This window comes from Ochotona curzoniae, unplaced genomic scaffold (genome assembly GCF_017591425.1).
Source record: "Ochotona curzoniae isolate NIBS_2020 unplaced genomic scaffold, NIBS_Ocur_1.0 contig_1274, whole genome shotgun sequence".
Taxonomy (NCBI): Eukaryota; Metazoa; Chordata; class Mammalia; order Lagomorpha; family Ochotonidae; genus Ochotona; species Ochotona curzoniae.
Window position 1 is genome coordinate 27,887,765 of NW_024465023.1, and position 71,702 is coordinate 27,959,466.

At 48.1% G+C, this 71,702-nt stretch overlaps 1 protein-coding gene across 1 annotated transcript; it reads right to left on the reverse strand.

Moving 5' to 3' along the window:
• Positions 1 to 2,752: 2,752 nt before the first annotated feature.
• On the reverse strand, positions 2,753 to 45,575 carry SMS (spermine synthase). The gene is made up of 11 exons (XM_041000315.1): positions 45,179 to 45,575; positions 26,941 to 27,061; positions 23,731 to 23,824; positions 22,725 to 22,789; positions 18,785 to 18,960; positions 18,022 to 18,176; positions 16,938 to 17,027; positions 9,529 to 9,643; positions 8,410 to 8,489; positions 4,311 to 4,426; positions 2,753 to 3,305 (listed from the first exon to the last, which is right to left on the reverse strand). Exons 1-11 carry the CDS (start codon positions 45,225 to 45,227, stop codon positions 3,266 to 3,268), a joined length of 1,101 nt encoding a protein of 366 aa, XP_040856249.1. The 5' UTR covers positions 45,228 to 45,575; the 3' UTR covers positions 2,753 to 3,265.
• Between the last annotated feature and the right edge of the window lie 26,127 nt (positions 45,576 to 71,702).

Sequence of the window (71,702 nt, forward strand, 5' to 3'; positions counted from 1 at the left end):
CTACTGGAAGGTGAGTTGTTTCTTCAGGCTCACACAGCAGCTTATATCTGAACTTGCACCTGAACTTCTACATAAGCTTGTACCTAAACAAGCAACGCTGCTCAACTGGCCTCTAGAACTATGCAATTCAAAATACTGCTCCAATATAAGGAAGATTGAACCACAATAAAAAAAAAAAATCAGCATACTGCCACTTCCATCAATGACAAAGTCTCACCCTAAAAAGAAGTCCTTAGAAAACAAACAGATTGGCAGAGGCCATTTTCAGGAGTGTTTCCCTTCCTCTCTCTTATCCCATGCTCTCCCAAGAGTCATGGAACTAACAAGACTGCTCCATCGACAGTGACAGAAAAAGGCAAACTCCTCACTCAGCGATTATGGACGCCAACAGCCATGTGATGATCCAAACTGCAAAGCCTGCAGCTCCACATGGGACGTAAGCACTGCTCCAGCCCGGGCTACACACTGTCAACCCAATCTTCCTCCACCTCAGTAAGCTCACCATGAATCAAGCTTGCTTTTTCTAAAAAATATTTTTTAAGATTTTTTTTTTTTACTGGAAAAGCACAGGTACAAAAAGACAGAAAGATCTCCCATTTGCTGGTTCACTCCCCAAATGGCTGAAATGGCTGGAGATGAGCCAACACAAACTCGGGAGCCAGAAACTTCTTTCAGGTCTCCCGTATCAGTACATTATCCAAGGCTTTGCCCCATCCTCGGCTGCTTTTCCAGGCTATAAGCAGGGAGCTGGATTGGAAGCAGAACAGCTGGGACACAAACTGGCCCCAATCTGGAATGCTGGTACTTGGAGGCCGAGGATTAGCCAGTTGAGCCATCATGGGGTGGCAGGCCCCTAATCAAGCCTTTTCAATGTTTAATCATATTTCTAAGAGAACACAGATTTTTTTAAAATAAATCAATTCTCGGTATCTGCTGATGCGGTGAACAGAATTTAAATTATTGATATATTTGTCTCGTCTTTAATTTAAAAGCAGTTACAGGATATTCCATTTTAAACCCTAAAGGACACTGCAACATTACAACCATTAAAGTAAAATAGCAGTGCTGCATCTTTCATTTCTTTAAAAGGCAGCAAATGGAGAGTTTTTAATTACCTGAGTACAGTTTGTGTGCTTTTTGCTTGAAAATGGCAAGCAGGTTCAAAATGCTCCAAAATGAACTGAGTCAGAATTCACTAAGAAGTCCATACCAGCACTGGGACACAGCAGTGTTGAGCAGCTGCTCCAAGGCCAGCATCATACCTAAGTGCTGGTTCAAGGCCCAGCAGCTCCACGTCTGAGCTAGCTCCCTGGCAGTGCACATGGGAAAACAGCAGCAGAGGACCCAAGGGCTCGGGCTTCTGCCACCACAGGGGAGACCCCGTGACGCTCTGAACTGCTGCCTGCTGACTTTGGCTTCATCCAGCCCTGGCCGATGTGGTCACGTAGGAGAAGAGCAGTGCATGCGAACTCGCTGCATATCCCTGCTTCTCTCACCAGCGCTTTCTTTTGATATTTACTTATTTCAAAGAATTCACTATCATCACCCACAAGGAAGAAATGGACTTCTCTCCATGACTGCTTCCTCCCTTCCTCCCCCCTTCACTCTTTCCTGGAGGATACGCCCACAGCCCCACACAACCTGGCCCGCTTCATTTCTTCTCAGTTGTCAGCAGGTCTGTTGTCACCACACTTATCAGAGGATCTGTTGCCTTGGCCTCAAGTTAGTGTCCAAGTGTAAAGTCACGTCCACATATTAACGATACCATATTCAGGCAGCAGGTGTTAAAACATGGTTTCAGAAATGGAAAAAAAAAAGTTTACTTAGTTAAAACCATGTTCTAACATTAATGGGACCATCACTTTAAATCTTAGGTTGGACAGAGTCCTTACAAAACATTACCAAAGAGTTTGAGTGGGTGGGAGGAATCTATTTGCTACTAATTCTGCTTTTAGCCTACATGCCCAAGAGAAACATTAGTTAAGGTTATCTTGTTCCAACTCCTTTTATTCTATCTTACATCATGCTAATCCAAAAGGAAAATAAAATTAAGCCTTAAGCCTACATTCATTTTTAAAGAGTATTTGTTTCATACCATTTTGTCCTACCTTGCAGGAAGAATGCAGACATGAATCCTATCTCAAAATGGACACTGTGAGTATTTCATCTTTAATGCTGTTTCCTGTAAATGAATTCCTTCCACTATGGAAGTGGAAGCCTTTCCTGAAAGCAACAGAAGCCAGCGAGCTCTCGTCTGCAGTCCCAGTCAACACAAGCCCACCTTGCATGACAGGTTACACCCACAAGTACCCGACCAAGCTGCAAAATGCAGTTTACTGGTGAGCTTAGCTGCTCTTACACGACAGGGCACTCTGCAGACTCTACGCATACACCTGTGTACCGAGAGTACTCTGGCACATGTCACAATAGCTAACCAAGATCACTCTTTCCCACTACCCACTACCCACCCTCTGAGACACGTGTGTGTGAACAAAGACAGAAATAGGTTTTTTCTTTCAACCTTACAGTCAAGCAAATTTTTTTTGCTTTCCTTAGGTCAGCTTCCCAATGATAAAGTGGGGACTGCTATCCACCGGGCATGAGTCACAGTGCCAAATGAAGTAATTATTACCACTTGCCCGAGGCCATGTCATTACAAAGAACTATGTAACAATGCAGCCAGAACAGGAAGCCACCTGTGTTGCAGGAGATCAGAAGAGGGGACTGAAATAAAATGACAGAACACATGAAATGTCTCTTTTCTAATTTTAATTGAAGCATTACTATTCATTTTTAATTCTCTCTTATAAGCACCAAATTTTAACATCTAAATCAACTTGGTGGGGGGAGGGGAAGAAACACGATCAAGAACTTCCCTCTGAAATGAAACGATGCTCATTCCTCTAATACCGAAAATGTAAAGTCTACCAAAGTCAAAATTAAAAAAAAAAAAAAAGAAGAAGAAGAAGCCCACACAGAAATAAAATACCAAAAATCACATTCTAGGGGTCAGTGCATTTCGCAGTCCCCACTGTGCTGTCTAATCACCCTTCGCTGACTTTCCAAGAAAAATAACGCCCTAGGTCATCAAAATATACACTTCCCATTGTCTGGTTTTGTTTTTAAATTAAAATATAACGAAAAACAGCAAACTTGAAGAAATTCACAATTCACTGCCTGACGCATTTGGATGGCATGTACAACAGCACGCGGCGGTCAGGAAGGCTAGCTGCAACAGACACACTGGGGGGCTAGGGAGCAGTCTTCAAGGCTTCGCTTTCTTCCACACAGTGTAAAACACCCACCTGGCGAGGGGGTCAAGGAATCAAGGCAGGACAAGCAAGGGCTAACAAGCTCTCCCAGCGCTTCGGCCCGCCGGCCCGTGGAGGGGAAGGAGGGGAAGGCGGAAGAGCGCAAGGGCGTAACGATGCTGTCAGCTGACCCTGCTGCTGGGCGCCCAGGAGAGGCAGGCAGGCAGGCAGGAGACAGCGGCCCATTCCCCAAATGCCAACAGCTGGGAGGGTAGTTGGTGCTGGGTGTGGGTGTCAAGGCCGCCCAGCAGGCAGAGCACCCCTACTCACTCCCGGGACGTCGGGGGCTCCCGTGCCACCTGCCCCGTGCCAGGCTAGCTCGCAGTCTGCCCCGGCGCGATAGCAATGAGCAGCGGACAGCCACACAGGCGGAAGCCGCTGGCCACAGGCTGCACCCCGCCTTCCGGGCAGAAAATGCGGCCAGACTTCCGGTTCTCCGCAGGCCTTTTTTTTATTATTATTATTTCTCAGGACTAAGCCTACTCTTTAAGCGGAACCACTGCAGAGCGCTCAGGGCAGCTTGGCAGCTCGCGGCCTCGCTCTAGCCTGGATTCCCACGTACCTGGGGAGTGGAAAAACCCGGTTCAAGCCACGGCAGGCTACAGGCGGGGGGACGGCGAGGGCCGCGGCGGGCATGGGGAGCTGTTCTGCGGAGGAGCGCTTCTCAAGCCCTCGCTACAAATCTCCCAGCAAGACTGGGCGAGCAGGGTCCCGGGTCCCACCTCCAGCGCTGGTGATTGGGCTGCAGGTCAAGGTGGGGCTTGAGAAGGCACGTCCCTAACCCGTCCGTTCCGGCTCAGAGAGGCCCAGGGCTCCCAACTGGGAAGGCGGGCCAAGCCACACCCCGGAACCGGAAGGGGCGGGCTAGCAGCTGAGCGCTGGGTTTGTTCTTTTAAAGCGCCAGATGCAGGAAGGCAACCAAGCCCGAGTTTGCCTTTCCTGCGTTACAGGTTCCACTTCACCATCAGAGCAATGACGTGCACGTGAGACAAAGGATACAATTCCAAGTACGAAGGGACACAGACGATCTCCTTTGAGAACTCCACAGGACAGTACAGGCGGCCGAGCTGTTCTTCGTAGAGCGACAGGGCTTCTGTCAAATTGACACAGTTCCCCTATATCAGAGAGAGAGAGAGAGGAGCACGTCAGGCAGCCAGTGCCAGTGAGGGGGTGGCAAGTCCTCGCCTTGAGCCAGGGATCCCATACGGGTGCCAGTTCTAATCCCGGCAGCCCCGCTTCCCATCCAGCTCCCTGCCTGTGGCCTGGGAAAGCAGTCGAGGACGGCCCAAAGCCTTGGGACCCTGCACCCACATGGGAGACCTGGAAGAGGCTCCTGGTTCCTGGCTTCAGAACGTCTTGGCTCAGCTGCAGCTACTGGGGAGTGAACCAGCAAATGAAAGATCTTTCTCTTTCTCTCTCTCTCTCTCCTCTCTGTAAATCTGCCTTTCCAATAAAAGTAAATTTAAAAAAAGCAGTCAAGTGGCAAGTAAAATATTTGCAGATAAAGGCAGCTTGTGATGTAAGAAATCCTAAGAAGAGCATCGCAAAGCCAGGCAGCTGGCCAGCCCGGGCCTAGGGGTTAAAAAGTGTGTTGAGAGCTGACTCTCCCATTTGTTCAGCATGACGTCATCCTCCATGTCAGGCTGTTTAGTAACCCATCATCTAGGCTCCTGCAGTGGGATCCGGCCAAAGTGTCCTCTGCCAGCATATAATTTGGTTTCAACATCAAGTTCACCATGAGAGCATAAACAGCACATGTGTAATTTAAGCTTCGCAAATAGAAAACACCGCCTGTTTGTTTTGAGAGCACATCACCACTGGGTAATCTAGAGACTGGAAATGCCACCGAGGTGCACAGCTACGTCTTCCTTGCGTGGCTAAGCTGACAGCACACGTGGTCTCTCCAGAGAGCCGATCTAGAAGGACCTCCTGGCAGAGGATGTGCTAAAAATGTGGGAGAGGGCCAGGCTGTTCCTTCCTCACACCGCCAGGGGGCAGTGCAAAAAAAAAAATAAAACACAGGGAGGGGCGGAGAGAACCCCTCTACCTACAAGGCTGCGGGGTGGGAAACAACAGAGAAAGAATTCACCACAGATCGAGGATCTAAATAAGCAAGCGAACTGTGCTACAATTCACTTTGCTGTGGGTTGAATGGAATGGCAAGATTTTTCTTTTTCAGAAACAATCACAAAGGCAGGGAGGGGTACAGGAGAAAAAAATCCTCCACCAAGGAATTGAGGACCCGGCTCAGAGGCGAGCGGCAGGTGCAACAGGAGTGAGGACACGCCCAGGGGCCCCAAGTCAGCAGCTCGGGTCTCAGAAAGTTGTGCAAATACACTGCGTGTACGTGGATGCCACTGTTTGAACTTTACTTCTTTCGAAATTGTTTGCACCTTTGTTGAAGTGAGTTGGTGTATATTATTTGTTGGAATTTTTTTTAAAAAAATAAGATAAGAAAACGTTTCTGTAACAACCAGGTTTTCATCAAGCTCGAAGTAGGCCAGAGTAAGAAACATAATGATTTAGGAGTCGCATGCGATGACGAGGTGGAGAGGATGCTAAGGAGGGCTTGCCTCCAGAAGGCGGCAGCCATCAGGAATGACCACGAACAGCTTGAGGCTGGAAGGGGGCAGGAAGATGCTGGCATTTTGCATCACAATTTACGTGTACATTACACACCCTTTTTGTACACGACAGGCAACCTACAGGGAAGTCGTCAAGTCTTAACGCCTGTCTCCACATCACATGCACGCAAGTTGTCTTCACTTCGAAATCTCGCGGCCCCGCCGGGCCAGCCACTGCCATGACATGCCATCACGCAGTGCACAGCACGTCCAAGCAGCCACGGCGACACCACTAACGTCACCAACTCACCACCGCATGCAAGCCAGTGCGCAATCATGAATCCACGACGTGCACACTGCCTGTCACCTCTCTCCAGCTCCAAGTTGCCCAACCAAGGCCACCGCAGAGCCTTGGCCCTGTCCTGAGTATGGCACGTAATAGTCATCAGCATCGACACGTTCTCAAACTATGCGGCTTCTTGCCTTGCCTTCTGCTTCTGAACAGGCAGACACCTCCTGCACGCGGCTCTCCCTGTGGCACACTCCACTGTCAAGCATCTGGGGAGACTCCTGCCTGCTGGCGGACTGCCTGCTCTGTGCCTGTAGCTGCAATGAAGGTGGCCACGGACAACCTAGTACCCCACTCCTCTTTGGAGCAATTCTTGGCAAAGACCACAGCCTCGGGTGTACATACTGAGAATTTTGGGCAACAAACAGTTGGCAAAGTCAACTTACCAAAGCCCGCATCATTAATGCAAATGAACCGGCTGCAGTGGTGTTTTTTTAAGACTTACTTTTTTTAAAAAATATAAAATGCAGTTTTTTATAGTGAATTAGACACACAGAGAGATCTCCCACCCGCTGATTTACTCCTCAAATGGCCGCTGTGGGCACAGCTGAGCTGATGCGAAGCCAGGAGCTTCTTCCCAGTCTCCCACGCAGGTGCAGTGTCCCAAGGCTTTTTGACCAATCTTTCTACTCCTTTCTCAGGCCACAAGCAGGGAGATGGAAGGGGAAGTGGAGCAGCCTGGAATATGAACTGGCACCTATATGGGATTGTGGCACATGCAAGGTGAGGACTTTAGCCACTAGGCTACTGCACCAGGCCCAGCTGCTCCACTTCTGGGCCAGATCCTTACTAACGTGCCTGGGAAAGCAGTGGAACATGGCCAAGTCCTTGGGTCCCTGCCACCCACATGGGAGACGTGGAAAAAAAACTCCCGGCTCCTAGCTTCTGAGCAGCTCAGCTCAGCTCAGGCCACTGCTGCCATTTGGGAAGTAAATCGGCAAATGGAACACCTCTCTGGCTTTCCCTCTCTCTGTAAAATCAGCCTTTCAGATAAAATATAAAAAGAAAGAGAAAGGGAGGGGAAAAAAAGCCCAAGCCAGGCGGGTAGGGGCAGCTGGGGCTTTGTAGGGCACACAGCAGCCACCGCAAGCACAGACACCAGGTCAGCCATGAGCACACGGAGGCGAGCAGGCGGTAGATCCACAGGCAGCTTGCAGATCCCTGCTTTAGATGTCAAGTCCAAAACACGTTTGGGAAACCTGTTTCTAAGTATCTATGACAGGAAGAGCATGCGCACTGGTACACAGCCCCGTGCCTTGGGCCATTCCAGGCGACTCAGCCCTTGGGCCAAGTGCAGGGCCAGCACCGCATAGGGGGCTCGCGGGCAGCGGGCAGCCCAGGAAGAGGGCAGGAGCCGGGCGGGGGGGATGGGGCCAGGCTCCCTCGGACTTGCTCCACCTGCTTTCAGGGTTATCAACATCCAGGCCATAAGCAAGCTAGGCTACGGTGGGCTAACAAACCCTAACTCGGGAACACAAAGGTAAGCTCTCTACCTGCTCGTGACACTGTAGCGCAGGCGTGCGTCTTCCCCCAAACAGAAGGGAACTCGGCCAGCAGGTGCAGTGCCCTGGACGGAGCCCCAGAGGCTCGCGCGAAGCACAGGGCCACACTGGCTTCTGAAACAAAGCATCTGGGGGCCACGGGAACAAACTAGGTGTGACTGCCTCTGCTGTAAGTACTGGGGAGGACTTTTAAGAGAATCCAGGCATGATTTTTATATAGGAAAAAACATAACCTTTAAATGTCCTTCTAAAACTAAAAGAACCGGTTTGCTTCCATCTAGTGGCAGTTTCTGACCACACAGCCTAGTGAGAAGCGGTGACTGCAGTCTTTGTCTCCCTCTGGTGGCAGCAGCTCAAACTGCAGCAGAGACCAGGATGTTTTGGAGTGGTTTGAAAAGAATTTTTTTTTTCCGTTAAGTATACCTATTTATAGGTATTAGTTGTATAATCTGAAACATGTATATCATCAGGGTAACGGCCATTCCCACCTCCTCAAATATTCCCAGCTCTGTGTGTCTGGAACCTTTAACCCTGCAGAACAAAGCTTGACTCAGTCATTTCGTAAAAGAGCATACTCCAATGTTGCCGTCTTATCCTCGCGACAGACATGAATTCCAAGAATCTTCACTGACACTTGACAACACTTCCTTGAGCTTCCGGGGGAGGGTGAGCAGCCCACCCACCTGTGTGAAGTACTTCCCGTCCTGCTTCAGCACTTTCATCGACAGGTCAAGAATCAGCCTGAGGAACTCCCATGTGGAATCTGGAGTCAAAAAGAAAATTGCACTTTATAAACATGACTTTTCAGGCCTCAAGAATAGCATGCAAAGTAAAAGTCGCCAAACTCCATTAAACAACAGAAAGAAAAGAAAGGAAGAGGGGGCTGTGAGTGCTAAGCACACGCCGCTGCCTGGGACGCCCACTGCTCACAGGAGCACGCGCTGGGCCCTACTCCCTCCTGCCCATCCACCTTCCTACCAGTGTGTACGGGAAGGCAGGAGGGGCATGGAGCGAGCACTTGGGCCGCAAGCCCACACGAAGCTGCTGGCCTTGACCTGGCTCAGCCCTGGCTGTGGACACTATTTGCAGAGTCAAACAGAGCACAAAGGAGCCCCCTGCCCCCCTCCCTCCCTCCCTCCTAGGACTTTCAGATATAAGGAAAAAAGAAACGCTTGTTGAAAAAAAAAAAAAAAACGCAGCTACACAGCTGCTGTCACACGCACACTGACACACACCCCCACTCCAATGGGCCACCGCCATTTAGGACTGTGTCAAGAGAGATTCAGCAGAAAGGCAGTGGTGGAAATGGAAACAAAACAGCCCAAGCGTTGGACAGCTTGGGACCAGACCCGAGAAGCTCAGCAACAAGTCAAGGTTATACAAAAGCTCCACGCGGAACACAGAGCAGCAAGGAGTATGCCATTTTCAAATGGAAGTTGATCTGTTTTTATGTAGAAAAGTCGTAAGTTTACCTCCCCGCAAAAAAAAAAAAAAAAAAAAAAAAAAAGATTAAAAAGCACTTAGGGAGATAAATTATAAAACAACGCAATGCCTCAGTGGAGTCCTTCTGAGTCATTTTTACATGAACATTTGTTTCACGTGACTGCGTCCACTTGGTAGTGGAAGAGTTCAGGTAAACCCAAGTTCGGCCATCTTTCCAGCGCAGGCCTCGGCCGGATGCTCCTTGAAGAATAATGAAGTTCCTTGATGAAATAATGTCTGAGGGCCCTTCACCCCCCGCACGGTGCCGAGACAAGCCCCGCTGTGAAGTTTCCTAGCTCACAGAACCATCCAGAACCTACCCTCTTCTGGAGACGTGGAGATGGGAACGGCTGTCAGATCGTTAATCACATAATCAAACTCTCTCCCCTCCTTGGCGTACCTCTTGAGTACTGGAATACAGTCTTCTATCAGAACCTTCCAGAGAGAAGAGCAAAGCACAATGTCAGCGAGCAGAGACGCAAGGGAAGGGGCACGGGGAAGGGGCACGGCGGGGAGAGCCGCCACGTCCGCGTCTCTGACCTTGAACCAGAAGTGCTGAGTGCATGTTTCATGTAATTGTAGATTTCAGGTAAATTGCCACCCTACAGGTACTACTTTTATACCATTATGGAGAAACGGACAAGAGAAGCTCAGCTGCAGCGTGCCCGAAGGCACGCAATAAGAGACTGAGCAGGAAGGCCAAGTTCATAGATTCTAACTTATATCACTTTTTCTACTACTATCTCCATTCTAATCATTCTTTTAAACTAGGCACTTAATAACTTGGGGATTTGCTGACTTGGGGTTTTTTTGCATCTTATCTTTCTGCTTTTTTGAAAGATACAATTATTTATTGGAAAGGCGGAGAGACATGTCTTCCATCCACTGCCTCACTTCCTAAATGGTTACAACAGCCGGGGCTGCTCCCAGCCCAAGCCAGGAGCAAGCAACTCCATTTAGGCCTCCCATACGGATGGCAGGAGCCGGGTACGGGGATCGGAGGTGGAGCAGCTGAGGCTCAAACTGTCACTCGTTATGAGACAGATGCTGACTCTGCAAGCGGCAGCCTAACAGGCTGTGCCACAACGCCCCTCCTTTCTAAATGTTAACCTATGTTTTTCAATTTTCTTTAACATACTACCAATAATGAAGTGGCAGCATTCCACCAGAGGGTCACCAAAGAGAGCAGCACAGCAGTGACAGACTGCGGCTAACACCCAGACCTTGCAGGACCTGCGGCCAAGCTTCTGCACCCCCATGGCTTCAGCACCCTCAGGCTAACGCAGCCAGAAGCGACCAACAAAGCAGTGCAGAAAGGGCAGCAGGCACACACACAGCCTGGTGCTTACAAGGCTGCAGGGCCACCAGCCGCCCGCATGCCAGTGCCATGGAAACACACGTGGGAGGCCGCAGCTGGTGTGTCGGATTAGTTCCGTCCCCACCACACTCCGGGGACCTGCGCAAACAGCCAGGCTCCCAGTTTCAGCCCAGCCCAGGTGTAAAAATGAATCAGAACTTTCTCTCACTGTCTCTCAAATATATGAATAAAAACTTTTCAAGGGGGGCGTGGCGTCGTGGTGCAGCCGCTTAAGCTGTCACCTGTGACACGAGCATCCCGCGTGGGCACCAGTTCGAACTGCTCGGCTTCTGATCCAGCTCCCTGCTAAGCCGCCTTTGAAATCAGCAGATGGCCCAAGCACTTGGGCGCCTGCCACCTGCTTAGGAGATCCAGATGGAGTGCCAGGCGCCTGGTTTTGCAAGGATCCAGACCTGCCAGTTGCGGCCAACTGGGGAGTGAACCAGCACATACAAGATCAACCAATTTCTCCCTCTCCCGGTCTTTCAAATAAAAGTTTTCAAAACAAATTAACTAAAGATAAATCTGAGAAATTGGTGTGATTTTAAATGACACACTGCTTGGAGTAGTGTGATGAAAACTGACTGTATCCCACCAGGGAGAAGGATCATCCCACTGTACTGTCACCAGAGTGGCATCAGTAGCTGTCATCGGTCACCTGCTACGGTGTCGCAGTGCCTCAGTTTAGCTCATTACAGCCCCAAAGTGCAACAGGAGTGACCCTGGCGATTTCATCCTAGTACACTGTCAGATTTATTCCACTCTATTAATTCATGATCGTTTTTACTGTGTCTTACATAGTAAACATGTAAACACAAGAAGAAGCATAGCACATACAGGATTCAGCCCTTGCCACGGCTTCGGGCAACCACCTGATCCATCCGGGGCTTGCTTCAACTTTGAAGCATGAATGGTATATGCTGAGGACACGTGTGGCTCTAGGCAACAGCCTGGACTAGCCAGGAAATACTCTTTTTTCTAATTACAAGAAAAACACTCCTATAAAAAATGAATACATAAAACAAAAATCAGAAATCAAAGCTGCCACAACTTCCTAAAATAATCCACCTAGCGTTTTTCCCATAAATGTTTTTATACAGCCTCAAGAACTTGACTGTTCTCCTTCACAACTTGCTAAATTACACTTTATGCATCGCAGCAGTCCGAACATGCAAATCTGCAGCGTTAACATCTCAGCTGCCTTCAGTCTACGTAAATCTGGTACTAATCCCATTTTGATACACTTTCGGCTTTTCCATTTGCTCATATATTTTTATATTCACCTGCACATAAACAGAAACTTGCATTTTTACTGTTAAAACTTGGATCGCATCAATTATTCTGCACGTGGGTATTTCTCCGAGGAGTGGCTACAGACAGATGCACTGGCAGATTTCAGCCATACAGGAGGACGTGTTTGGCCTCGCAGTTAAGACTCCAGCTGAGACGCCCGCGCGCCCCCATCAGAATCCACGCGCTGACGCTTCACAGATGGGAGGAAAGCAGCTCTGTATCTACCTGTCACTGGCCCTGCCTCTCAAAGCATAACTTTTTGAAAAATACAGTTGAAAAACTAGAGCATCCAACTAAAAATGTTCTACTCTTCTCAGTGCCAAGCCTTGAATCTCCACAAGCACAGTAAGGAACCTCCTTTGTGCTGCAGGGGCTGGGCGCCCTCACACCAGGGGGCGCTCTGCCGTCCAGCAGCCAGCATTGCAGGTGGCAGTGCATCCAAGCACCTGTCCCTTCCCCTCCTCCCCAGCCTAGGACAGCGGCCGTCTTCCGAACTTGCTCAAATCTGTTGCTAATGTCATCACAGAAATTTCCCGGGCCACTGCCAGGGGTGAGGTGCCTGTGTTGCCTTAGAGGCCCACTGCCCTCCGAGGGTACTGCTTCGTAGCTTTTCTAATCCGTTTTAAATTTAGCTAAGTTCATTTTCAAGTTTTAAGTCCTAAGGGTTTGTGGTATTATTGAAGAGATTCGCTCCGTGTCATGTCTGTTACCGGCTTTGTCTGCTCTGCCTTCTGGCTTGCTTATGATAATCGATGCCATAAATTATGTCTTAAGTGTCTCGGGTTTCTTTAAAATATTTTCCAACTCCAAGAATAAATACTCTAAAATTTTCCCAAACATACTAATGTGGTATCTAGAGCTTAAGCCCCTGAAATTCCTATCTCGAAGGCTTCTGTGTAAATAGCCGTGCGCTCACGCCAGGTGGCGTGGCTTACATGAACACTCCTTCCAAAGGCAGTGCAAAGCACTCGGGCTCCTCTATTTGTACCTGAGCAGGAACGCACGAGCAGATCGTGTCAAGCTCCTGTGACATTGTTCTCCATGAGCCCACCTCTGTGTGACACTTCCTACTTCATTAAGGAGCCTTACAGCAAATTAGCAAAACAGAACAAGTCTCCCTTCACTATTATTCTTTTCCAGAGTTTCCAAGGCTATTCTTTTTTTTTTTAACATAGTTTTACAAATGAACTTTAAAAGCAGTTGGTCTTGGGCTGGCACGATAGCATAGCAGTTAAAGGCCTTGCCTTGAAGGCCAGGGTCCCATATGGGCGCCAGTTCTAATCCCGGCAGCCCCACTTCCCATCCAGCTCCCTGCTTGTGGCCTGAGAAAGCAGTCGAGGACGGCACAAAGCCATGGAACCCTGCACCCGCGTGGGAGACCTGGAGGAGGCTCCTGGTTCCTGGCTTCAGATTGGCTCAGCTCCGCCACTTGTGGCCACTTGGGGAGTGAATCATCGGACAGAAGATCTCCCTCTCTGTCTCTCCTCCTCTCTGTATATGACTTTCCAATGGAAATAAAATAAATCTTAAAAAAAAAAAAAGCAGTTGGTTTAATTGTAAACCTCGCACACACTGGCTTGAGATTCTGATCAGAATCATTTAAAATTGAGAAGAAATGAACACCATGCTGTAATTTCCATCCAAGAAGCCTAACATGCCTGTCCAACAGTCAGAATTCACTTGAATGTCTTTAATAAGAACACGGGGCCAGAGCTCTGGCATACGTAGGTTAAGCCTCCACCAGTAGTGCCGGCATCCTATAGGGGCACCAGTTTATGTCCCAGCTGCTCAACTTCTATCCAGCTCCCTTCTAAGGGCCTACAGAGGCAGCAGAAGAGGATGGCCAAAGTCCTTGGGCCCCTGCACGCACGCGGCAGACCCAGAAGACACTGCCAGTGTCTTTCCCCTCTGTAAATCTCACCCTTCTGAAGTTTAGCCCTAGGCATTTTAACTTGGTCACTTACTCTGAACGGCTTCCTTCCCACCTCTCAGTTCCCTACACAGCATTTAGCATTCCAAACAGAACTGTCATTCTAATCACTTAACCTAGTGCTTACAAACTAAACTGATTTTCTAAAAAAGTTTCTTACATTTTCTAAGCCCTTTGTCAGTTGTGGATAATTTTATACTAATAAAAAAAGTAAAAACAAAAATTTTCATTTTTCTAGTTGAAAATCAACATCTGAATACAATCAGCATCCTCATCTTGCTTCAAGTTCAAGTGCAATTGTTTTTGTCATGTATCATATTTTGCATTTTACCGTCTACTACAGCTTGATCATTACATTTCTGACAATTAGTTTTTATTAAAATACATGCAGGCACTTTCTCCTATACTGCAATTTTATTTTTGCAATTTTATTATTTGCCATCCTGGCTACTCCATTTCCTAGCCCAGCTTCCTGTTAATGCGCACACAGGAAGGCACCAGCTGATGGCTCACGTCCTCGGGCCCCTGCCACCCACGTGGGAGACCCAGGTGGAGCTCCTGGCTCCTGCCTTTGATCTGGCCCAGCACCAGCTGTTGAGGTCACTTAGGAAATGAATCAACAGGTGAAAAAAAAAATCTCTAAAAAATTTTTAAATGAATTCCTATCTAAATATGCTTAATTTGTCTATTAATCTTTTTAAAAGATTTATTAACTTTTTATTGCAAAGTCAGATATACACAGAGGAGAAGAAACAGAGAGGAAGATCTTCCATCTGATGGTTCACTCCTCAAGTGACAGCAATGGCCGGTGCTGTGCTGATCCAAAGCCAGGAGCCAGGAACCTCCTCCGGGTCTCCCACGCGGGTGCAGGGTCCCAAGGCCTTGGGCCATCCTCAACTGCTTTCCCAGGCCACAAGCAGGGAGCTGGATGGGAAGTGGGGCTGCCAGGATTAGAACCAGCACCCATATGAGATCAAAGTGCGTTCAAGGTGAGGACTTTAGCCGCTAGGCCACTGTGCCGGGCCCTAACTTGTCTATTTGTAGGGAGCACGGGGATGTTCCACAGGTGTGTTAAGTGTTATGTCAGCCACTCATTCAGTTTCTCCTTCAATCCACTCACACGAATTGCATTGCCAGATCTTAAAACCTCCTACCTTTGCGTTTTTGAACTAAATTTTATTTAGGTATAGTGCAGGAATCTTGAGATAAGTTAGCAGACTTTTATTTACAAATTGTGCACATACATAAAATCAGTTTTTAGTTTTCTTTGTATAGTGCCTTCATTTTCCTGAGGCCATTGCAGTTATCAAACAGAGGAACACAGAGCATTTACTATTCTCAAAAATGCTCAACAGAATAATTATTTTTCAAATGGTGAGCAGCCATAAAGACCCTTTAAAAAAACACATTTTACTTATTCGAAAATCGGAGGTACCGAGAGAGACCTTCCACGCGCTGCTTCCCTCCCTGCACGGCCGCAGCAGGTGCAGGTGGCCAGGCCGAAGCCAGGAGGCTGGAGCTTTTTCCGGATCTCCCCCGTGGGGACAAGGGCAAAGGCACTTGGGCCATCCTCTGCTGTTTTCTTAGCAGGGAGCTGAACCAGAAGTGGAGCAGCCACAACTCCGACAGGCGCAGGCGGCCTTAGCTTTACCGATGCCACAACCCGGCCGCAAGCAGTATCTGTTTAAAGCACTGGAATGGTCAAGGTGATCTGTGTCTCCTAACCCCAGCAGCAGCCAGCTGGCGCCGCCACAGCTCCTCTTGAGAGTTACAGAAGAACTTAGCTGCAAAGGGATTCTCCACGGAGGAGGAGGAAGAGGATGCATTAGGGCACCATCGTCCTCCAGGGCTACTTTCAACACACCAGCTATGATGTGCCACTATGGGTTGATATTACCGATGGGCTTACCAACAGTCATTCAAACAGTCTTAGATACATACCTGTGGGACACATGCATATGAAAACATGTACGCGCGCACACGCACACACACACACTCATTCCTTCTCCCTTGAGTGTCTTAGTCACCATCTGCCTTTGGTGCCCTGACTTCAGGTTGGCACCCTTCTTACAGCTCAACAGACTGCCTTCCCGGGCCATTAATAAAATGCTTTACGTAGGGCCTGCTGTGGTAGTCTAGCAGCTAAAGTCCTCGCCTTTCATGCAGCAGGATCCCATATGGGCAGCAGTTCATATCCCAGCTGCTCCACTTCCCATCCAGCTCCCTGCTTGTGGCCTGGGAAATCAGTAGAGGACCGGCCAAGGCCTTGGGACCCTGCGCCCACCCACCTGGGAGACCCAGAAGAAGCTCCTGGCTCCTGGCTTCAGATTGGCTCAGCTCTGGCCATTCTGGCCACCTGGGGAGTGAACCAGCGGACAGAAGATCTTTCTGCTCCTTTCTGTAAATCTGACTTTCCAATAAAAATAAAGAAATATTCTAAAAAGTTAAAAGTCAAGGAATCACAACATAAGGTTATCATGGTACAAAACATGGTTTGAAACTCACAGTTGTTTTGTAATACACATTTCGCATGAACTAACGCGTTATAGGGGTCGCTCCAAAGTAATCTTTTAACCTCATTTCCATTCACATTTTGAAGTAGCCCCATACATATAAGATTCTGTTACAATGTATATTTGCTTCCTCTCTGGCTCTAACAAGCCTCCTAAATATAGGAACCAAACATATGCACTCCCAAAACAGAATACAGAGCGGACCTCAAAGAACGTCATCATTGGTCGCCTCTCCAGCACAGTATAACCTGGGACAAAAACGAATCACTTATTAGCAGGGGCTATTCAAACATTCTGATCATATATAACTTCCAAGTGAATATTAAACTCCTTCTGAAAGAATGAAAGTCAACGAGATTATTCAGGATACAGAGATCTGAACAGTGGGGTGCCAGGGCACGACGAGGCACTTGACATCTTTCCTATACATTTCAGTGCTATTCAGTCAGAGAACCTGCAGTTGGCACTTTCCTTATTACCTGTACATCTTCAGTCGTAAATAAATACAAATCACACACATACAAACATCAGCCATTTATCTTCTAATTTGTTTTAAAGAAGGTACAATTCCAATCAATAACATACTACTTGTACCATCAGGTGACATAAACGTCTGTTACCAGCAAGGAGCGTTACCTGGTAGCAGTCTCCGCTGAGATTGTCCAGGACGTCGCCGCAGGTCTTGCGCATGTACTTCTTACACCCATCAATCACCATTTGGTCAATGTCCAAAAGGGTTAAGGGGAATCTGAACAGACCGAAGAACTCTGAAACACTAACACTTTTTTTTTTTGACAATTCATTTTGTCTAGGATCTTCTTTGAATACCAAACCCCTTATATGAAAATAACATACTATTTACATAATTTGTATAGCTTAAAGCACTTCTATACAATACCTAATAAAGTACAAAAACAGGTGTTGTTGCAGCATATTAACAAACACAATGGAAAGGTGCTGTTTTCAATATTTTCCTTTATAATTCCTAAAAAGATTATCTGAAAGGAAAGATCTTCCATCCACTAAGCCACAGTTGCTACACAGGAACAGACACAGCCAGCAGCCTGGGAAGCAGCCAGCAGGCAGCTGTGGTGGGCAACAGCTGTATCTGGAACCCGGGCAAGCCGAGAGGAGCCCAGCGCCCCAAGCGCGGCTTAACATTAATGCTGGCTGCCCACCCAGAGCACGTTCCTCTCAATTGAGTGTACATGACTTACTTGTCTACTGCAACTAACTTGAGCCTTAGGAGACTTTGTATACATACTGTATTTCAATAAGATGCTTTTTAAAAGGACACAAGAGAAGGAAACAAAAGAGGGTCCAGCACAATGGCTCAGTAGCTAAATCCTCACTTTCCACGCCTGGGATCCCATATGGGTGTTGGTTCCTGTCCCGGATGTTCCACTTTCCACCCAGCTCCCTGCTTGTGGCCTGGGAAAGCAGTCGAGGACGGCCCAAAGCCTTGGGACCCTGCACCTGCGTGGGAGACCTGGAAGAAGTTTCTGGCTCTTGGCTTCGGATCGGCGCAGCACCGGCCGTTGCGCTCACTTGGGGAGTGAATCATCGGATGGAAGATCTTCCTCTCTGTCTCTCCTCCTCTCTGTATATCTGACTTTGCAATAAAAATAAATAAATCTTTTAAAAAATAAAATAACTAAATTATTTCTAAGAAGAAAGAAAAAAACCCACAGGACTGGGTTTCTTATACAAGAAAGGATATCTCCACCATAGTGACCATCTTTGGTTTCAGTTTGACAATTTCACATAATATGCCTCCATCGCCACCGCCCAGGATCAGCACGTCTTTGTCAGTGTAGTCTTCCTTTCCACTGCCCATGATGGCCCGGGTATATGCCAAGTCACTCTCTGCCAAATCTAGAGGGGCGACACGGTACAAGATGGTGAGTCTATTCCGACGCTCACCGACTTGACGTCACCAGGTAGCGCTGGAATGCAACCCAAAAGGCAAACTTTCCATTTTCCGTATCGGAAAGGCTGCCCGCAGTGCGGAAGGTTCCGTGCACTGTTTTAAATGAGTTTTCAACACTGCAGTTACTGGGGAAGAAAATCCGGTCTCCAGAATGTGCTGACACGCTGAATAACTAAAAAATCATCTTTGCTAAATATATAAATAAATACCACGTACTTCAGAGGCTTCAACATAAGCAGAGACAAAGCGACCTGGGAGCTGGGTGGAAGAAGGCTGACCACACTACCACAGTGGTGGTCCACTTAAGATTTCACTCTTTCCACAACAAAAGGGAGCATGTAAATAAGCAATTATAATTTGGGTTTCAAATACTTACCATAAAGAAAAAAAATCTACGCCAAACCAAAAGGTTACATGACGGCCCGAACAATGAGCATCTCTAAAAGCAGCGGTGAAAAACACCTGCACAAAATCACGACAGCGGCACGTGCCCGGAAAACAGGCGCAGCACAGCCCCGGCGCGGGAGGCCACGGGGCAGGGACCAGTACTTACTGACATCCCCGCTGAGGATGAGAATGTTGCCAAACTGCTTCGAGTGTAGGATTTTAATGTTCTGATAAGGCGAGTCTTCATCATAGACCACTTCATCTATGTCATATTCAACCAGGCGCCCATCGGCAGTGGGCCAGTATCTGTCGATGGCCCCGCCTCGAACTATGGGAGGCAACCTGGAAAAGAGGGACACGGGAATGAGGCCTTCCACAACAAAGCCTCCGAGTAGACCTGGGGAGAGTGAGAGAGCGCATTCCAAGTTGGGGCTTTTCGTTGTATTCAATCACAGCCACCACCAATGTTAACAACCTTTGTATCTCAAAGAACACTGTTCAAAGGCAGGCACTCGGTGTGACAGTTCAATCAGTACGGTCTCCTCAAATCCCAGTACCAATTCTGCTTTCAGCTTCCCGCTGATGCGCACCCCAGCAGGTGGCAGTGATAATGGCTCAAGCAGTGGGGTCTCCGTCCACCCCCTCCACCCTCCGGCCCACTCCCCAGCTGGGAGATCTGCAGTTTTCTAGCTTCCGCTCTTGGGCTGGTGCAGCTGCAGTGGTTACGCGTGAAGGCTGAACCATGGCAAGGACGATTTCTCGGTCTCATTTTGTTTTCCAAACAAAGCAAAGTTTAAAAAGAGAAATGCACAGCACACTTTTAATTTTTCCTAATGAAAATGTGAAAGAACAAATGGCCACTTGGGTTGTTTCACTTCCCTACATATCCATGCTTCAGTGGAGAACTCCCTGCTAAGACCTCTCACCGCACCACGGCCACATCCCTCCAGCTTCATGTGGGGCATTCGCTAGTACGAAAGCCTTCCTCCAGAGTCCCCAGTTATTAAAATCACACCCCCCACAGTTGTTTTGTTTCTGATTAAAGTGTGTACACTGGGCTGGTCTCTTTCCTTCTGTGCCTTCGTTTCGTGTGGAGCATTCTCTTGTTCTTCTCCCACGTGTGCTTCGTGACATTGGTGCATCTGAAAAGTCCCACCGTGGGTGCTGTGGGAGGCTAAGCTGGTCCCCTCTTCATAACAAGAGTCAGGTGGACATGTATCGTATCAAGAACATAAGTGTGCGCCTGTGCTGTCTGCGGGACTAAGCTTGTGATCAACTGGTTCCGGTGGTAATCACCAGTGGTCCCGGGCTTACCCTTCACAGTTAGTGTGTGGCACGTGAGGGGGTCCGCTAAAGCAGGGTCAAGGTCCAGACACTTAGGGAAGCCTTTTCTAACAGCTTTCACGTCAAGAAAATTCTTGTCAGAATCCAAAGTAGTCATTGCCACATGCCACCCTTCCGTAAATGCTCATTTTGAGAGGGTGACTGTGCTAGGAACAACCAGCAGAGGACACTACATGACAGAACAAAAACAAATTTGGCTAATCTAACCCAAACACAGAGAAAATGAGGACTCGCCGCACGTGTAAGAGAACCACACACAAGCAGTCGTGCCAGTAAAACAGCATGACATACAGTGAGACACGTGGGATTCTGGGATACACTGCCTCGGCCGGCCTCGGTCTCTCTGCACTTCCTGCTCGCCTGCTTTTAAGAGTACAGTCTGAACCTGGCATTGGGGTCATCAGGTTTTCTATGAGCAAACACACATAAAGAGCACAGGGGCTGACAGAGCAAATTCTCACATACTTTCACTTCATCCTCACCACCCTTGATCCAGTCGCTTCAAATCTCATGTGAATAAATCAAGTTTTGGCATGTCAGGGAAGCCAGAGAATTTCCTTCAAAAGCATGAAGTCCCAATCAGGACAACCCAGAGGGAACAGCAAGGAAGCCGATGGGGACAAGTGGAGTGGGGTGGTATAGTGAACCCTCACGGGACTGGATGAAAGGAACAGGGTCAAAGTCGTGCCTTTCAGCGAAGGGAAGCCAAGCCGCTGGGTGACAGCCAGCCAGCTGCCAAGGCTAATGAAGGGTACACAAACGCACTGATAACCGACACCACCTCTTCTCAGTTGTGCCAACAGCACCTTGGCGGGGAGGCACAGAGCTCCTGCCCTCACTGCAACACAAAGGCTTTTAAAGACTGGCAAAGAAACCACAAGGATCTCTAGCAGGACCAGGACACCAGCATCCCCGTGGCACTGCCACGGCCTCTCCTTGGAGGCCACTGCACGGACTCAGAGACCTAGCCTCGCCTATGCGCGGCTCTGAGCCACACACCACGCCAGGTGGGCAGACTGCGGGACACCCAGGCCTCGGGGCCACGCCCCCAACTGCACAACTTTGTTTTATAATGAAATCACTTACATGTGGGCTTGTTTTCTACTTCCTCTTCATGCAGAAGTAGAATGCAAAAAAAAAAAAAAAAAAAAACTACTCTTCAAATAAACCATGGCTCCTTTGTCAAAATTTCAATTTATCCAAGAGAGGATCATTTCAGGCACTGCTCCTGCGTTTCCGCTGAGGAATGTCCTAGGGAGCTCACTCCCCAGCTCAAAGTCCCTCGTCCTTGTCCTGAGGCCACTAACAGAAGCCTCCCACAAGGAACAGCCAACCTCTCTTCCACTCACTCCATGAAAATTGGTGAGAGGCAAAAACAAGTTATGAAAATCTGATGCTTAACTCCACACTTGTTTAGAAAATTTCCAGAGGAGAGCCACCACCACCACCGGACTTGTGAATAAAGCTCAGAAACGCGCTCTACTCACACCTAACTGTAACCCTGACCAGCATCGGGCTGCATTCTGGCACCGGCCGAGTCACTGCTACAACTGGGCCATTTTCCAACAACAGATTCAAATGGATTGCAGGTAAGGAGAAGCCTGCAAAGGCAGAAAACACCGAGTGTCCAGGAAGTTGTGTTGGCAAGGGGACAGGGAAAAGCCGAGTTTGGTAGGGTAAAAAACAAACAAACAAAAAAGTCTGGATGACCTGAAAGACTCCAAAAGAGTGGGCAATTGCTGGCCTGTGCCGTGTTCTTTTCCCCAAGTTTCTTGCTTCTCTGCCCGGCAAGGTTAAGTAATTACCTTGCTATCTTACATCTGCCCTGGAGCTTCCCAAAGAACTGATCACACTGAGCCGGGTGAGTCACTAAGTACTTCAAAACCCTGGCTCTTGCCAGTAAGGATTCCCTGTTTAGGAAGAGCGCCACCAAGTGGACAAGCCTGTGTTCTGGCTGATCTGCTGCAGTCCCGCCCAGACTTAGAGGCAGCTTAACTTTCCCAGGCCTGGAGGCGGGGACCGGCCACACCTAGGTGCAGGATGAGCTGTGAATCCAACACTTCTCTATTCCCCTGACCTACCAGAGACCACCCCGTGCTGCTACTTCTATCAAAGTCCTTTCTACAAACCTAGAGCGATGGCAAACACTTCAGTGATGCCCAGCAGAACCGTCTGCAGTGATGGAAATGCCCTGTTACCTGTGAAGGCGCTCACACGTCAGTCACTAGCCCTTGCTTCTGACAAGAGCCTAAAGCAACCGTGGGACGGCATTGTTGCATTAATGAGCCACCCTCATTACCGGCAACTCCAGGTGGGTGGGCTCGCAAAATTTTTACAAGAAAGCTGTGAGGCAAACTTTGTTTTTGCCTCACCACATCAGAAGTCTCTTAAAACTGCCTAACTTCACTGTGGGACCCGGAACCCTGAGCGGAAACAAGTGTCCTTTTCTCTCTCCTGGAGAGGATGGGGGAAGGGGGCAGCAGCAGCCTGAACTGGATCTCTGCTTTGCACAGCACCAACGCCTTGCCATCACCACCTTGCAACCTGCTTTACTTTATCCCGCAATTTTCCGCGTGTTTGTGTTTCAAATAGTCTGTCTTGCTTCAGCGGGAGGCGCCCAACTCACCGTACTTTGTTGCCAGAAACAGGCTGTGATTTCTCTTTTCCATATCTTAATAAATAGATACTCCCAAGGACAATACTGTCTTTCTAATGACTCTACCAATTAATAAATACAAAAGGCCATTGAAGAGTGGACTTACCGCTTCACCCGCCCAGTACTGTCCTGGCTCAATTCTTTCAATCTTTCTTCTACTTTGTTCAAAAGCTACAATTAAAGAAGAAAAAGATATCAATGGGCTTATAGAATAAAGCTGCGTGGAACAGCTAAATTAAAGTCGCAAAGACTGGTCCTGCTGACTGCTGTGGACCAGACACATGCACCTGCCCCCCTCCATCATTACACCTGCTTCCAAACCTAGCTCAATTCCACACTCCATGCCAAACATCCCACCCTGTGCTGATCAAACCTGAGCACGAATCAGCAACCAAATAACAGGAGGAAGGCCAAATGACACTACCAGTATAAAATCCTAATTAAAACTTTTCTATTTCCTCTAGGGGAAAGTAAAATCTTTACTCACACTCAGGCAGTTAAAAAGGAAAGCTGTAGAACATCATATTAACCTTAACCCTAACCCTGCATTGCCGGCATCCCATGTGGGTGCTGGTTTGAGCAGTGGCTGCTCCACTTCTGCTCTAGCTCTCTGCTAATGGCCTGGGAAAGCAGTAGAAGATGGCCAAGTACTTGGCCCCTGCACCCATGTAGGAGACCAGGAAGAAGCTCCTAGCTTCACACCTGCTTAGTTTCCAGCCGTTGTGGCCATTTGGGGAGTCAATCAGTGGATAAAAGATATCTTTAGGCCTGACTCACCCAGGAGCCTAGCTTTAGCAGGGGCTCAGCCCTAGCTAGTATAGAAATTTGGGGAGTGAAGTAATAAATTAGTGAATGGAAGGCAGTCTCTCTCTTTCTCTCTCTCTCTCTTGCTCTGCCTTTCAGGCAGATTAAGAAAAAAAAAATCAGTACTGCAAACAAAGGGGAAAAAAAAAGAAAAATGAGAACCACATGCTTTAAAAAATATTTCTCTTCTAAAGCCATATATCTGCAAGAACGAAAGTTTAAAATTAACTGCGAAGTCAACAATTTCATCATTAAGCCAAGCTTTCATGTTACTTAGATACTTAAGTAGACAAGAATGAAAAGCTGACACTGTCAATCTCTTCTTTGCCCTGCGCATCACCGTCGTAGCCCTGGAGGTCCAGCAACACCAATCCATGGGGATAAATTCGCAAATTGGCAAAGCTGCAAAGGAGAGTGGAATTCTACAGTTAGGAATTATCATCACAGCACTGAGAACAAAGAGAATACGAGGAGCCACAGAAAAGGCTTGTTCTTCTGCCCTGAATGACACAGCTAACTGGCTCGCTTCTTCTCAAAGCTTAGCGAGGGCTGAAGTTAGCGATTCCCCCTAGAACATTCAGTCAGGAAATCCCAGCATTTCAAAACTGGTTCCTGCACCAGGAAGTGATGTGGTAGTGCTTCTGCAAAGGCACTCCAGGTAATTCTTCCAAGTCTAGTAACCACCGACAAAAGAGGAAGGAGGTTAGAGAAGGGCAAACTGGGCTCTCCCAATTATCCTTCCGAGTTCAAAGGAAAGCTGAGCTTCAATCACTGCGGGCAGGAAATTAATTCAATGAGGGCAATGGGTCAACTCCAGGCCTACAGCTTGTTTCTGCCACATGTGCAGACTCAGAAGGGGCTACATCCTTACAAGATTACTTTAAAAAAGCATACCACAACAACAAAAACACCCTCAGACCACAGGTAGCTCTCAGAAAAAAAAATTTTTTTCCCAACCCCTTAATTCAGTAAATAACCAACCCATTAAAAACATTATTTTGATGTGTAAATGTATACTACATACACAGAAGTATATTTCCAAGGTTATGATACAAAATTACTTCTTACCACAAAGTTGTGGCTCAATAAACACTTGAAAAGTACTATGTTAAAAGAGCAATTGTGTTCAGAACACAGGCAGTGTGCTTGGACCAAAAAAAAAAAAAATCAGTTAACTTTCATCTTTGCCCCTAAATGGCCTCAAGCTCAATTTCAGGCACAAAAATCATAAATGTTACTCTCCCTGAATGAGTGGCCAGTCTTTGATTTCTCCATCGTAGCAGCAGCTAAAGGGAAAGGCTGGGATGAAGGAGCAACAGAGATGTGTTCCCCCTAACCCCCCCAGAGCGGTTACAGCTTGAACGGAGGAGCATGCTGGGAAGCAGGGCCAAGTACTAACCTCAAGGATGGGGTCAGAAACAAAGGCAAAAACTCGCTAGGCTGAGGACCAGGGTTCAGCAGCACAAATGCTCCAAGGTAAGGGAGAAGTCAAAACCTAGTTCCTTCCCCCTTCGTACCCAAGGGCAAGAGAAATGGGGGTTTAGGTCTACGGCCATACCACCCTGAACACGCCCCGTCTCGTCTGATCTCAGAAGCTAAGTAGGGCCGGGCCAGGCGGGTACTTGGATAGGAGAAATGGGGTTTCTGGGCAGTTATCTATGACCTAGTGAGAGAGGAAGACTGATGAAAAAAATAAGTTTTTTTTCCCCCCAGAATATAAGCTTTTAACCTAAGCATATTAAGTTTGTCCACTAAAAACAATAGAAAATAAAAAATAAGTTTGTCCACGCTCAGAAGCAATTTGTGAAACAGCTGATCATCCACAAAGTCCTTGGTTAAAACAGAATTGGTGTGTACAGGGCAAATTTCAAGGGCCGTAGGAGAGAGGTAAGAGCAACTTACGGCCTGGGTGTAGAAGCAGAGCCCAGCTCCTCCTCTACTGTGATTCTTCACGGTCAAACAGTGTGACCTGCCGGAGGCAGAGGGGGTCCAGGCACAAAGCTGCAGGAGCCACAGGCACTGGAGACAAGCCCTAGCACCTCTGCTCCCTGGGCCAGGTTGGGCAGTGGGCCCGAGCATGCAAGAGGAGGCCAAGGCCGAGGCAGAATAAACAGGAGGATTTGGAGGTACACTGCTGATTCGGGGACCCCCTTAAAAAAGAAGCATTGCTTTTCAACACAGGTTTCGTAACTGCTGACCACACATGCCGAGGTTTACTACGCAGTTCCCTGGTAAGTCAGTCGCGCAGGGGCAGTGCCCTCCAGCAGTAGGGCCTGCTCTCATCTCCCAGCATTTTCCCTTTTAGGCTAGGGGAAGATCATGCGGGTGACTGCATTTCATTTTGACAGAAAAAAAAAAGGGAGCTAAAGACGGATATTAGGGAAGCCATGCGGAATTCTGGCTTTCTACCCACTGGAAAAATGGAGCCAGGAGAAAGGCTGGCATTGCACACAGCAACAAGATGAAGTCCCAGGTACTCCACTTCTGATCTGCTCCCTACTAAGGCAGCCTGGGATGGCAGAGGAAGATGGTCCAGGTGGTCAGACGGCTGCACCCACATGGGAAGCCTAGAGGAAGCTCCAGGCTCCTGGCTTCTGCCTGACCCAGGCTGAGCTACTGCAACCATGTGGGGAGCATGACAGCAGATGGAACATCTGTCTCTCCTCTTTAACTCTACCTTTCAAATAAGTAAGCAAAGCTCTCTAAAACAAAGAGCCAGGTGCTCCTGTAAATTAACTGTGACTATCATGACAATTGTACAAAATCTATATATGATACATATCTACATACATCTTTACATGTAGATATAATACATATCTACATATATATTTTATATATATATATCCATAAATAATACATATCTAACTTAAGAAAGTAGAGTTCAATGAACAGCACATTTCTTATCTGTCATTTCTTGATTTAGAACTTTTCCTCCTGATGAACAAATCTTTTTAACCACACACTGACTACCCAAAATAAAAAATAAAAAAAAAAATCAGTAAGATCTGCAACCCAAAAGACTTGGGACTCCCGAAGCATCTCAGCTTCCTGCCGAGCTACCTAATAACTGTGGTCTGCATCACGCAGCAAGCACTCCTAACAGTGGTCAGTTGCCTGAGCCGGGAGCTCATGCGAAATGCTCCTGAGGTCCACGGCAGTCTCTCTGGGGCCAATACCTGCTGTGTAAATTATGTTTTAGCCAAGTCTGCATGACTGCTGCCATCTTACACTAGTACTGTGGCCAGGAGTTCTCTGTCCAGGCCACACAGCACACTGCCTGGGGGCTCTGGAGAAAGACACCACCAGACCAGTGGCCTCAATCTCTGGTGGAAAGGCACTCCCAGGACGTTCCGAGGTAACTGCTAGGGTTGAGAAGCACTGAATTCAAATCCCCTTCCGCAAAAATATCAAAGAAGGGAAACAAAACACCCAGACAGCACCCGCAGCCCACATTTCGTCCCCCTCTCGGCTCTTCCTGAAAGAGCAGCTTTGAAGCAGAGCCCCGGAGCGCTTCTCACCTGCCATTTTTGTTGGTGTAGGTTGCCAAGCAGCCATGGTCCTTCCAGGTATGCACCGATCCTGCCATCCCTTGCTCCTGGAAAATGGACTGGAGACCCTTCAGAATGGTCTTGCAATCAGCTGCAAGGCAAGAAAGGAAGGTTGAGATGGTAAGGCAGGCCAGTTCAGAGGCGAAAGCTGCGAGGCCATCCGTGAGTGACCTTCAGAGAAGATATGAACAAAGCGGCCACTTTAGGCCCTGTGTCAGGAGTCCCGAGAATCCTCCATTCTGCAAAGAAAGCCTGCACAGATCACCTGGCTCCGTGATAACGACATAAAATCGACTGTAAATACTCACGCCAACGATGCAAAAGCAGGCAGACACCCGGCCTGCCGAAAGATAGCATAACCAGAAACCAAAGACACATAAACACAACGAGAGATGGCGCTGTTGGGGAAATTCACAAACACACGATACTAGAAAGGTACAGCAATTTACTGTTTACAGCTGTTATAAACAACTGGAAAGCTTTTTCATGTTATTTTTCAGAGTGTATTGCTATTGAAATCAGAAATAACAAAGAAATGAGATTATAATGTTGAGTAAGAAGTGTTATCTGCAAAAACTGAACAACTGCATGGGGCCCCCGGCTGGGCTGAGAGGACACCCTCCTCCCCCTCCCACACCTCAAGCCCTAGGGAGCCCAAGGCCCGGGCCTAACAGGCGCCAACTCCTGCAGGTTTATCTGAAACCAGGACCTTCAAGAATATGGAACATTGCAATACTTGCAGGAAAGGGGAGGGCAAAATGTAACTTGATCATTTTGTAATTCTGTGTACAAAGCAGTAATTCTCTTAAAAAAAAAAAAAAAAAGATAAAATGAAGAGCCAAGAAGAGTTGAGAAGAACTGTAAGCACTCCTTACAATGTCACCAACACCTTGCAGGTCAGCTCCCCACGCAGAAGAAAAAAAAAAAAAAAAAACCAAAGCCGCTTTAGGAAACTGAACAGAGGCAAAACAGAAAAGCAAAGAAATCATCAGAGCTGACCTCAGTGTGCTTTCCCAAGAAAGAAATATACTAAGGCCCAGCATCACGGCCCAGTGCCTAAATCCTCACCCTGAATGCGCCAGGAACTCATATGGGCGCCAGTTCTAATCCCACCACTCCACTTCCCATCCAGCTCCCTGCTTACGGCCTAAGAAAGCAGTCAAGGACGGCTCAGATCCTTGGACCCTTGTATCCACATGGGAGATATGGAAGAAGCTCTGGGTTCCTAGCTTGGGATTGGCTCAGCTCTGTTTATTGAAGCTATCTGGGGAGTGAACCAGACGATGGAAGATTTTTTTTTTTATTATTTTATTATTTTATGATACAGTTCCATAGGCTCTGGAATTTCCCTTCCCCTTCTGTTAGTCCCCTCCCCACACTGATTCCCCCTGTATTATTACTAAAGTCCTTCATAAACGGTCCCAAGTCCATCATGATGCCAACTGACCATATCCTGACATTGTAGTTATGATAAAGATCTTTGTCTCTCTCCTCTGTAAATCTGCCTCTCCAATAAAAATAATTTTCTGTCATAAGCTAAATGTGGTTGAAATTGGACCTGAATGTGAAATGATTTTTTTCACGAAGCATAAAGAATTAACCTCCAGGGACGGGTGATGTGGCGATGGATAGGATGGGAACCCCAAAAGGATCTGTGTGCACCCGAACACCTGAGAAGACCTGAGAAGGGGACTTTATTTTTTTTTTTTGTTTGTCTGGAAGTCAGCCCACTAAGCAGGTGACAAAAGCGTGGAAGGGGGCAGTAGGTGAAAGTGTGCCTCCAAAGAGCTTGCCCTGGATGGGAAAACCACTACGAAATTATGCAATCCCTTCTTGGCTAGACCAGATGTTTTCTGTTTTCAAAGTGTATAAAATAAATCATCACTCGTGGTAAATTGCCTCAAGACTGGATTGTGCTGGCACAGAACAAAACAGATCACAAATCCCCCCTGCTGGTGACAGAGGCAACCAAGCAGGGCCACCCCGCAGGTGTCCCACCAGGCTGTGCAGTGAATGAGGACCCTGGGGGTTGAGCTAGGCCAAACTCGGTCCCTTGGGCCAAGGAAAGGGGGGGGGTGGTCTTTGTCTGATGCATGCAGAGGCCTTGACTGCTAGCCAAGCCCAGCAAGGCAGCAGTCCCCCTTTTCTCACTGGCACAATTAACAGAAAGGCATGCGGAGCTAAAGGAAGCCCTCCAGCTAGGACTTAAAAGGAAGACAAAAAGGGTTACAAAAGAAATCTAATTTGAAATGTTCCTTGTTTCTACACGTGTGGCTTACCCCCCAGGTCAGCAAGATTAGGTATTTTTATCGCCCACTATTAATCCTCCCCCCCCACACACACACACCCAGCAGATATGTATAGCCATGTGGGCCCTGTTAGGCATCTGGGTCCGTCATCCCTGCCAACAGGTCATCGGCAGGGATTCCAGGGACACTCGCCTGCCACTGCCCATCTCATCCGTCATTCACTGTCCTCCTAATCTGGGGTCCCATACTGCTCCCAGCCCTGGTGGAGGAGTCTGGGAGCTGGATGAAACCATTCACTAGTAGCTCTTTTCTTCGGAGTTTTCAAGTGAAAACTGGACACTAATGCTACGTGTCCCCCTAGGCTTCAAGAAGTGGCTTACTGAGTTATCTTCAGGGCAGGGACTTAATAAATGTTTTGTATGTAAGTGAAAAGTGATTCCATTTGGCTGAATTCATCACCCTTGCCAACTGTCTCTTTACAGGGTCTCCAGAACAGGCAGACGAGTAGTGTTACAACCACTGTCCAATGTCCAATCCTAGCTGGACATTACAACCACTCTGAGTGCTTTAAGATTGAGGTGCCACACACTAGGGTAATCCCATAAAAATCCCCCTAGGGGGAGGGCCCAAGCATCAGCATTCTAATGTGCAGCCTCAGTGGAGCAGGACTCATCTAAACCTATTAACAAAAAAGAAAAAGAAATCCCCTACAATATAACCTCCATGTTAATTACACCGAAGTCATCACAAAGTTACAGGAAAACGTTCAACAAAACAAGCTGGATCAAAGTCCAAACTCGTCACTACCTAAAACCACAGGTGACCAATGATGTGCCCCAGAAAATGCTTTGCAAGTCACTTCCATTTTGAACCTGCATGCCTGTCCAGCATGGAGCATACCACAGTTGCTCCATCCAGGTTCCTTGATACTGCGGCATGGCAAGCACCATTACAGTCCCTTATAGGATTTGGGCAACCCCAACCAAAACTACTCAATGTCAGTGAAGACTCTACATGTCTATTGCTCCAAATGCAGAAACGAGGCAACACAAGCCTGTCAGGTGCGTTACACATGGGTGCAAATTACCCAAATCCGGAAATGCAAGTGCTTACAAAGCAGAAGAAAATTTAAAAGCAGATCTAAATGCTAACAGAGATGTAACCACACTACTTTTAAGTAGACAGCCGTAATTCCAACTGGCCCAATAAAACGGTGTTTGGCAGAAGTTGCTAGGAAATCCATTTCCACCGAGGTCAGGGAAGAAGGATATAGTGTAACATATATTATAGCTGGCATTGCACTCAGAGCCTATCGGAGCACTCGGCGACACATTGACCTCTGCCCCAGGGCAAAATGTGTCCTTTGTCCACTGAACCACGAAACGGCCCCATTTCCAGACCACTGCCTGCTTAGTTTGTTCAACAAAAACTTGGAACAAATCAAACGGTCCAAATTCAATACCCACTACCATAACATGACAGGAAGAGGGGAGGAAAGAATCAAAGCTTCAATTTCATCTCCGGCCTCATGTTCTCCCCCCGCCCCCCCCCAGAGATATCTTTGCACGCCTTCCTCAGAGAGCTTCATTCCTCCCACCCCGTACATCACTGCAGACCACCAGGGGCCCAACCTGCACCAGCAGCTGGCTCCTGGCTCCTAAGCAACCACCCCTGGCAGCACTCCAATCCTAAATTGGAAATCACATTCAGGCTGGTGACTTCGCTCTTCCCATGCACTGGGCTTCCACTAACGTCTCCCCCTCCTCCCCAAATGGGCCCCCTTGTCAAGCTTTTCCCATAAATCCCCCACCACATCCTCTCTGTCTCACCCCAACCATCTGGCCAAGATAACTTCTCACTTACAGACCTAAATTCCTCAGCCATAAAACACAATCGGTGCTGGTTCCCACCATCCCTCATGGGCCTGCTATTTAATCACGGATCCCTGGGGCCGCCTGCAGCTCTGTATGTAAGCAGATTAACTGTACCCATCTTACTAGACCAGGAAGTCATGCTGAATAACAATGCATGATGACACCACACACTCTGGCAAAAAGCTGGGCAAACACGCATATTCTATTCCAGTCCTTTGTCAGCTTATGAGCCAAAAATACTCCTTAATAAGCTGAATTCAATTAGCAGCTGCCCAAAGGAAAGACGCAATTCACACACATTCAGTGAGAAGAAAAAAAAAAAACCTGCCCCTTGCCACTTCCAACCTTGGCTGGTAGCTGTTAAGCTTTTTCAACTTCAAAAGCTTCAGCTAATAAAATTCAGGCCATACACGCTGGGTGTGGCTTTTCTGAAGGCAAGCCGTGTGCCTGGCCACCAAGCCGTGTGCACAGGCCCGAGCTGCCATTGCTGCCATCGGCAGGGGCTCAACTTTGCAAAGGGAGAGCCAGAACACGCCCATTCACCTGCTTTCTAGCGTCCTCACATTCAAGCAGCACGAGGTGAATTTCAACTCTCACCAAGGGTATTTTTTTTTTCATTAAAATTGGAAATTCCGTACCTCCCCATCAAGACCCCATCCCCCGTCGCTATTCCTGTCTCCCACGATAGGCTCAAGCTAGTTACATCCCCAAGGAGTAGCTAATCGTTCCTCTTCCCCACATTCCCTACACCACTTTCCAGCCCACTTCCTGCAGCCATTGCTGGTCCAGCTCCTCCACAGCTCCCAGAGTTATTCCCAGAGTGCCACGCCCTCATTGGCACTCTCTTCTCGGTCACCTGAGGCCTGCCTTCATGCCACGCTGAGCGCATTGCAGCCACGGTCAGTTCGATTCCCACTGCCTCCCGCCATCTGCTCGCAAGCGTGCACATTTCCCATGCAAAATAACTACGAAGCTCCACCACAAGCATCCTTTCCCCACATCCCAAAGGCAGACGAATCTAAGACTCAAGCTTAGGTCGGCAAGTCGGTCTTCACACACAACCTAGAGTTGTGTTTTCCCCACAGACTCCTGACACAAGCAGAAGAAATGGACACAGGAACACAGCGCAGTTTGAACTCTTCAGAAAGCTGCTTTCAAAGCCCACTCAGGTGTGCTAAACTTGAACTAGCTGCCAGAGACTGACTGCAGGCTGTGCTCAGAACTCTAAATTTATTCTATATAAATTATAATCTCAAGTTCAAAAATGAACAAGTGTCCAGGAGCTGCCCACACCACTGATCTAACTCCTCTGCAGTGGGCCAGGGGCTGGCTTGGCAGCAAACCTGAGGCTGCCCACCGGCAGAGCCCACATTATCAAGAGCAAGCGGTACCCAGAAAACCACTGTTTCAGACGGAAAATCGGAGCGATGTGAAAAGTTAACACGTTAATCCTCAAAAGGGGCTTGCCACCCAGGAGGAGGATTCTCAGACATGCAGAAGCCGAATGCATTGCCAGATGAAAGTGCAGGGCAAGCAGGTGGGTGTGCCTGGCTGCAGCAGCCTGTTCTCATATTCCCACGTGCAGTCCCTTTTGACCACAGCTGCCTGGTGATTAATCTCATCACACAAAAGCCCAAGCCAAGCACCGGGAACGTGCAGAGCAGCGGGAGGCGCTAAGGCCAGAAAGTACAAACAATTCAGAGGCAGTTATAAATGGCTACGCAAAAGGCCGTGTATCGGTACCACGGACCGTAAAAGGAATGTAGTGCTGGCTCACGCCTCACAGCACGGCAGGACCTTGAGGACCTTGAGAATATGATGCTAAGTGCAAGGGGCCAGTCACAGAGGCCTCCCGGCGGAGAATCCCACGTACAGGAAGTGGCCAGGGAAAGTCAACCCCCCCCCCCGAGACGGTGGGGGTGAAGGGCTGAGCAGTGGAAGGGCAGGGGGCAGTACAGGATTCCTTTCGGGTGTGACAAAAATAGTTTGAAAATAATGGTGGTGATGGTCATACAACTCTGTGAAGATATCAAAAACCACCGAATCGTACACACTAAAAATAAGGAAATGATAAGTCGTGAAAATCACATCTCAATAAAGTAATAACCAAAGACAAACTGAGTCTCCCACTAACTCTAACAGCCGGGACAAAAGAGATAACATTACAAAAATTGGGTTGGCACTGTGGCATAGCAGGTAAAGCCACTACCTATGACACCAGGATCCCATACGGGCATTGGCTCTTTTTTTTCTTTCTTTCTTTTTTATTGGGTTTTGGCTTTTAAATAGACATTCATGAGTCCACTGCTGTGGTATAGCAACCTAACCCTCCACCTGTGGTGCCAACATTTCATATGCGTACCAGTTAGACTCCTAGCTATTCCATTTCTTATGTTTGTTTGTTTTAAGATTTATTTCTTTTTATTGGAAAGGTGGATTTACAGGGAAAAGGAGAGAGAGAAAAAGATCTTCCATCCACTGATTCACTCCCCAAATGGCCACAACTGCTAGAGCTGACCCGAAGTCAGGAGCCGGGAACTTCTTTCCGGGTCTCCCATGCAGGTGTGCAAGGTCCCAAGGCTTTGGGCCATCCTCTACTGCTCTCCCAGGCCACAAGCAGGGAGCAGAACGGGAAGTGGTTTATCTGGGATGCTGGCAGTTGCGAGGCAAGGATTCAGCCCCACTGAGCCATTGCACCAGGCCTGCTCTTCCATTTCTGATCCAGTTCCCTGCTTCCAGCCTGGGAAGGTAGCAGCAGAGAGATGGAATCCTTGGGCCCCAGCACCCCCAATAGGAGACCCAAAAAAAGCTCCTGACTCCTAACTTTGGACTGGCTCAAGATTCGGCCATTGCAGTCTTTTGGGGAGTGACCCAGTGGATGAAAGATCTCCCTCTCCCTCTATCTGTTACTCTGCCTTTCAAAGAAATAAATCCTTAAAAAAAAAAAAACAATCCTAGAGGTAGTTTCTCTCTTCCTCTGACCACCACAAGGCACAAGCTGGGCACAGCCTCTCACACAACATGCAGCACCGAGAGCGGCGGGAAGGCACGGCCACTGCCCAGCCCCACAGCGGCCTGAAGAGCAGGCGTGTGGGCAGGCCCCTGGGCAGCAGAAGGCAGCGCCCAGCTACCGCACAGCCCGAGCCTGGGCCCTTACTGCGCCAGCTGTGAAACAACGAGGGGGAAAAAAAAAAAAAAGGTGCAAAGCATTTGGAGGGCTTGTTTTCCAGCACGGCTTCTGCTGTTCATAAAAAGTAGCAAAGCAGGAAAACGTTAACTACAGAAACCAGCCCTGCTGAGGTTGGATTAGCAGCCATGGAACACCAACACAGAAGTAACACCCAAGCTCTTTCCACGCAAACACGCATTAAGGCAAGCCAGATGGCAATGTTTATAGAGCACTGGCCACAATGACTACTCCTTACCACTCACAAGACACCAAGTTATAGAATAACATGAACACACTGCTAATTATTTTCACTGCCCTGACTTCCCACTCCCCTCTCCAGAGAGAGCACTTCTGGAGGCAGGGCCACCACCTGTCACCTTCCCCTAACGCCCAGTGGAAGGTGGACAAGAACCGACCGCTCTAAAGTAACATCAATCTAGACCCTCGGTGAGGCCAACTTCTTACTAATCCAAGTCGCAGTTAGAAAATATGTGCAGACCTTAATCCTATTTTTTTGGTCTGGAAATTAAAGCACCGATCCAACATTGAATCCACCCCTTCCTGGAATGCCTCTGTCCCCCACAAAACTAGGAAAGTCTTCAAGGCTGAGAGACAAGCCCCAGGCTTTGATTCACCCCTCACTCCCACATGCGGTGCACAGAGGGCAGCGCTTGGCTAAGGTGACCTCTCCCTCTGACTCCACTGCCATTGTGAGTCAAAATTCAGAATATCAGGCACAGAAAAGGGAGACACACTACAGCCGCCTCGCCTTGGGAAGGAAAAGCAGTACTGCTGGTTTATTTGTGACCAATGAAGGCACTTGAACTCTGCGAAAGAATCCAAGAAGTAGGACCCTGTGCGATAGCGTAGCAGCTAAAGTCCTTGTCGTGCATGCAACAGGATCCCACATGGGCACCAGTTCTAATCCCAGCAGCTCCACTTCCCATCCAGCTCCCTGCTTGTGGCCTAGGGAAAGCAGTGGAGGATGGCCCAAAGCCTTGGGACCCTGTACCCACATGGGAGACCAGGAAGAAGCTCCTGGCTTCGGACTGGCTCAGCTCCAGCCTTTGCGGCCGCTTGGGAAATGAACCATTGGATGGAAGATCTTCCTGTCTCTCCTCTCTGTGTATCTGCCTTTCTAATAAAAATAAATAAATCTTTCCAAAAAAAAAAAAAAAAAAAGAATCCAAGGAGCAGCCGAAAGCAGCAGCCATTGCACCTAGGGCCTCAGCTCACCACACAGGCTCTCAGCAAAAGGAAGCCGTGACCTGGGCCCAGCAGGCAGTCAAACAAAGAAGGACCTGCCGAGGCCAGGGATCAAGGCTGCTTCAAAACTCACGGCCAAAAATGGAACTAGAAGGTAACAAGTACTTTCTCCAAAGATAAGAACAGTCCAGATTTTGCAAAATTTGGGGAAAGCAAAAAAAAAAAAAAAAACCATAAAATCATATTTACATCAGAACTGTCCCTCAAGAGGCCCTGGCGCCTGGCTTTGCTAGGAAGTACAGGGACGTCTACATTCGGATGGTGCCTTCTAGAAGGGACCTCTAAGGAGAGTTCTCAGTCTGGGAAACAGGAGAAAGTGACCGTTCCTAGGGAACATTCCAGACGAAAGACAAAGGATACCATCCTAAAGCACCCAACCCCAGCGAGGGCCATGAGCCACAGGTGGCTTCCAGATGAGCACAAGGCCACATGGGGGGGGGGGGCCTGGGAACCTGTACTTCCAAACTTTCCCAGCCGCTCCAAGGACTGAGATGGCGCAAAGGCAGCAACAGGTCACCTTGTTTTGTAAAGTGCAGGCCCAATCAAATCTCTTTGAGATGTGTTGTGGGGAGCGGGCGTGCGCTCACGCCTGCAAGCACACGGGCACGCATTTTACAACTCTACAAAAGCTGAGGAGGGTCCTGCAAAACCAGGCCCCCCAGAGCAGCATCTGCCCCCAAGGGCTTTATTTTGTGGGCCCCTGGGTGAAGGCAACAGTCAAGCTCCGCCTTCCTTTGCAACGAAGAGCAGCAGCTGTAATTCTAAAACTTGAATTTCCAGAAGTCACTCACTTAAATAACCTAAGGCATGCTTCCTGCGTTGGCTTTTTAACAACTTACTAAATGTTACAAAAAGAACAGTTGAATAAATGAGATAAATAACTAGGACTTCTGCCTTATTAAAGAGTACAAAGGGAGTGACGGTGATAATCTAGAGAAACCTGCTCTTCCCAGAGAATGGGAATATTTGAGAGTGCTGGTCTCCAATCACTCCTCTAGGCCCCCAGTTCAAGACTGCAGAGAGGAAACATAAATGCAGAACCAGCAGCCGGAGGGAGGCCAACAGTCAGTGACACTGCCCACACACAAGCGACGGGGAAACTGGCACAACAGCCAAATCAGGGAGACTGACAGAGACAGAAGGCAGATGTAGCTCACCGACATTACAAACAAAATGGGCTATCACTACAGACCCTGCCAGGCACCAAAGGGAGGCCACGCCACAAACAACTGGATAACTGTGTGCACGTGATAAATGGAAAACAAAGCAGGTTAATTCCTTCCAAAAACAAAAACTACTACAACCCATCCAACAGATAACCTAAGCTCTTTAACTATAATCTCAAAAGTGAGAGATCCTAAGACGCAGCTATCTCCCTGGCGCATCCGAACAGACACTGAGAAAGGGAACTAACAAGCTCTTCCGGGAAACAGGAGAAGCAAGGCTCCGTTTTAGGGGGGTTTTTTTGTTTTGTTTTGGTTTTTGTTTGTTTTGTTTTTGCGAAGCTAGTATAATTCCAATCCCAAAGCCACGTGCAGACATTCCAAATAAAGAAACCTGTATACCAACATCCCCCATGAATACAGACCTAAAACTCCTTAACAAAATTAGCAGAGCGCAGCAACACAGAAAAATGTTTAGATGCCATGGACAACTGGGATTTATTCCAGAGCACGCCATGACTTGTTAAATATTAAAAAACCAACGTGATGCACCACAATAAAAAGAGATGATGCAAAAAAAACCCCACCAAGGGCATCTAGAGATAAAGTCAGCTAGCACGATACCCCATGGTAAGATCAAATGTTGGCTCCCTCAGATCAGGACCAAGACCCAGAAGTTCGCTCTCTTGGCTGCTGTTCAACACAGCGATGAAGTATGGCTAGCTTAATGCCGCACAGAGAAGTCAACAAATTCATCTAAGGTCACACAACTAGCAAGGATGTAAGCGGGATTCGAACCCAAGTAGTTGGGCTCTAAAAGCCAGTGCTTTGAATCACAATGTTGTATTATTTTCCTCAGTATATATACAACAAGAGTAAGCCATTTGTCCCACACATCAAAATGGTTATTAACTTGTAACAGGATTACAGCCTCTTTGTCTGATGCGAATAACTGTTCACCACGTGAACAGCTTCTGCAAGCTCTTCAAAGCAGACCTAATTCTATTTTGCAAAGTGGGAAACTCAGAGACGGGGTGGAGGGGTGGGAGTCACAACATTTTCACAGCTGTTTTTCATCTCTCCAGATGAGGCACCACACTCGGGGAACCAGGGAAATGCCATCTCAGAACGTACAACATTTGGACAGACAGGCCCCTGCCCTTCCTTCTTAAAACTCCAGAGTCAAGGCCTGGCGCAGTGATCTAGTGGCTAAAGTCCTCGCCTTGCACACAACAGGATCCCATATGGGCACCAGTTCTAATCCTAGAGGTCCCACTTTGATCCAGCTCCCTGCTTGTGACCTGGGAAAGCAGTGGAGGATGGCCCAAAGCCTTTGGACCCTGCACTCGCATGGGAGACTCTGAAGAGGCTCCTGGCTCCTGGCTTCAGATCGACACAGCTCTGGCCATTGCAGAATCATCGGACAGAATATCTTCCTCTCTGCCTCTCCTTCTCTCTGTATATCTGAGACTTCACAGTAAAAAAAATAAAGTCTGAAAAAAAAAATCCCACAGAATCAGCTGTAGCACTCAACTGTTCAAAAAGATTCAGTATGAAACCATCATGGGGTACAGTTTCTATTCACCTCCATCCTCTGAGGCCAGCAGAGAAGGTCCAGTGGCACAGGGCAGTCTTGTGTGACCAGTGTGATATTCTATAGTAAGGCAATGTGGTATGAAAAATACCAATATCCTAGTATCACTCATTATTCAAACTAGATCTTCATGCTAGTGAAAAAATGCAGTCATGTAACAAACACATGATATCTTAAAAATCAGTGTCCTGAAAAAAATCCTACTGTAATAATGAAGGGAGGCTCTTTGCATAAAACAGATCAACCTTCAAAGCATGTCAGTCAACCCACTATTTTCCACCTCTTCCCTTGCCAGAACTTTCCTTATCTTTTCAGCGCATAAAATTTGCACCTTTTTATATCTGAGCATCTTTATCCACTGGCAGTATTTCAAAGTACTCAGCCCGAAGTTCTGCAATTAGTGTTAAGTACCTGATGCATCCTTTGACGCGCTTCCAAACATTTTATTGGACATCCCACCCAACAACACAGTGTGTGGGATTTGGGGTATCATTAGCATCTTCAGGGAGAGCTAGAAATTAGGGTGCATGTTCAACTATCCAGAATAAAGTCATCTCACAATCCAGAACACACTACAGGTTCTGCCTGGCTCCTTTTGAGTTTGGGGCTTGACACATTAACACATTTGATGACCAGTTCGGTGGTTCCCTTCAGGAACACAAATGACAGTATCAATTTAATGAAATCCAGGCCCACACACACCTTAGGGCTTCAGTTATATTTCCTAGGGTCTGGAAAAATGCCTAGTTGTAAGAGTTTAAAAGTGCATTTATGCAGGGTTTGCAAACTTAGCTTGGTGATTCAATTTAAGAGGCTTCCCAACTTTTCAAAAGAATTAAACCTGCAACTGAATTATCTTGCAATGGTGGTTGGAGCTGCAGCATCCACCAGCAGGCGAGGGTTACAACTGCAGTGAAATGGTGGATTAAAATGCCTGAAATGAAATATGCACGCACTAACCCACAAAACATAGTATCAGCTTTGTTAAACATATTTTCTTTTGCAAGCACCCAATCACATTCCAGTGACTTTATAACTCACACAGCTCTGGGACAGATTATCACAGTTGTCAAAAGTCCACAAATACAAAGACCACCAATTCCAAATCTCTAGGTACCAGGTCTGAAAGCAAAAGCTCTAACTTTCCAGAACTATTCAAGATCCAGCTCCTTCTGGGTTAGTATCTGCTGAGAAAGTGGTTTAACCTGTAACTTCCAATTCAAATTCAACCAATTCAATTACATAGAGAGGAGGAGAGGATGCGAAACCCGTGAAACTACACTTCTTCTGCTGTGAAAACTACACTGACTTTACCTTTCTCTCTTCCAAAGAAAAAAGGCAAATTATGTCTACCAATTATTAAAGTGGACAACACTCCCCCTAATGTCTCGCACAGGGCTTCTGATTGCTCCTCCCATGGCGGCTAGGCTCACAATCACTCCTCGTACTTTTATTACGGCATCATTTTCTTAAGCAGTTGGCATCCCTTCCAAACAACAGAGAAGTGCCCAATGAGAAAAGAGGGTTCTTAGTACCAAGCACATTCTCACTGTACCAGCTGCTGCGTTTCAATGCACGTAACTTGCGAAAGGACACCCTAGAAAGAACCACTACGCTTTACACGATCTCCTAACAGCAAGCCCCCAAAACTAATTCCCAGCACCGTGAGATTCTTCACTTTTGGGGTCACAGGAGGAAGGATCAGGATAATTAAGAATCTTCCGCAGTGCTGGAGGAAAGACAGCTTCAAAAAGAAAACCCAAATCACAACAAAGCGCCAGAGCACTCCAAAGGCACGCGGCCTGACCAGTGACCTCCCCCAAGCAACCGGAAAGCATTTGCGAACACCATGAATCTCCGAGAAGAGCACACCAAATGCCTTCCCCCAAGCTCATCAATCCGGAGTGCAGGTGCCTCCGCCCACTTGGAAGCCCAGGACCGTGTAAGGGAGCTGGGAAGCATGGCGAGAAACGGATCTTACAGACTTGATCCCTGCCACATACAGAGGGCTCTAACAATGGGAAAGAGGGACAGGGGTGAGCGAGTTCCTGATGACCAATGCTTCCTCCAAAAGGAAGACAAATGCAAAGATTGTGGCCTGGAAACCGAAGCCAGAACACAGGTGAACAAGGAATCTCTGTGTGTTTGAAGAAGCAGAGGATGTAACGACTGGGCTCGCCCAGGGCAGTGCCATAGGCTTCCCAGGCAAGTTCTTTGTTCTTAACAAGGAACCCATTAGGGAGCTTCACAAACTTCAATCAGCATTAGAATTATTGGTAAGAGGAAGACCCAAGATGCAAATTTAGGCGATCTCCAGTGGGACTCAACCCAGCCTTCCCCACTCCCAGTCATCAGCTCCCCCAGGCTTCCTGGTTAAAGCCACAGGGCATGTGCAGGCACCTTCACTGGTCACCACAATGGGGGATAAAGGAGATGAGAATGCTGAAGGGGGAAAGGGGCTTTTTCAACAAGTTAGGTTGAAAAAAAAAAACTGGATCAAGTTTTATACAGTTGTAGCTATTTAAAGCACACAAAGATATGCTGTCACCATAAACTCAACAAGTACACAGGGGTGTGGCAGCTCTGTACTAAGGCCTTTGGCTCAGGAAATCAGGGAGGGAAGGTTACAAGCCCCAGGTTCAGTGGCCTCACAAGTACAGGCCAAGCTCTGTAAGCCTCAAACTGAGCCAGGTGGAAAACGGCCACCCACTAGCCCCAACAACTGATGAGCATAGTGGAGACCTCCACCAAGGATCAGGGAAATGCGGCCGGCGACTCATTGTGCTAAAACGGCCTCGTCAGAACCAGAGGCTCTCCACCTGCCAGCCTCACTGCAGTCCACACAATGAGATGCTACCCTGGATATTACGGGATGCTCCGCAGGATTCCCCGGGTCTCTGCCTGCTGGAGTCCAATAGCACCTCCCGTGCCGAGTAACAAGCTTTTGGGATCCAGAATTGCAGCCACACCACAGAGTTGGTCAAAAGCCTCTGTGGGCCCATTTGTTGTTCACTAAAATACGGATAGCAATAACTATTGGGAGTATTATTCAAGTTTATACAAAAATAATGCGTGATGGCTGGAGGCAATTGTCAGGTGACAGCTTTTGTGTAACCCATTCAGAGATGGCCTTAAGGGCACACTCACCCCACCCAGGTTCCAGATGTCTTTCTCTCCAGCCTGGGGGCATGAACCTGGGATGGGGGAGGGGGAAATGACCTGTGTACTTGCATTTGAATATATAGACCTCCTTATCGGAGGACAAAAACCATAGGTGATAATCTATCACCAATAAAACCAGATTACTGCCATTACAGCTGAAACATCAATTTTGTTTAGTACTGCTTCAAAATGATGCCACTAGCCTTGCTGCCACATCTTATCAGTTAGCATATTAATAAAGAAACACTTAGTGGGCCAGCGTGATGGCACGGTGGTCTAGCCTAGTGGCTAAAGTCCTCACTTTGAACACAACAGGATCCCATATGGGCGCCGGTTCTAATCCCATCCAATTCACTGACTGTGGCCTGGGAAAGCGGTTGAGGACGGCCCAAAACCTTGGCACCCTGCATCCACGTAGAAGACCTGAAAAGACTCCTGGCTCCTAGCTTCGGATCGGCACAGCAACGGCTGTTGTGGTCACTTGGGGAGTGAATCAATGGACGGAAGATCTTCTTCTCTCTCTGTCTCTCCTCCTCTCTGCATATATGACTTTGCAATAAAAAATAAATCTTAAAAAAAAAAACACCGCTTATTCCTGAGGCCTGGTTTTGTGACACAGACAAAACCTAAAGCTGCAGCCTGTGACGCAAGTCCCGTAGAGGAACAAGTGCTGGCCTGGCTGCTCCACTTCAGATCTAGCTCCCTGATAACGGCCTGCAAAAGCAGCAGAGGATGGCCCCAAGGGCTCTGGAGACCGAAAAGAAGCTCCTGGCTCCCAGCTTCAGCCTGGTACAGAAACGGGCGTGGTGGCCACTTGGGCAATGTACCAGCAGATGGAAGATCTTTGTCCTGTACAACTCTGTGGTGATGGTCCAAAAGACAGACTTGATCACCTCAGGCATGGCTATAAATTCAGAACCCACCCCCGGAATTCTGAAAGGGAAAGTATGTCTCGCTCCTGCTGCACGGGTGTAATTCAGCCTTGCACTCAGCTACATCACATTCAGTCCACTTCATCAGTATGTAATATCTCCCATGTACCAGAGCTGTGTCCAGGAAACAGATCTTCAAGATCTGCATTCAGAGACATGCCAGCCCAGTAGAAGAAATGGAAATAGTAAGGACGATTGCTAGATCTTTCCAGGGCACGGCCGGATGGCCCAGTACACCAAGTGCTCCAATAGGGCGGGTGGGGACCGTGACAATTCACTCACCCCTGGGTTTCCAGGACCCTATGCCTCAACTAAACATGGGATGAGTTTACTCTTGTTGAGCTCATTCTCAGAAATCACACTGTTTTCTATATTTCACCTGCACAATGACCAGCGATGAAGGTTTTTTAAGCAAAAATAGAGAATGCCTGCCTGGGTTACCTTTACCAGACGCTACATGGAAGCCAAAAGGCTTTTCATGGTCTCATGCCTGCTGAGTACTAGTTGGCTTGCACTGGTTAACTACCTTACATGGAATGGCAAAATAACATAACTACGTAGTTCAAGTTTAATTACACTAAAAGCACATCATGGAACTGCAGCATTAGGGCCTAGCACTGAATAGTAGGGGAAAAAAAAAGACCAAGCACGCAGGCTCCAGCGGCATTTGACTCACCCTTGAGTCACATCCAATAATCGCATATGCCAAGAGTAATGCCTTTTGACTCATTATCATTAAAATAAATGCTCTGGGACCTCACACATGGATATCTCACAGAGAGGATCCCGGGGCAGCCACATGCCCCTTTTGCTCGAATTTCTTCAAACGTGGACAGAGAGCAAAGGTGACATGCCTCGCTCCGGTTGAAGAGACAGTGGAACGCAGTCAAAACCAGAGTCCTTAGTCCCAGATCCCTCGCCAATCTTCATTTTACTTTTGTGTTTGCAGAACTCGATTAGATGCCACATCCACCACCTCAAACCTGCCACTTTCTCCTCCTCTCTTCCCAACAGTGCAGCATGATTCTCTCCCCGACGGACCAGGAACAGCAGAGTGCTAACTCTCCAGCCATTTCTTTGTTACAGGGGTAAGGGAAGATTTCCCCCCCCCCCTCAGTTTCACAAGCAAAGGAGAGCAGCAGCCAACTGCGTGCACCTAACAGAAGTTGAACAAGGATGAAGGATCTGGCGATGACCGAGGGGAGGGACAGAAAGGTGGGCCCCCCCAAGCGAAGACTACCCTCCTTAAAGTCTAGAAGAAAATCCAAAATGGTAAAAGAAGCGAGCGCTGATGGGGCACTCCCAACCAGGGGTGTCTTCGAGGCTCGCCCCTTTCCAGCTGGACCCTCTTGAGCCACACACTGTTTTTCCTCAAGCCTCACTCTCATCACCAAGCTCCACTTTAGGCTACAAAGTCCATTAACCATTCTGCCCTAAAACTGGCAGGATAATTACTCAGAAACTTAAGCTTTCACCCAACTAGCTCCACCACTCAAGTACCTTCAGATTTTCCCCCCACCCCACCCTCCCCCTCCATCCTCCTTTCCCTCCATCCTCGCCCAGGAAAAGCCCAGAATCTAAAATAAGCTTTTTTCTGTGACTACCCAAATACACTACCAGCGCTTACCCACCCTGAGTGTTTTACCACTGCCTTTCCATTGTGCTATCGATGGGAGGTGGGGCTCAGAGTGATTGAGAGACAAAACCCCAGTTCCCGTACGGATTCAATCAGAAGACGCGAGGCTCAAACCCGGTTTTCCAAAACCTCACTCTTTTCAAGGAAATCTTTTACCTTCAAGAATCCCCCCAAAGAGTGTGTTTGGGAGAAAACGCAAAGAAAAAATGCAACGTTACAAATAGTAACAGAAACGGTTGCCCTGATTAGAGGTGGACGGGGTAACTCTCCTGGATGAGACAGGCAGGGGGCCCCAAGAACCGGCGGTCCCAACCAGGCCCGACCGCATGCTCCAGGCATCCAAAGAAAAGATGCCCGCAATGCACTCCATTCAAATTCTTGCACACCGTCCAGCCTCGGCTCACTAGCTCGGTGCTGGCCAGCTCTGTGTTCCGAGCCTCTTGCATTCGGGGAGTTTTAATTCCCGCGCCCAGACCTCACCGCTCCCCACCCCCAATAATAATAATAATCGTTTCCTTTTCCCGTCCCCCCGTCCGTTTTCCGGGGGATCCGTTTCCTATGCAGTCAGTTCAAGAAACCCGCAAGTGCTGCATCGGCCGTGGTCCTTCCCCAGTTCCAGCGCCCCCGCAAGGGGGAACCCCCGCCCCCGGGAGGGAAATTTACCCGCCTGCACTTACAGGAACAGGTCGCGCGGGCGGCCCCGCGTGGCGCACACCCCCCAGCCCCGGCCCGCCGTGCGGGTCACACCTCGCTCCACGGCGGGGCTGGGACGAGGAGGGGGGTGGGTGGTGGCTAACCCACCCGCGCCAGGCAAACTGTAAGGGTCTTCCCTCCCCCACCCCCTACCCATGCGGTGCGGGAACAGAGAGAATCCCAGGGGGGACATCGGTAGGCATTCCGGGCCCAGGAGGGCGACAGGGCTCCCTCCAGCCTCGGCGTGCTGGCCAGGAGGAAGCGCAGCGCATGCAGGAGCTTGGCCTGCGCCCGGCCGCCGCTCCACGCGGCCCCGCAGCGCGCAGAGCGAGGCGGCGCTGCCCGGGGGCCGCCCGCATTGTTCAGCCCTCGGAGCGCGCCGCGCCCGGCCGGCCGCAGTCGGCAGCCCGCGCGGAGCGGCAGCCACCGCGGCGCCGGGGACCGGGCAGGTGGCGGCCGGGCGCCCTCACCTTCGGCGCTGAACTTGAAGTCGAGCGTGCTGTGCCGTGCTGCTGCCATAGTGAGGCGAGGCCCTGTGCCATGCCTGGGGCAGGCGGCTGCGGGAGACGGGGGGCCGCGCGGCGGCGACGGCGGCGGCGTGTCAGGCTGCGGTCGGCGGGGAGTGCCCGGCGCCGCCCGGGGGAGGCCAGGCGCGGGAGGTGGGAGGGGCCGCCGGCAGCGACCCGGGGCGCGGGGCGGGGCCGCCGGCCTGGGCCAGGGAGCGGCGCCGGCGCCTCCAGCCCCCGAACTTGGAGCGCTGGGTGTGAGGCCTCGCTAATGGTGGAAACGTGGGCGCCGTGCTCCCCGGCGTGCGTCACCAATGGCCGCGCCCTGCGCCGAGGCTCGGGCTGGCGCTCCCGCCATCCGTTAGGTCACCTTAGGTTTGAACGGCGCAGCACGACTTCCGGGGGGGACCCACCCCGTGCACGTCCCCATACACCTCCCCCAGGCTGCAGCCGAGGCCCCTCTTATTTCCTGGCCAAATCAAGAAAAAAAAAAAAAAAAAGCCGGGATCCACACCCCTGTAATCTCAAAATCCTGCTCGCCTCTTTCCTTTTCTGCAAATGCCACCGTTAAACCCATTCGTACTGTTCTCATTTTCAGCAAGGGTCTCCTTGCAGTTTAAGGACCTAACAGCCATTCGCTGGTCTCTATTTTTCATGCAAGACTGGCGTGGCAGTGAAGCAAACAAGAGGATAGCACTAGTTTGGAGGGGAAATTGGACTTGCTGCCCCTGGCCGAATCTGGAGGGAGATAGCTGGCGCTTCTGCTCATGGAAGGCTTGTTTTTGACGTTGAGAATGCGGTGCGCCTATGATAAGCTGATGCATGGCACAGGAGAGCAGCACGCAGCGGCTCCTTCCTCGCACTGACAACATCCCTGGACAAGTGCCTGCAGCCTCTCTCCGGCCAGGCTTCTCCGTCTCCCAGACCACAGCAGCTGCCGCACTGCTTGGCCACAACGTCCAGTCCTGAACGCGTGGGCCCCCCCGCAAAAGCACAAAGAACCTGGGTGGTAAACTCCGCCCTGCCCAGGCAGCCCCTGCTGTCTGCTGGCTCCCTCACCTTTCCGCAAGAACTGAGTGGCGTCCTGCCCCGGGCTTCTCTGGGCTTGGTTTAATTCTGTTGTTGCCTTGTTGAAATTCTTTAAAATGTTTGCCCAAAGGCCTCCATGTTTTCCTCCTGCACTGCGTCTGGGAGCTGCAGAGCTGGCACTGCTCAGTCACTGCGGTCTGACCTGCCAGGTTCCCTCAGGTTCAGGCTTGAACCCCCAGCATCAGCAGTTGGGCCTCACCTTGCTCCCTGCTAGCTACCAAAGAAATGGAGATGGAAATCTTTGAGGTACACTGCCACAGAGGAATCAAAGCACAGAACAAAGGTGGAGCGACACGAAAATGCTTGACTAAGTCAGCACAGTGTCAGGTAGAAGTGGGCCTCGATATGGAGCCACCAATGCCAGTGTTCTGTTGGCGGTTATGCAAGGAGGTTCCCAACAAGATGGGTACAGGGTAGAGCTTGGACGGGAGCCAATGGCTCAAAGTTTCTCAGCGCACCCCCAGCTGGGCTGTGAGTATTGATGGCTGCCGCAGGTGCAGGAGTGGGAGCTGAGTTTATTTCAGCCCAGGAACCAGAAAGGGCGCAGGAGCCGGACACATCACCAGACTAGCAGGGATCCAGCCGGCCAAAGACGACACTAGGCCAACGTGCCTAACCTTACTGGGGCCCCAGCAGAGTCTGTGCCAGCAACCACGTCAAAGGGGGTAGGAAACCCTCACCCGCATCATTCCGCCTGCCTGCTCTCCGCACCTCCACTCTCCTTCGTCGGGTGCAGAGAGGGAGCCCAACAGCGAATCTCAATAAAAGCCAGTACATCTTTTTTACAACCAGTTGATGTTTCCTTTTCACGGGTGGTCGACAAATCTAACAAGTATGCGTTCCAATTCTGGAACAGGTTGTCTTCGCTTGAGTTTTATAATCTAGGCTCCTGGCATCCAGACCTGCTTCATGACGACCAACCATTTGGTTTTGATCTTTGAGTGTGTTACAGGCAAATAGTGTGTCCCCTGCAGTCTTCAATGTTGCTGCGTAGCCACTGTCACATCAAAGGAGCCTGTAACAGCCTGTAACAAGGGGTGCCACACAGACTTCCCCCACAGCCTCCCCTCGAGACGACAACATCTTGCCAAGGGCAAAACTACGGATACATGAATTCACCCCCTCAAGCCTGCTTTCCTGGAATCTTGGCCAAAAGGGAAGAGAAAAGCAGCCCTGCCCCCTTCTTCCCCCTCCCCCACCCCGAAACTGGCCTGGCACTTACAGCTGAGCCAGTGTCTGGGTGCCCTCCTGCCTGGAGCACCCCTCTCAGGAGAGGCCACGCTGTGACCAGGATGTCACAAGACCCCAGACCAGTCTGGATCTGGTGTGAGCTTGGACAAAACACGAACCTCGTCCAAACCGCAAGGGGGGCCGCGCGAGCCCCAGTCCTGGCTGGCGTGACTGGCAGCTGCTTTTCCACCAGCCTCTGTGTCAGCAGGGCCTGCCTGGAGAGAACGGCCCCCACCTGGAGCCCACCTAGTGGATCCCTGGGTTTCCTTAACCGCTCCCCACCGCCCAGCCCTCACTCCCCAGGGTGAGGCCTGCGGGGCAGCCCTCCTCACACCTGCTTCCTGAGAGGCCCCTCCGCCCCCAGGTGTATGTGTGCTCCCTCCCAGCAACTAGACTTCTTCCTCCCTTGAAGGGCTCCTGGGATGGGGGAGGGGGAGGGGCTGGAGGACAGGGACAAACAAGGCCATAAGATGAAGTCAAACTTCAAGTTGCAAACCATGGGTGACCCACTTGGCAGAGCCACTATGCCGTGCCCCATGTGATGGCCTACCCAGGACTCTCTTTCCGATGGGTTCCAATCGCTGATTAGTCATCCGGCCAAGCTGAACACCAGCAAGAGAGTTTCATAAGGTCGGATGGCGAGCCACACCCACCTGCAGCCAGCAACAGTTTCTACTGACTGGAAAGAAGGAAGTCAAAAGGAGAAAAGGGGCCTCTGTTAAAAAGGAGCACGTGGTGGGGGTGGTGACGATGGTGACTGGAGCGGGAGGCCAGGGGTGCTAAACTGGGAAACAGTTACAGCTGGACGAGCCCTCCCTGGGCAGGCTCCACAGTGCCCTGTGCTGTTCCAGATCGGCCTTAAGCAAGGGAGGGAGTGTGCTGGGGGGAGGGGGCGCACACCAGCCCTTAGCAGCTGCCCTGACCATCAAAGGCAGGAGCCAACATGTTACTGTTTTGTTTGCAGAGTTTTCACCAATTGGGACCCTTGGAGATATTCCCCTCCCGGTCTCTGTGTGCAGCTGCAGTGAAATCATTTCCTCTTAAAATCTTGGCGTTAGCTCTGAGGGTTAGAATGGCTCACCAAAGTCTCGGTTGCTCTCCCGCCATATATATATATATATTTTTTTTTTTTCACATGAATCTGGGACTGAGGCAGCTATGGAAACACTCCAGTTTTAACATTTTGATGAAAACGAGTGTAACTGGGAGGGGGGGTCAGTTACTGTCTTTTGACAATAACTCTCCATTACAGCTGTGCACTGGAGTCACCTGGGGACTGCGGCATCGCCTGCTGCCGCCTGGGTCTCAGGCAGAAGCGCTAACAGAGGGGGCCCGGGTACAAGACTGGGCATTGAGATAGTTTGAAGAAAGAAAAGAAAACCCAAGGAGATTCTAACTACAAAGGCGAGGGCGCCACTGCCAAGTCCAAAAGCAGTTTGTAACATAATACACAGCCCAGCAAAATTCCCAAGGCTGGCTCCAAGCAGGGAAATGCACTTGTAAAATTGGAAAATAACAAAGTGTGGGTGACGAGAACTCGGAACCGTCACCCACAATGGCACAGCGTTCTAGAAAGCAATTCAGTGACTCCAACCTTGAGTGTAGACCCGTAAAAATTGAAAACAGGCACTGAGATGAAAACACAACCACCAACAATAGTATCATTTATAATAACACAAAATGTAGAAACAACCCAAATGTCCATCCACAGATGAACAGATACAACAAAAGCTGGTTAAGCATGTAAGGGAATATTACTCCGCCATGAAAAGGAAGGAACTTCTGTTAACATGCTACAATATGGGTGAACCTTGAAAACATTATGCTGGGCCTGGCACAATAGCATGGTGGTTAAAGTCCTCGACTTGAACGCCCCAGGATCCCATATGGGTGCAGGCTCTAGTCTCAGCGGTCCCACTTCCCATCCAGCTCCCTGCCTGTGGCCTAGGAAAGCACTGGAGGACAGCCCAAAGCTTTGGGACCCTGCACCAGTGTGGGAGACCTGGAAGAGGCTCCTGGCTTCTGATTGACTCAGCTCCAGCGTTGCGGCCACTTGGGGAATGAACCATCAGATGGAGGATCTTCCTCTCTGTCTCTCCTCCTCTCTGCATATCTGCCTTTCCAATAAAAATAAATAAATCTTTTCTCGGCCCGGCACGATGGCCTAGCGACTAAAAGTCCTCACCTTGAACGGCACCAGGATCCCATATGGGCACCGGTTCTAATCCCAGCAGCCCTGCTTACCACCCAGCTCCCTGCTTGTGGCCTGGGAAAGCAGTGGAGAACGGCTCAATGCTTTGGGACCCTGCACCCGCCTGGGAGACCAGGAAGAAGTTCCTGGCTCCGGGCTTCAGATCGGTGCAGCTCTAACCGTTGAGGTCACTTGGAAAGTGAATCATCAAACAGAAGATCTTCCTCTCTGTCTCTCCTCCTCTCTGTAAATCTGACTTGGTAATAAAAATAAATCTGTAAAAATAAATAAATAAATTCTTTAAAAAAATCATGCTAAGTGAAAGAAGCCAGTTCTAAAAAGATCACTTATCCTGTGATTCCATTTTCAGGAAATTTCCAGAAAGCAGAGGGGGTAAAAGGAGCAACCATTCACAGGTACAAGTTTTCTTTTGAAGTGACATAAATGTCTTGAAGCTGGAAAGAGTTGGTAGTGCTAATGTGTAACATTGGAAATTTGCTACTGCCACTTTGAGTAATTCTCTGTTATATGAGTTTTACCTCAAATTTATTTTAAAGCTGCAAAAAAAAAAAAAAAAGGCCTTGTAACCTACTTTAGTTGTTCTGTGTTTCTAGAATAAAGTACCTGCGGAAGACTAAATCTTAGAGAAAAGCCCACACAGCCATGCGCAGCGCCATGCAGGATAGAAATGCATGGCGAGTGGATCTCCCTGGCTGCCAAATTAGAAAGATAAAGATCTTACATCCGTTAGTTCATTCCCCAAATGACCGCAGCAGTCAGGACTGGGCCAAGGCAGCCTGAAGCTCCAGAAGCTTTATGCGAATTCCCTCTGTGGGTACGGGAGCCCAGGGGCTTGGGTCATCCTCCACTGCTTTCCCAGACAAATTAGCAGAAAGCTGGATCGCAAATGGAGTAGCAGGTTGTTGAATCTGCGCCTACATGGGATGCTGGCACTGCAGGCCATGGTTTAATCTACTACACCACCTTTCAATACAGTTACATTGTGCCGGATTTTGATATCCCTATAAAAATCATCGAGTCTGAAGTCGGTGCTAAGGCATAAAGGTGGTTTATTCAGGTTAGCCTAGGTCTCCCAGCCACCTGCCCCAGCCCAGCAGGTCTGGGCGGGGGAGGGGCAGCTGCAGGCGAGGGTGCTGCAGGATCAGCAGGGCGGGGTGAAAAGAGAAGGAAAAGGGGGCTGAGGTTGAACAGCACAGGGTTCTTATCCATTTCAGGACAATTCCATATAATCATCAGTCATGATTGGTCAGTTTTAACTGTTAACTTTCAAAAAGAGCACGTTGGCAGGCTGCTATTGGTAGGTTTAAAGCAAGCAACTTCCCCAAGTTATAAACTGATGAGTTATAGGGCGGTGGGTCTTATCTAACACCAGGTACCTCCTTCCTGAAGAGTGGTCTGCCTATGTGACCTGCCAGGTGTCCTGCCGGGCGCCACGTGGACCGTCAGGCCTGGAGTTCACACGGCCCCCAGCCAAGCCATTAAAACAGAAATCACAAAAGGCAGAAAACACCTAGGTTCTTCACTTAGGCTGCTGCCACCCCTCACAAGAGACCCGGAGGAGGTTCCTGGCTCCTGGCTTCAGCCTGACTCAGCCCTAACTGTCGCAGCCATCTTAGCAGTGAATGCACAAATGGAAGATTCTCTATCTGTCTCTCACTGAGTTTCAAATAAACAATTCTTTAAAAAAAAAAAAAAAGTACACTACATGCCTGATGGGAAGGAGCTAAAATAAGATGTTTCCGAAGTCTGCTGAGAAACCAGCCTATGTGCTGTTCCCAGAGGCCATAAAACGGGGACTCCAGCAGCCCTTGAAGGGAACAGACCTCAAGGCCTAAAGGTCCTCCCTTGTCTTAAACCTAAGGCAGCCTCTGACTCCAGGTTTTTCCTGCACCTTATGCACACAATGAAAAGTTTCTTAAGTAAAAAACAAACAAACAAACCAATCTAAATATTATCCATCTGAGAAGCAGAGACCCCCAGAGAGTTCCCATCTGCTAGCTCACTCCTTGACAGCCCGCAGTACTCAGGGGCTGGCCATTCCATTCTGGTCTCCCACCTGGCTGTCAGCAAGCCAATTCTTTGAGCTGTTTCCTGCTGCCTCCTGGGGGTGTGCATTCATGACAAGCTGGAGCCTGGAGCCAGAACTGAGCGTTGAACCAGGCATGCAATGGTCCTATGTAACTGCTGGCCTAAATGCTTGCTCTCCCAAATTTGACATATTTTAGAGCCTGAGAGGATAGGTCTCTCCTGATAGTAGCCTAGCAATTATCCCTGGGGCCAGCTCCCCTAGCATTCCTGCAGCCACACGTGCGTACACACTCCCCAGCCAGATACCTGTGACCGGAGGGAGTGCCTTGCTTCCCTCATTGGATCCACAGCTTACCCGCAGCACACAATTTTTCTTTTTTTCATTCAACACTTTTTTAAGATTTACTTTATTCTTATTGGAAAGTCAGCTATACAGAGACAAGGAGAGACAGAGAGGAAGATCTTCTGATTGCTGGTTCATTCCCCAAGCAGTCGCAACAGCTAGAGCTGTGCCAATCCAAAGCCAGGAGCCAGGAGTCAGCAGCCTCTTCTGGGTCTCCCATGTGTGTACAGGGTCCCAAGGCTTTGGGCCATCCTCCACTGCTTTCCCAGGCCACAAGCAGGGAGCTGGATGAGAAATGGGGCCGTGGGACATGAACCAGTACCCATATGGGATCCCGGCACATGTAAGGTGAGGACTTTAGCCACAAGGCTACCGTGCTGGATCCCAGCAAACAGTTTCCTACAGGGAAATTCCTACTTTGTTGCTTACCAACACTGCGAGAGCACAGACCTCAGAGAGTGTTAGAAGATTCAATAAGCAGATGACAAGTTCCAGTGGGTGGGAAGTGGCTATGATGAAGAAGATACAAGCTGTGTTACTCCAAGCCTGTTACTCTTTTTACTCTTGCTTTCCCAAGGCTTAGCAGGTTGTCCGGCACACAGCTGGCCTTCAGAGTCCGTGCCTTTGGAGTGTTTTGAGGAATCAAACATTAGGTTCAGCATCCCATAGGGCCCCACGCACAGACTCCATTCTTCAGAGCTGAGCATCTCAGAAGGGAAGTGAGTCAGGCTCGGGGTGACTTCCTGCTGCCTGCTCCCTGACCGCCAGGGCTGCTGGCAACGTCACTGCCCAGTCTGAGGCCTCTGAAGAGTTCACTGCTACAGCTCTTTGGATGATCATTTAAGAAAAGTCAATACCAAACTGTGATTGCCTTGAGACACGGCAAGCCAGCACTCCAAGGTCTGATGACAACCGTCTTCCACCTCCAGTGATTCACGTGACACCCAAGGAGAAGCGGTTGTTACCCTTGACCTCAGGCCTGCACAAACCTGGGGGTTCCTCAGTGGCAGCTCCTGGGGGCTTTCTGCAGGTGGAGAGAGCCCGGCTGAGGGTGAAGACAGGTGGCCTGAAGCTCTAGTGGAGCCGACACATCACTCGGCGCTCAAGAGACATGCAACTCTGGGAGAAAACTAAGCTAGGCTTTCTGGAGAGAACCTCCGCTTAAGACTACAAAGTTCTCCTTTCTCCACTTGAAAGCATGCACAACTTGGGCTCAAAGGCTAATTCTCTACCTTCAAGCGTCAGCATCCTATATGGTTGCCAGTTCGTATTCTGACTGCTTCACTTCCCGTTCAGCTCCCTGCTCGTGGCCCAGGAAAGCAATGGAGGACGGCCCATGTCTTTGGGATCCAGGCCTGGGTTTTAGTTTTGATTCTCCCATTGCTTTCTGGTGACCTTTTGCCACCTCTTGTGGGTGCTGCCTCTTCATATGTTTTTTTTTAAAGATTTATTTATTGGGTCTGGCGCAGTAGCCTAGTGGCTTAAGTCCTTGCCTTGCATGCTCTGGGATCCCATATACTGGTTTGTATCCCAGCTGCTCCAATTCCCATCCAGCTCCCTGCTTGTGGTCTAAGAAAGCAGTGGAAGATGGCCCAAAGTCTTGGCACCCTGTACCTCTGTGGCAGACTCAGAAGAAGCTCCAGGCACCTGGCTTCTGATTGGCTTAGTTCTGGCCATTGCTACAAAATTTCTCAATCCCCTTAATATGCATTTGAGCAACTGATACTGCAAGTTAAGCCGCTACCTGCAATACCAGAATCCAATTAATTGGGTGCTGGCTGGAATCCCTGGTGCCCCACTTTCAACCTAACTTCCTGCTATTATTATTATTATTATTATTATTATTATGCTGTATACTGGGGAAGCAGTGAAAGATAACCCAAGTTCTTGGTCCCCTGTCACCCATTTAGAAGACTTGGATGGCGTTCCTGGCTGCTGACTGCAGCTGGCCGAATCACAGCCATGTGGGGAGTAAACAAGTACATGGAAGATCTTTGTGTCTGTCTCTACCTCCCCCTTTCTCTCTGTAACTCTGCCTTCCCAATAAATAAATTTCTCTCTGTGTGTCTGTCTTTAATTTTTTTTCTGAAACTCATGTTTTTTGTTTTTTTGGTTTTTTTTAAAGATTTATTTATTATTATTATTTTTTTTCATTGGAAAGGCGGATATACAGAGAGGAGAGACAGAGAGGAAGATCTTCCGTCCCATGATTCACTCCCCAAGTGAGCGCAACGGGCCAATGCTATGCCGATCCAGAGCCAGGAGCCTCTTCCGGGTCTCCCACGCGGGTGCAGGGTCCCAAAGCTTTGGGCCGTCCTCGACTGCTTTCCCGGGCCACAGGCAGGGAGCTGGAAGGGAAGCGGGGCTGCCGGGATAGAACCGGCGCCCATATGGGATCCTGGGGTATGTTCAAGGTGAGGACCTTAACCACTGCGCCACCGCGCCGGGCCCTGTTTTTTTGTTTTTAACAAACATGTGGGAGAGCTGGAAGAAGCTCCTGGCTCCTGGCTTCAGTGTGTCTCAACTCCATTAGGAGAGTGAAGCAGCAGATGCAAGATCTCTCTTCCCATGTCTCTCTCTGTAACTCCGCCTTTCACATAAATGAACAAATAATTAAATCTTAACAAACGAACGAATATATGTTGACCCCAGTTGTGGGCAGTCCTAAGAAGCTGACTGTGGAGGGGTGGAATGGGAGACACTCTTGGGCTTGGTGGAAGCTGCCTGCTGTTCTATCTGCTGCATTTGGGATTTTGTCCTGGCTTGGAGCACCCCCTGTTCTCCAGTGGCAGAAATCCACCTGTGAGCACTCAGGGTCAAGTGCTGGCACAGGGACAGATGTCCACTTGCTGCCTCACTCACCCTGGGCTCCCATAGCACAAAAGTGTGCCTGCTGGTGAAGGAAAGCCCACCTCGCAGTGCCATCAGCTTCCCGGAGGAGTGACCTTTCCTCTCTTGCCAACACTCCTTTCTTAACGGGACTCCAGTCACCTGTGGTTGACTCACGAGGGCAGGACCGGGACTTCGTTGCTTCAACGAAGACTCCAGCACTAGAACCCTCGTTTCCCAGTTCCCAGGGCAGGTTTCTTTTCAGTAAACAAACTTTAACAGAGTAGCCCTTGGGTCTCTTCCGGCATTTCTGAATGCACAGAATGGGCCATGGAAACTATTAAACACTCCGTCAGTGTTTCTACCCTATAGATGTGTTATTTCTAATTCAATCCAGCAACATTTCTTCCTCTAGGGTCAATATAGAGGCACGTGACTTGCGCAAGGTCTCAGGCTGGGCTGTGTCAGCCGAGACTGCGCCTCTGGCTCGGTCATACTCAGAAGCTGTTGAATTTGTGACCTATCAAGTTCGAAAAGAACACAAACAAAAAGCACTGAATGGCTCATTTAAAGCATTCTCATTCTCCATGCAGACGGTTGTTATTTTAAGGAAAGGGTAGATGAACTAGACATTATATTTTGGCATGCAAAGGCAAAACAATAAATATTATTTTTTCCTGTTCCTGGATCCCATTGCAGCTTCTTCAAAGAAGTGAATTTATGCATGTTGACACAGCTCATGTTTTAAAATCTTCTTTGGCTCCGTATTCAACTTGTGCCCTCGTCTCAGTCTGTCTCCTGAGACCCTTCTCGCTCGGACTCTGAGCATCCGCCTCAAATCCTCACGGAACAGATGCTGCAGGGACGGGTGCGGCGGCAGAGATCACCGCCCCCCCTCGCGCTCTCACAGGTGTATTCAGATAATATGAAGTGTCTTTAAGAAGTTCATGAAAAATGTGTATCATGGAAAAACTTGCATGGATATCGAATTTTTTTTCATGCCAATATTAACTTATCTCTTTTTTTAAAGACTTATTTTATTTGAAAGACAGAATTTCAGAGAGAGAAGGAGACACAGAGATCTGCCTTTTGCTGGTTCATTCCCCCAGTGGCCGCAATGGTCAAAGCTGGGCCCATCTAAAGCCAGGGGTCCACTTCGGATTCACCACATGGCTTCAGTGGCCCAAACGCTTGGACCATCCTCCATTGCTTTCCCATGCTATGAGTAGGAAGCTGGATTGCAAGCAGTGCAGTGGGGATTTGAACCAGTGCCATGTGGTTCAAATAGTTGAACCTGCTATTCTACAGCACTGGCCCCTCAATCTTATCTTTTAATTACGTGTTGTACAAAATTTTTGAAACACTTTCATACTGTATGTTACCTGGCACATTATAATGTTTGCACTTGAAGCAAATATTAATATTAAAAAGATTTATTTGTTTGTTTATTTATTTATTTGAAAGGCAGAGTTACAGACAGGGAGAGAAAGACATAAATCTTGATTCATTCCCCAAATAACCACAACTGCCAGGACTCGGGCTGAAGCCAGGACCCAGGAGCATCTTCAGGGCCTCCCATGTGGGTACAGACACCTAACCCCATGGATCATCCCCTGCTGCTTTCCCAGACACATTAGCAATGAGCCAGATGGGAAGTGGATCATCTGGGTCTCAAAACAGCACCGATATGGGATGCCAATGCTAGGGTGGAAGCTTTACCCACTATGCCACAGTGTCAGCCCCAACATTAATACTTAAAAAAATGATTTATTTATTTATTTATTGGAAAGGCAGATGTACAGAGAGAATGAGAGATAGAAAGTTCTTCTGTCCACTGGATCACTTCCCAAGTGCCCCAATAGCCATAGCTGAGCCAATCTGAAGCCAGGAGCCAAGAGCTGCTTCAAAATCTCCCACGCAGGTGTAGGGTCCCAAGGCTTTGGGCCGTCCTTGACTAATATTGTGCTGGGCCCAATATTAATACTTTTTTTTTCTTTCCAATATTAATACTTTTAAAGTACATTCCTGGGCCTGGCACGATGGCCTAGTGGCTAAAGTCCTCGCCTTGCACACGCCAGGATCCCATGTGGGCGCTGGTTCTAATCCAGACAGACCGGCTTCCCATCCAGCTCCCTGCCTGTGGCCTGGGAAAGCAGTTGACGACGGCCTAAAGCCTTGGGACCCTGCACCTGCATGGGAAACCCAGAAGAGCTCCTGGCTCCTGGCTTCAGATCAGTGCTGCTCCAGCAGTTGCAGTCACCTGGGGAATGAACTATCGGACGGAAGGTCTTCCTCTCTGTCTCTCCTCCTCTCTCTATATATCTGATTTTGGAATAAAAATAAATAAATCTCTTTTTTTTAAAATACATTCCTTGTATCAGAAACTTTGTTGTTCAAAAATCTTACTTACAGGGCCTGGCGTCGTAGCCTAGAGCCTGAAATCCTTGCCTTGTGTGCACCAGGATCCCATACGGGCACCGGTTCTAATCCAGGCAGCCCCGCTTCCCATCCAGCTCCCTGCTTGTGGCCTGAGAAAGCAGTCCCAGCTGTTCCACTTTCAATCTAGTTCCCTGCTGATGCACTTGAGAAAGCAGAAGACGGGCCAAGTGCACAGGCCCCTGCCACCCACATAGCAGACCCGAATGAAGCTCCTGGTTTCTAACTCTTACTTCTGTCTGGCCCAGTACAAGCTGTTGTGGGATTTCACGGGGTGAGCCATTGGATGTAAACATCTCTATTTTTTCCTCTCTCTTTGCAACTCTGCTTTTCAAAATAAACACATAAATCTTTTTCAAATATAAATTTTATTTTTGATGGTGTTTACATAGTTAATTAGGATGGGATGGGTAGAGAATGAGGGGAAAGTGAGTGAGACCATTCTTTTTAAATTTTCTTTTTTCTGTGTCTGGGGGGAAGGGTGGGGACTGTAGGGAGGGGAAAGGTTGGGGCTGCATCCAGCCTCCCAACCGCCTCGGTGCCTGGGCATGGGAAATGCCATCTCACGTCATCCCAGGGTCCCTGATACAGAGCATGCTACGAGCGTTCTGCTTGGGTGCTTTCGATGATTCTGAAAAATTATCAGAAAAAAAAAAAACCAAAAAACCTCCACAGGTAAAAATGAATGTATAGTTAAACTTACTTTTTAAAAACTACATACTACTCTTTGATTGGTTGCTATGAATCAAACATAATTTAGCAAGCTCAAGTTCTTATACAAAATATGCTTGTGCCAAAAAAAAAAAAAAAAGAAAATTTTACTGCAATCAAAAATGCCTCCCAAATGGAAACAAATGCAACTAGAAGAACTTCACTTTGCTGTGATAAAACAATGGCAAGCTCAGCAATTGGGCCAAAGCGACACTGTGGACTCAGTGGACTGTGATTATCAAGAGAATGTCCTTGCTATTAGCAGTTACACATGACACATTTTGGCCAAAGAAGTATAATGTTTCCAGTTTGCTGGCCCATGGCTTGGGAGGACTACACAAGTACAAATACAAATCTAGAGAGACTATAAAGCGAGTGGAATGAAACATCAATGATGATTGAACATGGGTAAAGAGTATAAAAAGTGCTTTTATATTTGTTTTGCAAATTTTCTGTACATGTGTTTATATTGAAATTGAAAATTCCCCCAAGTGGCAAATATATAGAAAATGTAAGAATGTTACAGGAAACAAACAAACAAACAAGAATGTTATAGGAGAAAAGGGACAAAGCGATGTTCTTCAAGTGTTTGTTTAAATGTTTACATTTGCTTAAATGTAAACAAGCAAGCCTTAGAGGGGAACTTCTGTCTTTTGAAGTGCAGGACTGACAAAATAAGGAAGATCACTTTTGGGTGGTTATGGGCCATTGTTCACAGACTCCATAATAAAAAAGCCTGACGACTGTGACACTTAGCATGACCCCAAGGCTGGCCTAATCCTCAGTGCAGTTTCAGTCTCTCTTCAGATGTTGAGGCCGGTACCCCAGCTCAGTTCTTCGAGATCTTGGCTCCACTCACTCCAGATGCACGTGTGGGAGCAGTGGTGCGTGGAGGGGGAGGGGCTCCTGCCAAGGGCGCAGGGCACACACATGTGTTCTTCGATCACATCCAGGCCTCCTGTGTCTGGACCCCCCTGTGTATTACTGGATCACGTACCTCCTTTTTTTCAGTTCCTTCTTCCTGGTTAATCACTCCAGGCACTCTCTCCTCCTGGTCCCAACTCCCAGAGCCGTAATTCTTTGTCGCTGTAGACTCCCTATCCCCACCTCCTCATTCGCTGCTCAAGATAATGGGGCAGATCTCATGCTGATGTTCATTGGGACATATAAGCGCACACACACACACACACACACACACACACACACACACACACACACACATTTTCCCCAGTGCAATCGGACCTCCACCCCACTCAGCCATGTCGCTATCCTTTTTTCTCAGTTCTTACTGGATCTTTCTTGCGGCTTCTTGTGGCTTCTGTGACACGTCCTCTGGTGCTCTCGTTGATTCCTGTTTTTTTTTGTTTTGTTTTGTTTTGTTTTTTTGCTCTCGTTGATTTCGTAGGGCTTTCCTAAACTTCATCCTCTGTTTGTGTTTTCTAACTCTTGTGCTTCTGCAGGTTCCACGCTTGGCATGCTCCACCTTTTCACCAATGGTTGCAAAATCTGGCCACATATTGGACACACCCGCAAAGCTTTAAAAACTTGACTACATCATGCACTTTGGACTCACTCTTTTTTTTTTATTTATTTATCTTTATTGCAAAGTCAGATATACATAGAAGGAGGAGAGACAGAGAGGAAAGATATTCTGTCAGATGGCTCACTCCCCAAGTGGCAACAATGGCTGGAGCTGCGCCAATCTGAAGCCAGGAGCCAAGAGCTTCTTCCAAATTTCCCATGCAGGTACAGGAGCCCAAGGCTTTGGGCCGTCCTCGACTGCTTTTCCAGGCCACAGGCAGGGAGCTGGATGGGAATTGGAGCTGTTGGGATTAGAACCAACACCCACCTGGGATCCTGGTGCATTCAAGGCGAGGACTTTAGCTGCTAGCCTACCGTGCTGGGCCCTGGACTCACTCTTGACTCCTTGCCTTGACTTCCCATGTCCCACCAGTCATCAGATCCCTAAATCCTGTTCCTCATTCAATTTTTAGTGACAGGGCTGGGGTACTGCTGTTTTTCAATTGTCTCTGCCTACACAGATCTTTCTTTCTTTTTAAAAAAAGATTTGTTTATTTTTATTGGAAAGGCGGATATAAAGAGAGGAAGAGAGACAGAGAAAAAGATCCTCTGTCTGCTGGTTCACTCCCCAAGTGGCCGCAACAGCCAGAGCTGAGCCAATCTGAAGCCAGGAGCCTCTTCCAGGTCTCCCACGCAGGTGCAGGATCCCAAGGCTTTGGGCCGTCCTCAACTGCTTTCCCAGGCCACAAGTAGGGAGCTGGATGGGAAGTGGGGCTGCTGGGATAAGAACCAGCGACCAAATGGAATCCCAGTGCGTGCAAGGCGAGGACTTTAACCACTATGCTATCGTGCCGGGCCCTGCACAGATGGTTCTAAAGTATCACCTCTCCAGGTGATATCGCCCATGTCCACAGATCTAGCCACCTGTACACTGAAGATTTCCAGACATGCTTCCTTCCCTGATTCCCACCCTCCCCCTGAGCTTTGGGCTTTTCTACTGGTTACCTTTACCCTGTACATTTCCTTTTTGTTTTAAAGATTTATTGATTTTTATTGGAAAGGCAGACCTACAGAGAGAAGGAGAGACAGAAAAATCTTTTGTCCAGTGGTTCACTCCCCAAGTGGCTGCAGTGGCCAGAGCTGAGCCAATCTGAAGCCAGGAGTCAGCAGCGTCTTCTAGGTCTCCCATGCAAGTACAGGTCCCAAGGCTTTGAACCATCCTCAACTGCTTTCCTAGGCCACAAGCAGGGAGCTGGATGGGAAGTGGAGCTGCTGGGATTAGAACCGGTGCCCATATGGGATCCCGTCGCATTCAAGGCAAGAACTTTAAGCACTATGCTATCGCGCCTGGCCCCAACCTGTATATTTTCAAAGTCAAATAACCAAGCTGAGCTCTTCCTCCCCAACTTGATCTTCCTTGTGTAATCTCCAACTTGAGACATTAATGTGCTCATAAATAGTGAATAAAAGCAGTCCGTAGCACTGCCAGTGAGCTGACCACATCACACACTGCACATTCATTTCTGCCCCTTTCCCTTCACTTTACACCATCAGTCATGAAATATTCCTTAACTCCACATTATGATTTCCACCACTCCCACTTTCTAATTTTCTCACTTTCCAAGCCTTTATTCTTTGTGTCGTATACAGTAATAACTGGCTCAAATCAGGTTCCACCTCTCTGCTTCAATAGTTATTCACCAGAATACAAATCCAATGATGCAACAACCCCCCGGCTAAAACTTTAAGTGGCTGCCAATTGCCTACAGAAACAAGATCAAATGCCACATATGGCTTCCAAGTTCTCATGATCTGGCTTTAGCTGATTTGGCATCAAGTTCCAACTTATCCTCCAAAGACACACATCCCTAAACCCTTCAGTGACAGGCAACTCTCAGATACATCATGGTCTCTCAACAGCCAATAATAAGAACAAATGCCCACATTTGAAAATAAGATGATTTATTAAGCAATAAGAAGTTGATTCTCTGCCCCTTGAACATTTTCCTAAAGGATGTGTGCTGCAGAGCCATGCAGTTCAATGGAGCCACAGATTCAACTTAAAATGTCCTAAAGCCATTATAAAAAGCAAAACAAAACAAAACAAAAAACAAAAAACCAAAAAACAAGTAATAAAGACACCAGAGAGATGGATGTTAATAACACATGCGGGGGCTGGCCCTGCGGTGCGGCGGGTTAGATGGACCCCAACAGGAGTGGGAGTCCACATCAGAGCAGTGCCTTAAATGCCAGCTGCTTCACGTTCCATCCGGCTTCCTGCTAATGCATCTAGGGAGAGAGCTGAAGATGGCCCCAACCCGTGAGCCATGCCCGTCCCACGGAGACCGCGCCGGAGCTCCGGGCTCCTGACTGTGGCTGTGACAGTCCTTTCGGCACTGACTAGTAGGGCAGGTGCACGTGTGATACCGTCTCTCATTCTCTCTCCCTCATTTGTAAAATAACAGAAAAATGCATACGATGAGAAAATCATGAGTGAATTTTAAAGGTTTATTGCATCAAAATAAATTGCTTTTGCCTCAATTTTCTACGAATTTTTGGAAAAACATTTTGCTTTTATAGCATAGTTTTGGATACCACATTTTCATGGGCATTAATATTTAGATTTCATAAAGTGTGCAGTAAGGAAATAGGAAGAATCATACAGCCAAGTTTTACAACGTGCCTGGAAGTTTTCCAGTAACCAAAGTGAATAGCAGCACTTTCCTTTAATATTTTCCTATAATATCTTCACTGACAGAACATCCTTATTCCTTCTAGAAGAAATTATTGGACTTTGAAGGAAAAGGATCTAAGTTTTGTAGACATGGGCAAAGGGGTGATCCTTTTTCTGCCCATTATAGGAGTGGCTTCAACTCTTATCACAAAACCTAGATTAGTAAGAGAAAAGCAGGGGCCTGAGTCATGGCTCAAGAGAATCCTCCACCTTTAAGCACTGACATTCCATATGGGTGCCAGTTCATGTCCCAGCTGCTCCACTTCCCATCCAGCTCCCTGCTTGTGGCCTGGGAAAGCAGTTGAGGACAGCCCAAAGCCTTGGGACCCTGCACCTGTGTGGGAGACCCGGAAGAAGTTCCTGGCTCCTGGCTTCAGATCAGCACAGCACTGGCTGTTGTGGACATTTGGGGAGTGAATCAGTGAACAGGAGATCTTTCTCTGCCTCTCCTTCTCTCTGTAATTATGTCTTTCAAATAAAAATAAACAAATATATTTTTTAAGAGACTAGCGTAACAAGTTAATTTGGTCATAGTTGTATCTGACATGGCACTCTTCCACATGGCAATCTTCATGTTTAAGGACCTAGAGACTAAGAGAGTACTCTCCAGTTAAAATATATATATATATATATATTCATATATTCATTTCTTTTTAAATTAAAAGGCAGAAAGAGAGAGAGAGAGAAATGAATCTTTCTTCTGCTGAAATGGCCACATCAGCCAGGCCTGGGCAAGGTTCAAGCCAGCACCCAGGAACTCATCTTGCACTCCCACATAGGTGACACAGCCCAAGTACTTGGGTCATTTTCTGCTGCCTTCCCAGGTGTATTAGCAGGAAGCTGGAGCGGGAGTGGTACAACACTCCATCCCGCATTCTGATAAGGGATGCCTGCATCTCAGGCAGTGGCTTAAACTGATGCTCCACCACCCGTGGCCTGAATTATTATTATTTCTTTTATCTTGAAGTTCGATGAAACACACCCAGCCAGGTAGAAGTAGGGCCAAAGGGTTATGAGCTACTAGAAACCAACTAAAGGACTTATCTGTTCAGCTGCTTCTTGGCTGTCAGTTGTGGTATGCCTTCTGCCCAAATACATGGCAGCACCCTTTCTGGGACAGGTATTCTTTCTTTCTTTCTTTTTTTTTTTTTTAAGATTAATTTATATTGCAAAGTCAGATATACAGAGAGGAGGAGAGACAGAGAGGAAGACCTTCCATCTGATGATCCACTCCACAAGCGGCCACAAGCGGCAAGAGCTGAGTCGACCCGAAGTCAGGAGCCTGGAGCCTCCACCAGGTCTTCCACGTAGGTGCAGGGTCCCAAGGTTTTGGGCTGTCCTCCACTGCATTCCCAGGCCACAAGCAGGGAGCTGGATGGGAAATGGGACCGCCAGGAACAGAACCGGCATCCATACGGGCTCCCAGCGCATTCGAGGTGAGAACTCAAGCTGCTAGGCTACTGCACCGGGTCCTGGAATAGGTATTCTTATGACTTACAGGCAAGGTGGGTCAGAGAATTCCTGTATGTCTACTCTTACACTAAAAACTAATGAAAGGGGACTGCTTTTGGATCTTATGGCTGGGTTACGGGAAAGCAGGTTGTGGTTTCTATACCTTTCGTTGGGAAGCAGGAATTCCCACCTCTCTGGCTTGCCCTAGAGGAGATGGGGTGTGAGAGTCCACAGGCAGGAGGCCACGGATCATCTCTGGGTCTGAGGGTGCTTCTGAGGCTTCTCGCTGGGCTAACATTTATCGAGCTTCCCCAATCCTCAAACCATGTCTGTCCAAGTCAAGTGAATGCACCAGTTTTTGTCATCTGATGTCATTAACATTGAATTCAAAAGGATACCATTACATAATTTGAGTAACACATCTAAGTTTATCAATCTAAACAAAACGTCCTGCAATTTTCTATGGGTTTGCAATCGACTTACATAATTCTTTTTTTTTTGAATATTTATATATTTTTCCAGATAATTTTTTAAAATTATTGTTATTAACATTATATTATGTGATACAGTTTTATAGGCACTGGGGATTCCCCCCACCCCTCCCATACCCCTCCCCCCATGGTGGATTCCTCCACCTTGCTGCATAACCACAGTTCAAGTTCAGTTGAGATTCCCTCATTGCAAGCATATACCTAGCATAAAGTCCAGAGTCTTATTGTCCAGATAAGTTCAGTGGCCTCCAATTCTATTCAGTAGCTAAAATCAGGAAACTTTGTTCCAGAAAATCGTATGCAATCATCATTATTATTGATCTGCATCATGAAATGATTCAGTGTCAATGTAAACTCTCAGCCCTGGCTGCCCAAGTGAGCCTTGTCTTTCCTTGGTATTTCAAATTGATCTTGTTCATGTACGGTCTAACATCCATGAGAAAACATGTAAATTACACTATAATTTTCTTATTACAATCTGGAAAGCCTGCTTTCTGTTGCAAGGCAATCTCAACCTGTACTTAATAGCAGAGTAGACCTTTGTAAGACAGGTCCATAAACTGGGAATGAGTCAGAGCTTGTGCACACAGAGCTTAGATATTTGAGCAACAGTATCCAAGATGTTTTTCATAGGCTGTTTCAGAGAACTGAGCCCAGATATTTTCAGGATGTATCATACAGTCGTATGAAGTCATCAGAACAAACAAACAAAAAAAAACCACAACATTGGTTTCATGTTGTAAAATTCCAATAAAGCTGCAATTTAGTCCTAAAATAGCTGAAGTACCAACAACCAAGGAAGAGAGACGAAGACAGACCAACAGAGCACCCACCTGCTGCTTCCCTTCCCAGAGGCACCTAACAACTGCGGCTGGGCCGGAGCTGCAGCTGGGAGGCAGGGGCACAATCCAGGTTTCCCAGCTCATTGGCAGAGCCGTGCTTAGAGCAGGCATCACTGCTGCCACCCAGGCTGCGTGTTCGCACCAAGTTAGAGCAAGGAGCCAAAGCTGAGAATTGAAGCCAGGTGCTCCAGTGTTGGATGCGGGCTTCGAAGCTTGGTGCCTCAACTGTTAGGTCAAAAGCCAGCACCCTTAGAGGTGCTCCACATCATTACTAACCGAAGCTCTCTCTCTTTTTTTTTTTTAAGATTTATTTTATTATTTTTTTTATTGGAAAGGCGGATATACAGAGAGGAGAGACAGAGAGGAAGATCTTCCATCCGATGATTCACTCCCCAAGTGAGCGCAACGGGCCGATGCTATGCCGATCCGAAGCCAGGAGCCTCTTCTGGGTCTCCCACGCGGGTGCAGGGTCCCAAAGCCTTGGGCCGTCCTCGACTGCTTTCCCAGGCCACAGGCAGGGAGCTGGAAGGGAAGCGGGGCTGCCGGGATTAGAACCGGCGCCCATATGGGATCCCGGGCGTGCAAGGCGAGGACCTTAACCACTGCGCCACCGCGCCGGGCCCCGAAGCTCTCTTTTTGACATACAGAAAAAAATTGTAAGTAGGTTTTGAAGGCTATGTGTTGGCATTTTACTCTACACTCAGGAGCTCTTTGAGTCAAAACCTAAAACAATATTAATTAGTCAGTGTCATATAGCACATAGATCATCTTAAACTGAAAGGAAAAAATATTTTCAAGTTCTGAATGAATTAGTCAGATACTAATCTTGTATCCTATAGGACATTACTTGGCGGTTTAAAGATTTTTTTTTTTTTTTTGTAAAATATTTGCCAGTATGTGACCTGTAATTTTACACTTGATCTTAGCCAAAAGGTTGAGAAGTAATTGCCCCACAATTTTAAACCAAAATTTCAAAAATTTCAAAAATGTTTTCTTCTCATCATCTAACACTAGCCTTCCTTCTTGTGCAAGAATTCACGCCAGTATAAAATGGATCGGTTACAAGCTTAGAACCTGTTATCATGTTTTAAAGTTTTTTTTAAAGCTTTTTTTTTTTTAAAGTTTTGTTTGAAAAGTTGAATTATAGAGAGAAGAGACAAAGAGATATTTTCTGTCTGCTGGTTCACTCCCCAAATGGCTGTAATGGCTAGAACTGGGCCGGTCCGAAGCCAGGAGCTTCTTTCAGGGAGACCACGTGTGCGCAGGTTCCGGAGGACTTGGGCCGTCCTCTGCTGCTTTTCCAGGCCATTAGCAGGGAGCTGGATGGGAAACGGATCAACCGGGACTCCAACTAGTGTCCGTATGGAATGTCAGAACGGTCGTGCTTGATCAACCTGTTATGCCACAGTATCCATTTGTCATTTCACCAATTCTTACTGGATACTGAATTTGGAATTCAAGCAATGAATTCTAGTGATTCTTCTTTGATGATTGTTTAACAAATGGATGTCTTTTCGAAAAATATTTCTTAATATTGTCATTTTGTCACAGTTAAATCTTTTCACAACAAAAGCTCCTTCGTGGTGCCCTGCTACAGGAAATTGCAGGGAATGTATGACATTCCTTCAAGGGATAGCTTTGTTTCCTTTTCTGGTGTAGCAGCAGCACCTATGTCTGCATTCAATTCTCCGCAGTACTGTGTCTGCGTTTTACATTTAAAAATCATTCCATGCCTATTTTCACTAGAAAACCAGTTCTGTTATCACTCAAAGCATTTCAGTTCAGTTCCCAGCTAGAATTCACATCCGTGGTATTGTAAATCATGCTGTCTGTACAGAATGCCCAAGTGAACATCGTTCTTTTCTGAGTGTTTATTTTCAGGCACTCGAAGGAGACAATGACAGAGATTGAGAGATAGAATGGGAGAAAGAGATAGAGAGATTCCATCTTCTGGTTCACTCCCCAAATGCCCAAAGCAACCAGGGAGGGCCAGGCGAAGCCAGGAGCGCAGAGCCCCTCATGTCTCACACGGGTGTGGCAGGGGCCCAGCACTGGAAGCGCCTTCTGCTTCCTCTCAGCGTGTCTTAGCAGAGATGGACACATCAGCTGAGGCTGTTGCCTTCATCCCACTTGCAGGACAACCCGTGTCCCAGCTGTTTGGGCCCTGGTTTCGGCCTGGTGCGGCCATCTGGACGCGAGGCAGCAGCTGGAGGATCTAACTGTTTCTTCCCCCCTCTGTCTTTGTAAGTAAACAAACAAATCTTTAAAACAAAACAAAAAAATAAATAAAAGACATGGGCAAAACGGCCACAAGAAAAAAAACCAAACAGCTGCTTGTTAAGGAAAAATGATTTAGGGGCCAGCATGGTGGAATGTAAAGCTAACAACCTGCTTGTGAAGCTGGCATTCCAGAGAGGCGCCAGTTCGAGTCCTGGCTGTTCCACTTCTGATCAGGCTCTGGACTAATGGCCTGGAAAAGCAACATAAGCTCCTCCAAGTCGTTGGGGCTCTGCACCCACATGGGAGACTCACCGAAGCTGCTGGCTCCTGCCTTTGTATCGGCCCAGGTCGGGCTGTCATGACCATTTGGGGAGTGCAGCAGTGGATGGAAGATCTGTCTTTTTGTAATCTGTTCCTTTAGCTTTCAAATCAAAATTGATTTTCCGCCTAGACAAGGTGGTGAACAAAGCAAGATTTATTCAACTCACGAACCTGCCACAGTAGTAAGAAGGGGGTTTCCAAGTCAGGAAGACCCCTCCAAAACTGTGAAGGGCCAGTGTTTTTTTTTTTTTTTTTAAGATGTATTTTCTTGTTTTATTGGAAAGTCAGATATACAGAGGGGAAGAGGGAGGAAGACCCTCCATCCAATGATTCACTCCCCAAGTGACCACAACAGCCAGAGCTGCACCGATCCAAAGCCAGGAGCCAGGAGCCTCCTCCAGGTCTTCCACGCAGGTGCAGGGTCCCAAGGCTCTGGGCCGTCCTCGACTGCTTTCCCAGGCCACAAACAGGGAGCTGGATGGGAAGTGGGGCTGCCGGGATTAGAATCAACTCCCATTTGGGATCCTGACATGTTCAAGACGAAGACTTTGGCTGCTAGGCCATAGCGCTGGGCCCAGGTCCAGTGTTTTAAGCACAAAGTTAGAGAAGAAAAAAAGTAAACCAGCAGCTATCAATTAGAGGGTGGAGAAAAATTTCAAAGGGCCACAATTATAATCCTGCATAGCTGGCTCAGATAAAATAAACAGCATGGTGTGATTGGTAACCTCTTCGTTCTAGTCTCATGACTAAGACTAGAAACTCCGAAGGGTGGCGGCACTGCCTCCTGGCTGTCCTACGAGTTTTCTTTTCTTTTCTTTTTTTTTTTTTAAGGTTTATTTATATTTATTTTTATTGGAAAGGTAGATATACAGAGATGAAAAAGATCTTCCATCTACTGATTCACTCCCCAAGTGGCTGCCACAGCCAGCGTTGAGCTGATCTGGAGCAAGAAATCTCTTCTGCATCTCCCACGTGGGTGCAGGGTCCAAGGCCTTGGGCCATCTTCGACTGCTCTCCCAGGCCACAAGCAGGGAGCTGGATGGGAAGCGGGGCCACAGGGACTTGAATCACAGGTGATCCTGGTGTATGCAAAGTAAGGACTTTAACCACTAGGCCACCAAGCTGGGACCCCGGCTTGTCTTTCGAAGGGCAGAAGCAGGCAACTTGCTAACTTTCAAAGGGATCCTCCCTTTTCTCATCCTAACAGGGCCCTGAGCTAACTGCCTGTCCGTGGCATCTCAGACACGAAGCAGTACACACTGCAATGACTTGGGAAAATAGGATGTTCATTAGGAAATCACTGTGTTACTATTTAGGGAAGAAGCCATGCCCTTGACAGAATCCCTTCCCAGCAGGCCTTCAATCCTAGTCCCAAGAGAAAACCTTTCAAATGATGATGATTCTTGCGGCTTTCTTTCTCCAGACCTTTTCACTTGGCATCAGAATCACACTTTAACCAACTGACAGAGTCCACAGCCTCCTGTCTTAAGCATACATTCCGGCGAAGTACAAATAGAATTAAGTGTTTTCATCACAGCTGGATTTCCACCTTCTCTGCCAGCTGTGGAGCCCACCCACTGGGAAATCAGTCAATAAAAGCTGGCTTTCTCTATATGCCTATGGAATCAAAGCAGCCACTTCCATAGGGGGAAAAAACGGGAATCGGAAGTAGGGCTCCTTAAGTGTGGTGGTTAGGGTGAGCACAGGTTCAGACGAGATGAGTTAAGGAAAAAATGAGATGAATCCTCTTGCAGGAAAGCTATTAACTGATTATGATACAGAGTTCTGGGAGACAACATATCGCTGCGGGGAATTTGGATCAAAGAAAGCAACTTTGATGCTTTTCTCATACAAAAGAATTTTCATGCAATATCAGTGAGCAAGATTAGAAATATGAAAGATGGAAACCTCCTACAGCAGCAGCAGCAGGAGGTCTTCAAGGCTAAGATCCTTGTGGGGCAGCTAGTTCAGGGTCACAAGTTTAGAAGCCACTCCCCCGGCCCCCTCCCACCTGGGTGGTCCCTCCTGCCCACCTGTGACGCTCACCTCTCACACCTGGATCCCGAGAGGAGGCCGTGTTGTGTTGTTGTGTAACCACTCCTCTGCAAGTCCTTACAAAGGCTCATGATAGGGAGGGGCTCTCTCTTGGTCCCGTGTTTCCATTGCTCTAGCACTCTGGCCTCCCCAGCACTTGCTTCTTCTTTGGCTTCCCGCAGACAGACTCCGCGGAGAGGTAGCCCTTGAACATGGCCCCTGTGTGTCTGTATTCGTCACCCTCTGGTCACTGCTTGGGCAAGTCAGTGAAGATGTTAATATTAAGATGCTTTGCATTTCTAATTTGTGCACTTACAAGAGTTCCAGGAGAGGTGAGGCCTAGCAGTAATGGAATGTGGACAGGGAAGCCAGGGAAAGGCAAATGTCTGCAGTTTTGGAAGTGTGTCCAAGTTGTACAGTGCATGCTTCTTAGGACAGCTTACATTGCTAGGGAAGCTGGGACCCTTGGGACCCTGCACCCGCGTGGGAGACCCAGAAGAAAGCTCCTGCCTTCTCACTCTGGATTGGCTCAGCTACAGCTGTTGCAGCCACTTGGGGAATGAACCAGTGGATAGAAGATTTGTCTCTCCGTAAATCTGATCCACTTTTCCAATAAACATAAATAAACCTTTCTTATTAAAAGATAAGTTTGGGACAGCTTTGGTTTGAGCCACACGCATGTGTATACATGCATTCATTTGATGTGTCTCGACACAGAGTGCATTTTTTTCTTTAACCAGGGATGGGGGCACAATCAAAAAGGTTTGAAAGGGTCTGTCCCCGCAGCTACCGCTCTTTACAATTTCAGTTCCGTCCAACTTTAGGTTTTCAATTCCTTAGTAGAACAGCTCTGGGACACATGGTATCATGCGCATTTCTTCAAAGTTTCATTGTGCCATCTTGCTTTTTGCTCCTTCATGTGATGGCAGGTTTATGGATTAGGGTACTAATTTGAATTTAATTCTTTTGTTCTTCAAGATTAAGTGATTAGCCGGCGCCATGGCCTGCCGGCTAAAGTCCTCGCCTTGAATGCACCGGGATCCCATATGGGCGCCTGTTCTAATCCCAGCAGCTCCACTTCCCATCCAGCTCCCTGCTTGTGGCCTGGGAAAGCAGTCGAGGACGGCCCAAAGCCTTGGGACCCTGCACCCGCGTAGAAGACCTGGAGGAGGCTCCTGGCTCCTGGCTTCGGATCAGTGCAGCACCAGCCATTGCTGTCACTTGGGGAGTGAATCATCGGATGGAGGATCTTCCTCTCTCTCTCTCTCCTCCTCTCTGTATATCTCACTTTATAATAAAAATAAATAAATCTTTTAAAAAAAGGTTCAGTGATTTGAAAGAGTTACAGAGAAAGGGAGCAGAAAGCAGATATGGCTAAAACACCATTTCCCTTTACACGGCTTGGCTTTTAAATTCAAGCTCCTTGAGGCAAGTGTGCTGAATTGAGAAAGGCCAAACTTCACAGACCTGCCAATGGGTTTTTTTTTTTAACTCCACTTTCTTTGCATTCATTTTATGTAAGGAAGAACAAAGATGTCTCACTGTTACAATCAAAGGATTGGATTAAGCCAAGGATTCTTAAGTTGGGGTTTAACACATCAGTGAACTCAAAAGAAAAAAAAATGTCCTCTTGATTTTCACTAATCTCTGACAACTGTGTTTTTTTTTTTAAACTGCAAATATAAGCATTAAACCAGTCATGTTAGCAAGCCTTATGGCACGTAACCACTAAAAACACAAATGTTTTTATATCATGTCACACTTGTTACAGATATCTTGAAATATCATTTATACTTACTGCCACTTCAAAATTAGATGCTTGTTAAATCTTGTCTATTAGTAAAAGCAGAAATATATCCCACAATAATTTTTAATATTCTGATAACAGTATTTCTCCTAGCATGACATCTTGTGTGCTAGAAAATGTCCTGAGAAGGCAGACTACTAAAGGGCCCCAGGTGCAAAATAAACAATGCTTAGTATCCCTGCACTGGG

Bases quoted from the DNA above. Each gene is read 5' to 3' on its own strand.
- SMS (XM_041000315.1), bottom strand. From the start codon at position 45,227: ATGGCAGCAGCACGGCACAGCACGCTCGACTTCAAGTTCAGCGCCGAA. The intron at 17,028-18,021 runs ATATCCTTTCTT...ACCCTTTTGGAC, and splicing joins AGATGGTCACTATGGTGGAG to ATTGACCAAATGGTGATTGA. The intron at 9,644-16,937 runs GTAACGCTCCTT...TCTCTCTGGAAG, and splicing joins TCAGCGGAGACTGCTACCAG to GTTCTGATAGAAGACTGTAT.